This window comes from Carya illinoinensis, chromosome 11 (genome assembly GCF_018687715.1).
Source record: "Carya illinoinensis cultivar Pawnee chromosome 11, C.illinoinensisPawnee_v1, whole genome shotgun sequence".
Classification (NCBI taxonomy): domain Eukaryota; kingdom Viridiplantae; phylum Streptophyta; class Magnoliopsida; order Fagales; family Juglandaceae; genus Carya; species Carya illinoinensis.
In genome coordinates this window covers 7,944,109-8,016,197 of record NC_056762.1, presented here as the reverse complement: position 1 = coordinate 8,016,197, position 72,089 = coordinate 7,944,109, and the positions used below count along the sequence as shown (strand labels likewise).

Below are 72,089 nucleotides of genomic sequence, written 5' to 3'. Positions count from 1 at the left end.
ATAATTATATTTTTATAAATTTTTATTTTTTTTACTTTATATTAATATGTTAGAAAAATAAATTGACCCCTCATAAAAGTTTCAGGTTCTACCACTGGACGAGGACTACTATTGTTGGAATCACATTGTTGAGATGAGATACAAAATTCTCATCTCATTGTTATAAATTTTTCAAATTTTTATATAAAATATATAAACAATTCAATTCTCATCTCATTGTTATAATTTAAGGTATTGATATTTTTTTCTATATTTTTTAAAAATATTTTAAAATTATAAAAAAAATATTAATAAAAAAATTGAAAAAAAACTGATTGAATGATTTTAACCTAGCGGTAACTTGCAGCGGTTAACTGCAAGTGGCTGAGTAGTACTGCTCATATATATATATATATATATATACATATTTATATACACGACTCATGTCTACAAGCAAACCTCAACAGTAACGCCATATGACCTCTTATATTACTTGTTGAGGAATAAATCATATATTGTTTGTAGACAAGGTCTTGGGCATGTTTATGAGGTTAGAGCAAACCTCTCTATTTGAACTAATTTTATAAGATGAGTTAGGCCCATAAATTTTTTCATGATAACAGAGCCTACCACAGGACAAATGGAGACCTACACTACTTATCCCATGATAATGACCCAAAAAATACTGGTATGCACGTGAGGAAATGTCTTGAAAAATAAATCTTACATCACCTGTGGATAAGGTTTTAGACATATTTATAAGATTAGGACAAATCTTTCTTTTTAAACTGATTTTATAAGATGGGTTATACTATGAATTTCTTCAGTACCATTTTGGGTGGTCAAGAAATCAAAATCTCCATTCGTCTATAACCTGCTAGCTTATTTCCAATAATGCATGCATAGTCTTGCAGGATAATATATATCTAAAATTAATGGAGAATGCTAGAGGACTGAGATTGGTACCCCACATTGAACCGATAAGCGCAAATGTAATATTTTTTTTAGTTTCAATTCTTTTTAAACATTCTTAAATGTTTTTAAAAAATAATAAAAATTAATTACCAATAGTCTATTCTTTAACTATTAAATAAAAAATTAAAAAAATACAATTTATCGATTTTATTGATAAGCTTTCATTCGGTATAAAATGGATACTAAAAAGTGTAATATATATATATATATATCACTACAAAGAATATGGCTTTTTGCATCGATTTTTTATACGTGGCAAAACAATTGGATGCAAATAAAGAGTAATTGCTTCCAAATTATGGATAGATGCACATTAATAGCGTGAGATTCCTAAAACTATGCAGATGTTTTCACTCGATCACCGCTCGACAGGGCGCTTGAGCAAACTTGTAATACCCTAGTCTTACTATGTGAGTTTTTACGTCATTTTATTTTATTCCTTAAGTTAAATATGTTCATGTAAAGATTTTTATTATTTTATTTAGATGGTTGTGTTTTTACTTTTATGTGAGTTGTTAAAATAAATTAAGTACATGATTTTAAGGCCTTGTAGTATTTTCTCCTTAAATTCTAAAATTTTATGATTTATGAAAGAGCACAAATGATTCCCACCATTGGATTGGTAATTGGAATAGTTATCTTCCTAAATCTAATCCTAACCCTCCATTTCCTTAAGCTTTTAATGACCAAAATTTAACTAAGCCTTCTTCTCTTATGAACCATTGGTCTACACATAATAGATGAAGGAATTTATCTTCAAACCCATCAGCCTACACCTAATAGATGAAGGATTTTATCTTCAAACCCATCGGTCTACACCTAATAGATGAAGGATTTTATCTTCAAACCCATCGGTCTATACCTAATAGATGAAAGATTTTCTCTTCAAACCCATCGGTCTACACCTAACAAATGAAGAACAAGTCTTCTTCATCTCTCTTTCCATGCTAGCTAACGCCACTTCCCTCTTTTCTTCTCCTCTTCAAGAAATCAAACTCCTCTCATTTTCTTCAAACTTTGGACCTTCACTTCACCTCTTGAAAGAATCTAGGAGCTTAAGGTAAATTGTTTAATGTGATTTAATGTGATTTTGGAAGCTAACTAAATTGTTTAGTTTATGTTTTGATGTTATGTTATATATATATACATATATGCTCTGTTTTAAGGGATTAAGTATTTATATGGGGATGTTTTGATGTTATGTTTTGTATATCTACATATATGCTCTGTTTTAAGGGATTAATTATATATATATAAGGCTGTTTTAATGTTCTGTTTTGTGTATATATATAATTATGTTCTGTTTTAAGTGATTAAATGCATATATGGAGTTGTTTTGATGTTATGTTAACTAAATTAACTATTTTCTTATGTTACTCTTGTAAGGATTTGTCGAGAGGGTAGTTAATTGAGGTAACATTAAGGGTAGAAAGTGATGTTAGATTTTTAATATTTTAGCCATCGTTAAAAGGGGATCTAAAGGATGTTGGATGAGTTTTAACACACTTGTTATTTATTGGATTAGGATTTTCTGAAGTTAAAGGGATTGCAGCGGATCGAGGTAAGTAGCTATGACCATGCGCCCACGTCAAGTTCTCTTGTGAAAGAATATTTCTCTATCTCTTTCCAAACGTTCCTCTAATTAAAAAATAAATGAGTTTATATTATGTACAAGCCTTTCTTGGTAGCCCCTGTTAAGTATCCTATTGATTATATATAATTGATTGTATGTATATATGGTAATGCATGCATGTAGTCCCTAAGTCATGAAATTTTTTATATATGCTTCTTGAAATAACTAATATTTTATTTATATGTAAGCATGACATAAAATGCTATTTTTCTAAAATAAAAGCATATTCATCGGACTAAGGAAGATATTGAAAATGTTGATTTCAAATAAAGAAAATGAATGAATTAATGTATGAAAATAGATAATGGCCACATGAAAGGAAATGATATCAAAGAAATTGGCAGATTGCAATGCCAGGTAAGTAGCATTGGTAGTGCACCCAGTGCTGCTCCCTGATAGAAAGGGGTTCCTAACCTGTGACCACGGGTGGAATCCAAGTCCAATAAGACCGGTAACCCCAACACACAGGGCGTAATAGTGTGTTGGCCACAAGAAAGTGAAAGATTAAATGAAGTGTATGCATGAAGATATGATATATAAGTATGTATAAAAATAAGAAATAAAAATTTTGCATGAAAGTATGAAGTGAGTATATGCATGATAGTAAGAAGTAAGTGTATGCATGATGTTATAAAGAAAGTATATGTATGGAAGTATTGTCAGAATTAGTATTGGTTTATGGATGCATGTTTTCAAAAAAAAGTACTATATGCTTATTAAGTTAACAGCATGGTGTACTGCTTACTGAGTATTAGACTCACTTTGTGTTTATGTTTTAAACGTCCAGGTACAGATGAATCTACTAAGGAGCTGAGTATTTCTGAGGAGGGAGAGGCCGATGTTTAGTAGTCCATTGGTAGTTTAGTTTCTTTTTATGAAAATATATGTTTCTTATGTTTTAATACTGGACCCACATGAGGATGTTTTATTGAGTTAACTTCTAGACAAGATACATTCGGGTATAAAGTATATAGTGGGGTAATGGAAACCCCTCCTGCTTTAAGTTAGTTTCCTTTTGTAAAGACTGAAGGGACTGAGTCCCTTTTTGTTTAAAGTAGTTATGTTAAATAAATGGATGACGGACTTTGACAGTCCTTTGTAAATGAATGTAAAGGTATGTCTATTAGATATTTCTTTCAGTTAGAAATTAGAATTTATGCGTGATGCGTTCGAATCATCTGGCATTATCTTTTAAAAAAATAATAATAAAATAATAATAATAATACTAATAACAATATGGAAATTCATATAGAAATAAATTTACTGTTATAATAGGAAAAAGAATAGGTACGGGATCACGGTCTCCCTCTTGATAGGGTGGGGTTGTGACAAAACTAAACCAAAGTTGAACGCTTGATCACCTCTCGACAGGGCGCTCGAGCTAATTCAGGCAGAGTTGAACGCTCGACCCTCGCTCGACATGGCGCTCGAGCGAACACAGACAGAGTTGAACGCTCGACACGCGCTCGATAGAATGCTCGAGCTAACTCAGACAGAGTTGAACGCTCGACCATCGCTCGACATGGCGCTCGAGCTAACTCAGCACTAGATTGGAACGCTCGACTTACGCTCGACACTGAGCTTGAGCAATTCCTTATTGAAATTCCCACTCGACCATCGCTCGACACGTCGCTCGAGCTAAACTTCCAGATCACTTAAAATTTAGGATTTTTGAAGCGCCTCCTTTAATTGGAACTATAAATAGAACAGCTTAACTTCTGTTTTAGGGGTGGAGAATAGATGCAAAAAACCCTAAGGGCCTCCAAGAGCTTTTTAGAGCAACCTCTCCCCCACTTGGTTGATTCTCTCTTAGATAAACACTTCTCCACCACACCACACTCAAAATCAACTCTTACATGCAGGGTCCATTGAAGTGGACATATTTATTGACCAGAAGAGTCTGGAGCTACTGTTGATGTAGAGATCGAGGGGTTCTTGTGGGAAGCCATATAAAGGTCGGAGTTCCGATACTACATGCATGTAGAGATCGAGTGGGTCACTCGTGGTGTTGCAAGTCAAGTTTAGCTACTACAAAGATTTTGTGAGTGTCTCTAAATTGGTTGTAACGATGTGAAAATTTGTAAAATGGATTTGAGGTGGTGTTTTACACCCGAAATAGTTTTAGATTTTGAAGATGTTCTTCAAATAAGTTTCCACTCTGTGATCAAAATCATATGTTGATTATTTGTGTTATTTGATTCATTTACTAACTGTTTATTTGACCATTTTTCAAAATGCCATAAAATTGGTTTACGCCTCAAACATTTAAAGAAAATTACTAACATATTAAAAATGGTAGTGCTATTATGCCACCCAAGTTTGTCCACTTGGTGTGTCCTTAGTATGTACAAATTGTACTTTTTTTTTGTTTTTTTAAAAAAAAAATTTTAAACATCTTTAAACATTTTTAAAAAAGAAAAAAAATATCAATATATTAATAGCACTTTCTTAACCATTAAATAAAAAAATAAAATAAAATGGATGAACAGTCAAATTAATTAAGCAAATTAGGTCACATAATATCATTTTCCTTTCTGCTTAATGTATGTCATCACATATATACCTGGATCTTAGCTGAATTAGACAGGTAAGCTGTCATGCATAATCAATGACATATAACCTACATACATACACACACATACATATGCATGCCTGTATACATACATACATATATATATATATATATATATATAAATTGAGTGGTCCACAATTAATTTCTCACAAACACGTCCACCGTACTCTATATATATATATATATGTTTGTGTGTGTTTGCCTGTGTCGTGTGTGAATACGTTTGATGGAGGGTAATTGCCTGCATGCAGTACTGCGGTACGACAAAGAACTAATAGTTGCTGTTGCAATAGTAGTACTGCCATGAGATCATATAAATGTATATATATATATATATATATATATTGGTAGTCAGCAGCTATATAGATACCTAAAGAAAAATATTAGTATGCTGCTTAGTTTTGTTTTATTTTGATAGCTCATATATTTAAATTTTTTTAATTTTTTTATTTAATAATTAAGGAAGTAATTTTTAGTGTATTGCTATATTTTTTATTTTTAAAAATATTTAAAAAATATAAAAAAGAAAAAAATAAGAAGAGAAATTTATGTTAGCTGACAAACCCAACGGTCAAAGTTAGGCGGCACTCTAATACTACTCTATAGCTATATAAGTTAATTTTAACCCGATTGTTTCTACGCACGTCAAGTCTTAATTTAGAGCACATGGAATCCCCAATCTTTTAGAACCCGATTGTTTCTACGCACGTCAAGTCTTAATTTAGAGCACATGGAATCTCCAATCTTTTAGAAAAAAAGTTATATGCAGTCACCTGGTGCATACACGGGGCAAACACCGCCTGATGGGGAAAAATAAAAGCAGACCGTTTCATCTAAAAATGCAATCTCCATCCACATTCTCCCATTCTCTTCGATTTCGCCATCCTTTCTCCCCAGTAGATTATAGAAACTTCAACTCCCCCATCTCCTTCTTCATTTCCCTTCAATTTCCTTCGATTCCCCCTGACCTCTTTCTCTATTTCCCTTCTATTTCTGAGGAATCTTTCTCCCATTCAATTCCCTCACATGTTTCTCACATTCAATTTTGCCATCTCCTTCTCCCTCTCTCTTCCGGTTAGCTTGAGTCACACTAGAATTAAATCCAGATGGTTTACTTGGAATTTCAGCACCACTACAGCCCATATTGCCAAGATTGTCTTTATTATGTTGGTGAGGAGACACATTTATGTCACTTTTAAAACCATCAATAGACTCCTCTTAGATCCTCAAAGCACGACCTCCTCTGTTCAACTAATGCACTTCGGATTTGCAAATCCTGTTTTCAAGAAATTGGTTTTGCTTTAAATCATGATTTGCTCAAAGATTTGGCTTCAAATTTGATCTAACCAAATAGCAAATCTAAGACATGAAATTTATCTCGAGCCTGAAGTGATTTTTGGCTCCTTTGAAAGAGAATCAACAGATCATCAAATCCATAGAAATGTGAGATCTTGAGGAAGAAAAATAGTTAAAATCTGTTTCTAGTTCTTCCTTAGCAGAAGATTTGAGGATTGTCTAGATTTGCACTATCTCTTCCTCTATAAACTTATCAATGTCGCTTGCCCAGATTTGTACAGTTTTCTTCTAAAATATCCTTTGTATTCTAGTTTCAGCTTGGATCTTCTTCTTGGGGATATCAACCACCCAGAGTTGATCCTTGCTGCTGCCAACGAGGAAATTAACTCGTTGCATACTACCTCAAAAGCGCTCGTTGTACTTCTTAAGCACTCGTTCCTCAAATTTACTGGTTTTTAACCTAGTCTTAAACAATATCAAATTATCATTGTCAAGAACTAACTATCACAAGCAATTAAGGTACGAAAATATAGATATTCAAAAGGCTATCCAGAAATTTTCAAATAACATGTTAGTTTCGTCATTTGGACTAGATGATGGCGAAGAGAAGCTCCAAAAGCATTCGACCCCTTAGTTAACAAAGACACCCACCAATGAAGACAACGAAGAAGACAACCTCTACTCTTTATTTCTCTTTTATTTCTATTTTGGTTGACATTTTTTTTTAATAAATTGGATGACATGGCATAATATATTAGACGACTCCCCCACGATTGCATCTCCTAACTGTCCCTAGAAGAATTTAATCTTTTATCATATATATTGGCTAGATATCGCATGTGCTTCACGGGTCTAATTTTAGAGATCAGGTTACAAGAGCCCCTAACAATCCATCCCTTGTGATGACACTCATGACTCGCACACATTAACTTTGACTCTGCAGGGCCATCGAACTAATCATGCATGTTTATGGCCGCATTCAATATCACACCCTGCATATATGTTTTTAGAGCGGTCATAATGAGCAGTTTTGTGAAAATCAAGATCTCATTCGAGTTCGAATAAGTCAAAACCAGGGGCATAAAAACAAAATCAGAAATTTGGTTGAATCGGATTGAGTTTAATTTGACTTGTAAGCTGTTCAATACGGTACCTGTTCTTAAGAATCGAAACTGTTCTTAAACATGTGGATATCGGTTTTCATATTTTGAAAACTAGTTTAAATCGAACTAAACCAATATATATTTATAAGTTTTTATATAATTATGTTATATATTATATGCTAAATTGTTAATTAATATAACATGAAATTCTAATTTTATTACTCAAGTATATTAATCTTATAACATAAAATTAATATAACATGTGATATACCAAAAAATTAATCTTATAAGTTTTAAGATAACATTTGATATAATATATAAATTTTAATCTTATAATATAAAATTAATATAACATATAATTTTAATCCTTAAACAAAAATATCAATATTAGGTTATTACTTTTGATATATACCAATGATAAATACATTTTTAGGCATAATATATATATATATATATATATATTCTTTTTAAATAAAGTTTTAGACATTTTATCATATATACTCATATAAAAAGTCTAAAACTTATATAAGCTATAATTAAATTCAATATTATACTAGTATGTATTAATTATATTATAAAATAATATACTTGTACTATAATATAAATAGATTAATAGTTTAGTATATGTAAACAATTTATTATTACTAACATAGATAATCTCTATAAAACCGGAAAAATTGGACCAGACCAAAGCTAAAAAATTTTAAAGTTCTATTTTCGGTAGTGAATCAAGTCAATATCGATTTTTAAATTTTCAAAACTAGTATATATATATATATACTGGTTCAGCTCTAAAAGATATACAAAATCGGATTAAACCAAACTGATTACACCCCTAATCAGAACTTAGCCCAAACTTGAAGATCTAAAACGAGAAAGAGAATGACTTATGAAGCGAGATTTATAACATTTAATAGTACGGCTTGTATAAATATGTGAAGTTAGTGGGTCCTAAAATTAATTTGTATTCAAGATTGAACGCATATAGCTAGAACGAGAGATAGATATATATAAAGTGAGATCTAGAATATGTATTCATGCATCATTAAAGTAAATTTCTAAAATATCACTATGTGCTCATAATTATAAATGAAAAGGTATTGGCAGCAGCCTCTGTTTGGAAACAGCCCCTGCACACCTTAGGTGTCATAGAGTAAAATGACTAATTTGTCCCTATAATAAAATGCACTTCCTCTCTCTGATTTTACTCCCCCCGTGTTCCACCCCCACCCCCCCCCCCCCACACATCATCTCCCCCACCTTTACCCCACGTCGACATCCACTCCCCCACCTCCACCTCACGTCGGCATGCTCACCCAACCGGCACCCCGACCCTTTTCCTCACCCGGCACCCCCACTCGGCATCAATGATATCTTCCAAATTGATGGGGAAACCCATGGGAGAGTGAGGTTGCAAGTAGGAGAAATCGAGGCTATGGGTGGCTGGGGTAGGCCGATGGTGGCTCTAGGTGGCGGCTGGAAGTTGTGGGTGGCGATATACGACGGGCTAAGGTGGAGAACCCGTATATGGGTGATGATAATAAACGAATTAAGAATGGAATAGCTAGCTAGCTAGCCAAGTGATGATAATAAACGAATTAAGCTCTTAATCAGAAAATACCCAAGGAAAATAAAAAATGAAAAGCTCTCTCTCTCTCTCTCTCTCTCTCTCTCTCTCTCTCTCTCTCTCTCTATATATATATATATATATATATGTTCTACTGGTTAATTTTTAGGGTATGCTTCGACACTAGTGCGACAAACATATCACTAATAAAGCAAAAGAAACCATTCAAAATGTTGTCATAAGTTACCTATTTTCAATGAAACTATAAGAATGAGAATTCATGATGGTGTTAATACTTTGATTTATAATATTATTAAATATTTTGTTGGAACTCCCTCCAATATTACTGATCGTATTAGCTAGTGATTATTTGAAGAATTTGAGATGCCATCAAATGTTTGATTATAGATTATATAATATATATACACACAACAATATTAATAATTCTTTTGCTGAATTAACAATAATCACCAGTACGTGTAAATAGATAAATGAAGAGTAATTTAATAATCATGTCACAGTTACGCAAAGTAAACCTTAAATGAGACATACGTACCCATGCACCTAATGAACCAACATGATTGATATATAACCAATCCGTCCTTCTTTTATATATATAATATAATTACTACCGTAAGAGCTCATGATTAATATTGTATCTTTTATGATCCACTTTCAAGTCTTAATTTTCTCATATTTAAGTACTTGGTGGTCCTGATGATCAAGGGGCAACCTACCTATAGCTATATATATATATATATAATTAATTAATTTATAAGTAGTGCTGTGCCAAATATATATAAATATAGGGCTCAAAAGCATGCAATGAAGTACCTTTGCTAGCTAGCTAATTTCTAATTTTGTTCTTAAATTATTATTATTATTATTATTTATATATTTGGAGGACTAAAATGATCACATGCATTAATATTTGGACCCGATCTCTTAATTATTAATGTCGATTAATATACAATATTAATGCATGCGTCCCAAGTTTCATCTTCAGGTCGTTAATCACATAGAATTCATTTTAATTAATTAAAACTATAATTCGATAAGAAAAGAAGAAGAAAAAAAAGGGCATGCAAGCACATGATAAGGTTCATTTGAAAGCTAATTAATTAATTAACGATATATTTAAGCTTAATTTTCATGAGCGTGCATGCATGTTTATTGATCATTTTCTTGTACGCGTGCGTTATTTAATTTGGTTGAACATTAGTTTAGAAAATTAATATAGTGTACGGCACGTGAATTAGGATCGCTTGCTGCTGCATGCTGCTAGCTAGGCGCCATCCATGCATCCTCGATGATCTCTTTTCAGTAGTACTTGATCTTATATATTGATCATCGACTAATTTTCTTAAGTAATTCGTATGAGATTTTGATCGATCTGATCATTCAAGGTAATTTAATAACTCTAGATGATCATTTCGATCGTTATCTTTCGATGAAACGTACGTTTAACAAACTGATCGATCCAGAAATGAATTAGGATAATTGGCGTGCAGAGAAAACTATATATTATAGTGAATAAACACATGCAGCTTGATGGTCGAAAGGCAGGCTAGCAGTCATATATGCATGAGCATAACACAAAACCAAAATTCATGTCAATATTACCAACAGACAATAAAAAACACCATAATCAATCGATCCTAAACAGTAAACATGATTAATATTGGTAGAGCCAGAGACCAAATTAAGGTAAAAGTTAGCCCAAGTACTACTAGATCAGGAATCCCAAAGTTCCACCCCCAACAAAGGTGCAAGCATAAAAGGCAAAGGGCAAAGGCAAAACGAAATCATTACTTGAATGGGATGGGACCCACCTGATAGTCTTTCCTTTCCAAGTCTCTCAATTTTTTGACTTGGGATCGGTCCCACCTCGGCCACCATTGTCTTTATGGATTGAATGATAAAAAGAGCACCTCACGTGGAGTCTGAACCAAAGGGGCTGTCCAACCACAGAATAAAAAGGAACCCTTCCCCTTGATTCACACAAAAATAATGGAATTGGAAAATATCTTTCTTTCTTTCTTTCTTTTCCTCCCAACAATAAATATCAATTACAATAAAGAAATAGAAATTAATGAAAAGCTCCACACACAAACAACAAAGCATGCAATTTTCATTTTAAAAAAAAAAACGATTTTATTTTTCAAAAAGCTCTCCCATATAATTCCCACTCATTATCTTTTGTTGCTTAAAGCTAGTATCCTCCTTCCTTATCCCCCTCTCTCTACCTCTAGAGAGCTATACCCCCAACAACACATCAATCTCTCAAAGAAATTCCAGCCAACAAAAAGAGAAAAAAACAGTCTTAAATTTTTATAGAGAGCGGGGAGAGAGACCCACCAAAAGATTAAACTAAGGGGTCACTCACAGTCTCTCATAAAAAAGCTAGCATTAGACTGTACCTATTTCCATGCGATCATGGAAGGAGGTGATGATCATCAGCTCCACCGCCCAAACTTCCCGTTTCAATTGCTTGAAAAGAAGGAAGACGAACCCTGTTCTACCTCTGCCGCCGGCTACCCTTCCCTCGCCATCTCCCCCGTCGCCGAACCCAACGCCGTCCAACCCAGTACTGCTTCTGCAGAACCCTCCAAGAAGCCTCCTCCCAAGAGAGCTTCGACCAAAGACCGACATACCAAGGTCGATGGCCGCGGCCGCCGTATTCGAATGCCTGCACTGTGCGCAGCTAGGGTTTTTCAGCTTACACGCGAGCTGGGACACAAGTCTGACGGTGAGACCATCGAGTGGTTGCTCCAACAAGCTGAGCCCGCCGTGATCGCCGCCACTGGCACCGGCACCATCCCCGCTAACTTCACGTCCCTTAATATATCGCTCAGGAGCTCCGGCTCTAGCATGTCCGTCCCCTCCCAACTAAGATCCTCCTACTTCAATCCAAACTTCTCGATGCAGCAACAAAGGAGAAGTTTGTTTCCCGGAATTGGGTTAACATCCGAAAGCGGCACGTCCACGCTTCTCAATTTTCAGTCTTCGAGCAGCATGAACTCCATGCTGCAAGCGAAGCAAGAACTGCGGGACGCGACATCATCGCTGGACTTGTCGGAGACGACGGAGGAGAGTATAGGGAGAAAGAGAAGGCCGGAGCAACAGGACCTAATGTCTCAGCACCAAATGGGGAGCTACTTGTTGCAGTCGAGCACGGGGACCATTCCGGCTAGCCACGGCCAGATTCCGGCTAACTTTTGGATGGTTGCTAACTCTAATAACCAAGTCATGAGTGGTGACCCGATATGGACCTTTCCTTCAGTTAATAATAGTGCTGCTGCTTTGTATAGGGGCACCATGTCTAGTGGTTTACATTTCATGAATTTTCCTCCCCCTGTGGCCCTAATGCCTGGCCAGCAATTGGGGTCATCAGGAATTAGTACTGGTGGTGGTAGTGGTGGGAACAGCAGTATGAGTGAAGGGCACTTGAATATGCTTGCAGGGTTTAATCCATACCGACCGATATCTGGTACAAGTGTTTCAGAGTCTCAGGCGAGCGGTTCTCACTCGCATCACGGTGGCGCCGGCGATGATCGGCACGACACAACCAGTCACCATTCATAGATCGAGATGCATGATCATCTTCGATCTCCCCCCCCCCCCCCCCCCCCAAAAAAAAAAAACATGTTTTAGCAGTTTGATGATTTGTAACACACGAGGATTGATTGCACTAAAGAATTTGAGTTTCATTTTCATAATTCCCAATTTTTTTTTTTTGTGTGATTAATATGAGGTTTTTTAGGGTTTGGGAAAGACCCTATATATTTAACATCAGTATTGGCTGGTTTTTTGCTGAAAGTCGCATTTGGATTTTTCACTACACAATATCTTATCATCATTGTTTGTGCAATCTATTTTTTGCTTTTATCCCAAAGCTGTTACTTTGTAATTTATGCTTTTTATGTTTGAGAAAATGACTTCTTTGCATGCTATAGTAAGTCTCCTACCTAACTAGCAATTGGGCTCTCTCTCTCTCTCTCCCCCCACCATCTACGTTATTTACGTCTCTCTCAATAGGCAAAGGGTTCGTGTAGTGAAAGGGAGGGAAAGGATGTTACTGCGATGTGGTATTCAAATTTACACTGCAATTTGAGCAATCTGATTCAATCTCTGCCATGAATATCAAGGTTTACTGCATCAATCATTAAGTTTTTTTCAGAGAGATGGGGGTAATAGGACGGTGGGGTCCAGACCTTATCAGTTCCAGGTGTTGGCTCAGGTGGTAGGACCTAGTTGCTGGTCATTGCCCAAACCAATGTACAATGTCACTGACAAACAGGTGGATCATTCTCCCCTCCCCACCCCTCTTTTTATTTTTTTATTTTTTATTTTTTATTGCAGTTGCTGGCACCATAGATATCGGTGGTGGGTGTTAATGACCCCACTCTGACATGGCCCACCAGCTCATTAATCTAGACGGTTCATTTGGGTGGGGCCAATCTTTGATGGGCACATTGAATGATTGGGTCTCAGTAAGCAAGAGGAAAGGAAGAAGAAAGATGGTGGAATCTGGAGCAGTTCCCATGGTCCAAGTTTAATATTACTACTGTCTCCAGCTTTCATCAAGTCTTTCTACTTGCTTGGACATGAAAATGGAGCTTCCTTTTAACAAAGGAATCCATGCATTTCGTACGTAGTAATTACTCTTTCTTCGGTTAGTAAAGATGACTTAACCCTCCTTAAATTGTATTCTCAGATGATCACACCCCTTTTTGCTTAATTTTCCTTAATTATTTCACGACTCATAGCTACTAATTATATATCTGCAAAAAAACAAAAAAACATGATTATATATTAATATATAATTTAGCTTTATTGCAATATTGGTATTCATAGGGTTGGGAACTAGTAATTGTCAATTACTAATTTATAGCCATCATGATATATATATATAGCTCCTAACATTATTAGGGCCATCAATGAATGAATGAAGTGAAGGGTAAGTTTGTGACAGATCAAAAAAAGATGTTTAGGGTTTAATTGTTCTAACGAGTACTTGCCTTAAAATGTAAAATTTTAATTCTTGATATACAAGCAATGCAAAATAATGAATCCCAATATTGTAGATCATCAGGCTCACCAGTAGGAATGCTGCATGTGTGGGGCAAAAGCAGTAAAGATTACCGTTATTTTTGTATATTTTTTTATGTATTTTATTAATGTGATTGGTTAAAATAGTTATTTTATATTAAAAAATATGATGTAACTAATAACATTAATAGAATGTATAAAGAACATGCAAAAATAAATGCCTATAGAGTTTTTGAAGATTTAATATATATGATGAACCAGTAGTAATAATTTTCTTGTCAATTTTGCTCTTTTTTCCCCTCCTTTTAACATGTTATAACCTCCGATCCAATACTAGAGCCATCGAGGAAGAGTCAAATTCTAGTTGTTGTTGATCATCATGTACGTTCAATATATATATATATATATATTGAAAAAAAGGCACAGAAAATGCACCATTAAATTAAGAAGAAAAAAGTGGTTGTGTTGATCCGAGCTAGGGCTTGATCGATCTTAATGTTGGATACGGCATGTAAATTAAAGAGGATCAGAAAATGGTGGTGTGTACTTACACAGTACTATTATAGTGCTTTTTTCTTTTTCTTTTTTTTCTAAGCAAGCAAACTCCATTAAAATAAAAGATGATATAAGTTAGAGAGCATGGAGTTTTCTAACAAAATACCTTCAAAATAACAACCACAATGCAAACGAGGTCGGAAAAAAATAAAAAATAAAAAAATAAAAACTGGTTTTGAGACCAATTTATAGTTTATTGGTCTCTACCTAGATGCTCCAAAGAGGGTACCGTTTTAAAAGACATTTTGAAGGTAAGCCACTATTAGAGGCAGTGCAAGCAGAATCACTATAGTTGAAAGTCTTGAAGTATTTGTTGATGAGCTTCTTAATCTCTTTCATAATATCACCGATTAGGAAAAGTAATAATCCGAATAAACTGGCATCGAAATAGCAGATATGCAGTGGTGGAATAACTAACCTGTGCCTCTAGAGTGGTGCGTGAGGACCACGCGCCAGTGAAATGGAGGTGGGGTCAAGCCAATCTGAAGAATCGGAGGGTATGGAGTCTGCTGGTACTATTATAGTGCTTATGTATATTATGAGTAATATTAAGTACAATTATAAAATATGTACTAAACTTCGTATAATTATTTTTTTTAAGTAAGATTTTTATTAAAAAGTTAATTTTTATTTTTATAAAAATAATTACGATGCTTACCTACTCAATTTCTCAATTATATATATATATATATATATCTGGTGGTTAATAATAAGGTGAGCTGATTTCCAGAAGTTAGAGGAAGGAATTAAAAAGCTAGGGATGCCGAATCACATCATCGTCGACCATGTTCGTCCAGCTGCTATATATTAAAAAATGAATTCCTTTTAGACCAAAAGTAGTACTCGTAATATTTATAGCCATGCATATCACGAATAATATTGTTGTGATATGACAAATATATAGAAAAGTAGAGCTAGCTAGCATTATTATATATAATAATATTGATCTTATCCTGATCATGATCTAATTAATCGATCGTCAAACTTTTAATTTTGTCTGGATTTTGTCTGCATTATTTTTAGTATCTTCCTCATCATCCCTCAACACAATGCAACACTCCAAATAGTATTCATTGATGTGATTCCTCGATCTCGTGCTTATCTGATTTACTTTTATACTCTTCCATCCAATTAACTCGAAAGCTTCTGTAGCCGTCAAATCATGCATTTTACTGCTGATCTTTTAACGACATTAACATGCATGCATGCATGATATATTATATTAAAAAATAAAGGAGTTAGCTAGCTAGGAGATTGAGTACAGATGCACCATATATATATATATATATATATGAATTGGAGCTGTAAAAATATGGTTAGGATGATCAGTACGTACGTGTTACAATTTGAATTAATCAAATAATTTATAAGTATCTGACAATTAGGTATATGTAATGATATTCGGATCTAGCTAGAGAAATATATATATATATATGTGTGTGTAGATGTCATTTATAATCGCAGTAATTGACCTGTCTTCATATCTATTAATTGGTCCACTGACTTTTGGGACGTGTCCTAATAATTATATATAGTACTACACCAATAGTACGTAAATTGATGATCTTGATGACCATCTCAATTCTATATATGAAATTTCTTCATGGCACCATGCATGCATGCAGCTCGCAAATTTATATAAATTTCCCTTGCAATGATCTACAAGCAGCTAGGGGTGAAAACCAGCTCCTTTGGCACAATTTTTGTGTTTTAATACCAAACCGCGTCTTTTTGAATATGGTATATTAAAAAAAAAAAAAATTATTTGATTAGCCAAATCAACGGTCCGATTCAATTTTAAACCGAGACCAAACTAGTGAACATCGGTTTCTTTAAATTATCACCGTCCGCTAACCGGTTCTCCACCTTTTCCAGCCGGTTCTTGACTCGGCTGGTCAATTCTCATCGGTGACAACCAGTTTCATTAGTTTCTGTTCACCTCTATTATTTTTAGCCATTTATTTATTTATTGATTTATTTGTCATAAATGTTGGGGTGAAAATGATGTAATACTATCATCACGAAATAGAAACAATCTTGGCAGAACACATGTTGCACATGGTGGATATGAAATTATGAATTACCCCATATCATAGCACCAAACAACGGTCCCCTAGCTGCAGGAAAATTAACGATCTTGTACCCCAAAAAAAGCATGCATGATTAGACCATCTATACATTCTTGTGGCAGCAGGTGATAACAAAACAAGTCCCTTATAACAATAATATTGGATAAGAGAAAAACAAAAGTTTATTTATTAGGATTAGGATCAACAATATCAGATTCGATCTATTTATAATTTGGCCCTTTAAAATCTCTTAATTAATTTCCTCTTTGATTCGTGGTTTTGGGCCCATGAAATCTACTAATCTCAGTTTTTTTGGATGATATATAGGTTACAAGAGCACGTGCCAGCTGCCTATTGGCATTCAGCATTCTTACAAGTTGGTTGTTAGGATGAAATATTTAATCAGGCCAAGAGACAGACGTACCCACCGGCTAGCCAGCACGTACATTCACACAAAATATCTTGTGTGCATGTGTGGGTGGGTCGGTGCAACCATGTTTCAACGTGCTTTATTGGGTAGCTAGATATTGCAATTTGCATGGGCATGTTGGGGGAGATATATATATATATATATATATCATGTGTCAATTGTCATGGGCATGCATGCATGCAATTTACTAGTAATATTAAGTACATTAATATAAAGTAGTGCATGCTATTGATATGAACAGTATACAAAGTTACAAACAAGAAAGAAATACATTCATTTTACTTGTCGTTACCCATTCAGTACTGATCATTGGACCATGTCAAAGAGCTATGTCATTTGGCAACAGTTGCAGGATATATATGTACCAAGGAAAATGCTAGATGGTTTCATGAGTTTGCCCCCTCAATCTTATTGTTCATGCATTTTAATTTTTAATTTTTACTTAATAATTAAAAAAGTAATTATTAATAAAATTATATATTTTTTATTTTTTTAATAATTAAGTATGTTAAAAAATATATCTAAAAGAACAAATAATTTATAACTGGCGGTATGCCCAATGGTAAACACTGGACAGGCCACTAGCATGATCCTATGTACCTATTTAGAACTTATTTTAGTCCAATGAAAATCTTGGCATCCTTTCATGATCCTCTATAAATAGATCCCTTAGCCTGCAAATTTATTATGGAATAGGAGCTAATTTCGAAATTCTCTCTCTCAAAAATATTTCATTTCTTCAAAATTTGTAATTAAGATCTTTTCATCCTACATAGAATATATTTCTAATCTCTTGATAGAATAGCAAAATTTAAGGATATTTGGATCTAATTTTGTTTGTGCATAACGTAATTAGATAAATAGACTTGATCCAGGTTTTATTGTATGATCTTAAAGGTAAATTTACTAGTAACTCATGTGCATACCGTTACTAATGAGGGTGAATATTATAACAGCCCGCTAGAAATTCAATTGTGAAATTTCTATTAACTTTAAGAACCTCGTGAAAACTCCATAAGTTTTCACGAATCCATTAATCGTATAGGTTTTTGTCTAATTACATAGTTAGTGTTATTATTTACTATAGTATCAGAAGTGTGTTTTTGATTATTGGAGATAGTTAGAAGTGTCAAAATGTATTATGGTTTGTGCCATTAGACTCGGAGGGTTATTTAAAGTCTTAGGCGCAATAACATTTTTTCATATTTTTGGACAAGACGTCTGTTCAAAACTGTAGATATTATTGGATAAAAAGAAATATCTTGAGGTAATTTTCATGAATATTATTGGGTAAAAATATTTTGAGTTGATTTTTATAGATATTATTAGATAAAAATATCTTAAGTTGATTTTTTGTAGATACTATTGGATAGAATATTATGAGATAATCTTTTATAGATATTTTGGGTAGGAGAAAACTACACTCAACTCTCAACTCCAGCCTCATCTCTTCCATATCTCATCCATAAGTATCTTCAGCCACCTCTCCCCACGAAATTATCTTCATTTACACTTTCCATTGAAAGAATATCAAACACTCTCTCTCGGACAGCTTTTAGGAGATCTTTTGCACAACCATTTCGAAGCTTTTGTAAGTATTTTATCATAAAGTCTCCTTCATATAAGTTGTTCCTTTTTTAGTCTAATTTACGTGGATATCTTATTTGTCCCATTTGAAAATTATTTGGTCAGTCAAATATTGTATAAACTATAAAAGGTCATTCTGAGAGATAAACTGGAGAATATGTTATAGTTTGGAGTTTTTGACCAAGCTAATGGATAGATATTGGTCCGAAATTTTTATAGAGTATTGTTAACATGTGTATATGATTATTGGTTGAGGATTTTTGCATGATTAAAGGTTTTGATGAAAGATTTTCTTAGATTTAGAAACTTAGAAACTGGAAGAGGAAAAACAGTTTCTGTTTTGAGAAAGTTTAACTCTTTGGTGGTCTAAACCTATTCCAATGACTTTGATAATTTTATTGGAGGATCCTAAGTATCTTATATACATGTTATATTATTATTTTGAAGATATTTGATGTTAGTTTCAAAGATATGAAATTTTATACAAAGAGATATTCAGATAAGCCAAAGTGTGGATATTCTTGGCTAAATTTATGTTTTGATTAATTTCTAACCATGTGATCTTGAATTAGAAGCTTATATATATTTTAGGACATTTTTTAAACCATGTGATGGTTTAGTTTGAAGATCATATATTTATAAGTCATAGATCAATAGATTTATCAAAACTAATTGAGAAAAAAGTTTCTGTTTTTGGACTAAGTGTAAAATCAAAAACTCCAAATGTTATTTTGTGATTTTGGTGACTTTAGTTTGATGATTTAAAGCATGGTTGATGTTAGGATGATATTATGAATATGTTAGAAGTAAGATTTGATTTTTGAAATTCTTGGAGATGTTTTGATTTAAGGTCAAAACTTGTGATTCAAGTGCTTGGATCTCTTTACAAAAAAGTTTGGTGTTAATTATTAGCTTTTTCTAAATGGATGTTTTAAGTATGGTTTTGAACTTAGGATTGGAAGATGTTTGTTGCAAAATTTTGGTTTAAGCATGAGTTTTGAAGTTAAAAGGAATTGCAACAAAAATCAAGGGAAATGGCCTATGGATGTTTCGGCCATAGTGTGTTCTTCATAGTTGTGTTTTATTTTAAATTTTTCTGAGTTGATATTTAAGTTTAGGACAAAATTTACATGAGGAATGTAAATTTTGGAAACTTTTGGAGTTAGTATGCAAAATCCTTAAGTTATGGGTAAAACGGTCATTTTCCCACATGTAGAGAGTAAAATGAAAATTTTACTCTTTAAGTTAGTATTTTCCATATTTCAAATTATTAGTGATTTAGTTCTAACTTTTAGAATCATTAATTACAGTTCCTCGTGGTCGCACTTGAAGTTTTATAAGAAACGCGGAGATCAAGGTAAGTTAATTTTTAACTTACTAGCAGTCTACTGTGTATGTGTGCTAAGTAAAGGAACTACAGTGTATGTATGTGTGTTATCATATATGTCATGTCATGCCAAGTTATCACGTAATTGTCTATTATACAGAATTTATTCTGTCGTCAATTTTTATCTATTACATAATATATTCTGTCATGTATTACTGTACCTTACAAGTACGTCATGCTAAGTATGCCATCTATTACATGTATGTCAAGTCATGTAATATTCACTGTTGCAAGTATGTCATGTTAAATATGTTGTCTATTATATGTTATGCAATGTTACGAAATATTTCTATCTCAAGTTGGTCATGTATTTCAAGTTATATTCAAGTCACGTTATGTTACGTCAGGGCTTCAGTCATTTCGTATTCCAGTCACGTTTCATCTTGATTACTTATGTATGGGGTCACAGCAATTGTGACGCATACACTACGTGAGACACAACAATTGTGACACGTAGAATACATGGGGCCACAACAACTGTGGAGTATGTATTTAAGCAGTTAAAGAATAAGTTTTCGTAGAATACATGAGGCCACAATAACTGTGGAGTATGTATTTACACGTAGAATATATGGGGCCACAACAACTGTGGAGTATGTATTTTTCATGTTAAGTCAAGTTTGTGTAGAATACATAGGGCCACAACAACTGTGGAGTATGTATTTACACATAGAATACATGGGGCCACAACAACTGTGGAGTATGTATTTTTCATGTTAAGTCAAGTTTGTGTAGAATATATGGGGTCACAACAACTGTGGAGTATGTATTTACACGTAGAATACATGGGGCCACAACAATTGTGGAGTATGTATTTTTCATGTTAAGTCAAGTTTCAGATCAAATTCATGTCAAGTCAAGTTCAGTTCATGTTTCAATTTAAGTTATGTCAATTATGCTATGTTGTACGCCAAGTTATGCTTTAATTACTTATGAATTTGATTATGCATTTATGTTTTTACTGTCATGCATGCATCATTAGCTTGTGTGGAAGTTTTTTGTTAACTTACTGAGATTTGTAATCAAATCTCACTTTGGTAGTCCCAATTACCATTCCACCCGAATAGTAGATCTTGTTACAGGACCTGAAGGAGAATCAGGAGCTGATCAACTAGACACAGTTGACTAAGCGACGGTGCGACGTCAATGTTAATATAGTAGTTAACGTAAATTACTACTTGTACAATGGAGTTGCATCTTTAGTACTTTTTGGATCATAACCATTTTGGACTAGTGTTGTGATCTATTCAATGGGTCTTTATGTATGAAGTATGTTTTAAGCATTTGGGATATTTTCAATTTGGTGCATAGTATTGCTAAAGAAAAAAATTATCCGCTGCGAATATTGCATAATGTTAGATGCATATTAGGAACATTACATTTTATATGTCATGAACAGGGGCAGGTAACCTTGTGTTGCATGTCTCGACGCTTCAAATGTCCGTCGGATCCTAAACGGAATTTGGGGGCGTCACAAATATTGTAGAATATAATTTATGAATAGATGAAAGATATGATAGATAAATTGAGAATATGTATACAAAAAAAATAAAAAATAAAATAAAAAATGTGACTTCTATATATAATTTCTCTTATATTCCTATATTTATATAATGTGATAAAAAAAAAAAAAAAAAAAAAAAAAAGCAAGTTAATTGAATAGTTGTATAATACCTTTTATTTTGAAAAATATCATGAATTATGATATTGAATACAATGGGTTTCCTTCAACTATAGAAGAAGGTTTCATTTAGTTGTAAAAGGATATGCTAATACCAATGGGGAATTGAACATTATGATTACCAATTTACTAGTGGGTGGATATTCATCTTTGGTGGAGTAATGTAACGTACGTCTATCCTTGTGATGTGTCCTTTAAAAAATGATTTTAAGAAAATAGATGAAAAATTACCGTTCATTTTAAAATTTGTTTTCCTTCCATGCTAAGATACAAAAAACTCCATGGTTATAAATAAAATGCATTTTTTAATTTAAAAGCTTATAGCAGAAAACATCAAGTTTTATAATTTAAGTCTCTCGTACAAAAATTTGTGTTTAGACTTTTGTGCTGTTCCCCTTGGACCGTGTCCGTCCTAACGGATCATACTCATCTTGTTCTTAGGAGGGCACATATAAAAAACTAAAATGAGTCGATGACTCGCAAGTATTATTTCATACAGTTGAAATATGACAACATGGGTTTTCAGTCATGCATTCATCACTCCATTCATATCATACATAGACATTCATTTCGTTTTAAAATGTTGCAAAGTGGGGTTTTTCTTTAAAAATGGTTTTCTTTCGTAAAATAATTCCCCACACCTCGCTGCCTTCATTTCTTTAAGAGTTTTAACATACATACATTCTATCTTAACATGCATATATTTTTTCTTATCATTTTCATTGGCCGTTGCACACTATTATGCCCCATGTGTGAGGATTAGCGGTCTTTTGGACCTTCATTCCGCCTGTAGCCATAGGTTAGGAATTTATTCCATTAGGGTACAGCCCTGGTCAACTACCAATACTACTTATCCAGCATTGCAATCTATTCAGTTCAGTCCTTTGGTAAAACAATTTCTACACATCGCTGGCTTCATTTCTTAAAATGTCTTAACATACATACATTATTTCTTAAAATGCATATATTTTTTCTTATCACCTTCACTGGCTGTTGCACACTGTTACGTCCCGTGTGTGATGGTTAGCGATCTTTTGGATCTTGATTCCGCCCGTGGCCATAGGTTAGAAATTCATTTTGTTATGGTGTAGCACTGGTGAACTACTAGTACTACTTACCCGGCATTGCAATTTGTCCAGTCTAGTCCTTTGGTACCTTTATCCTTTCATTCATGTGACTATTACGTATTTTTATACATTAAAGCACTCAGTCTTTTCATTCATTTCGGTCCTTTTTGTAACAGCCCGTTAGAAATTTAATTGTGAAATTTCTATTGGTTTTAGGAATCTCGTAAAGATCCCATAAGTTTTCACGAATCTATTAATCGTATAGGTTTTAGTCTAATCATATAGTTAGTGTTATTACTCACTATGATATCAAAAGTATGGAATGTCCAAATTAAGTTAGAAAAGTTTTAATTGGATACCTTAGCATTGATTTTGGCCAAGTAATTTCATCCCATACATCGCTAATCAGATGTCTTTAAGAGGATCTAGAAGGTTCTAGAAGAAAAAAATCAAAGAGCTAGCTCACTCTTCCAAGTCTATACTCTACCATTAGAAAATATCTTGAGCTAATATTAGTGGATATTTTTTGGTAAAAATATCTTGAGCTGATTTTTGTGGATATTATTAGGTAAAAATATATTGAGCTGATATTTGTGGATATTTTTGTGTAAAAATATCTTGAACTGATTTTCGTGGATATTATTGAGTAAAAATATCTTGAACTGATTTTTGTGGATATTATTGGATAAAAATATTTTGAGCTGATTTTTGTGGATATTATTGGGTAAAAATATCTTGAACTGATTTTTATAGATATTATTGTGTAAAAAAGACCTACATTCAACCCTCATTTCAGCCTCATCCTTTTCCATATCTTGTGCGTAAATATCTTTAGCTCACTCCCCACGAAATCATCTTCCTTTACACCTTTCATTGAAAGAACACCAAACACTCTCTCAGACAGCTTTTAGATGTTCTTTTGTACGCCCATTTCGAAACTTTTGTAAGTGTTTTATCATAAAATCTCCTTCATACAAGTTGTTCATTTTTTAGTCTAATTTACGTTGATAACTTATTTATTCCATTTGAAAATCATTTGGTTAATCAAATATTGTTTAAACTTTGAAAAGGTCATTATGGGAGATAAACTAGAGAATATGTTGTATTTTGGAGTTTTTGACCAAGCTAATGGATAGATCTTGGTCCGAAATTTTTATGGAGTATTGTTAACATGCGTATATGATTATTGGTTTTGGATTTGTTGCATGATTAAAGGTTTTGATGAAAGATTTTCTTAAATCTAGAAACTTAGAAACTGGAAGAGGAAAAACAGTTTCTATTTTGAGAAAGTTTAAATCTTTGGTGGTTTAAACCTATTCCAATGGATTTGATAATTTTATTGGAGGCTCCTAAGCCTTTTATATACATATTGAATATTATTTTGAAAATATTTGATATTAGTTTCAAAGATATGAAATATTATGCAAAGAGATGTTCGGATAGGCCAAAGTGCGGATGTTCTTGGCTTAATTTATGTTTTGGTTAATGTTTAACCATGTGATCTTGAATTAGAAGCGTATATATGTTTTAGGACATCTTTTTAAATCATGTGACGGTTTGGTTTGAAGATCACATCTTTATAAATCATAGATCAAGAGGCTAATCAAAATAAGTTAGAAACAAAAAAATCAATGGAAATAGTATAGGAGAATTTCGGTCCTATGGAATTTTAATAGTTGTGATTAGTTTTAAATTTTTCTAAATTGATATTTGAGTTTAGGATAAAATTTACATGAGGCATGTAAATTTTGGTGACTTTTGAAGTTAGCATGCAAAACCCTTAAGTTAGGGGTAAAATGGTCAATTTCTCACATGTAGAAGGTAAAATGAAAATTTTATTCTTAAGTTAGTATTTTTTCATATTTTAAATTATTAGTGATTTAGTTCTAACTTTTAAAATCATTAATTACAGTTCCTCGTGATCGTACTTGAACTTTTATAAGAAACGCGAAGATCAAGGTAAGTTAGCTTTTAACTTACTAGCAGTCTACTGTATATGTGTGCTAAGTAAAGGAACTACAGTGTATGTATGTATGTTATCATATATGTCATGTCATGTTCACTGTTGCAAGTATGTCATGTTAAGTATGTTTCCGTTACATGTGATATCATGTTATGAAATATTGTGTGTTACGTGTTTAAGTCATGTCACGATATAACCCTATCTCAAGTTGGTCATGTCTTTCAAGTTATATTCAAGTCACGTTATGTTACGTCAGGGCTTCTGTCCTTTCGTATGCCAGTCACGTTTCATTTTGAGTTACATTCAGTTTCGTGGGTCCACAACAACTGTGGCACACGGTGTATGGGGTCACAGCAATTGTGACGTATACATTACGTGAGGTACAACAATTGTAACACGTAAAATATATGGGGCCACAACAACTATGGAGTATGTATTTAACTGGATTGTGACGCGTAGGGCCACAAAAACTGTAGAGTTTGTATTTAAGCAGTTAAAGAATAAGTTTCAAATCACGTTCATGTTAAGTCAAGTGTCAAATCAAGTTTACGATAAGTTAAGTTTCAGTTCAAGTTTAAGTTCATGTCAAGAATTTGAGTTACATTCAATTACATGGAGTCACAACAACTATGGAGTATGTATTTAACTGCATCATGACACGTAAAATACATGGGGCCATAATAATTGTGGAGTATGTATTTAACTGCATTGTGACACGTAGAATATATGGGGCCACAATAACTGTGGAGTATGTATTTAAACAATTAAAGAATAAGTTTCAGATCACGTTCATGTTAAGTCAAGTTTCAGAACAAGTTCATGTTAAGTCAAGTTTCAGATCAAGTTCATGTCAAGTCAAGTTCAGTTCACATTTCAATTTAAGTTATGCTAGTTATGTTATGTTGTACGTCAAGTTATGCTTTAATTACTTATGAACTTGATTATGCATTCATGCTTTTACTGTCATCCATGCATCATTAGCTTGTGTGGAAGTTTTTTATTAACTTACTGAGATTTGTAATCTCACTATGGTAGTCCCAACTACCATTTCTCCCGAATGGTAGATCTTGTTACAGGATCTGAACGAGAATCAGGAGCTGACCAACTAGATACAGTTAACTGAGCAATGGTGCAACGTCAATGTTAATATAGTAGTTAACGTAAATTACTACTTGTACGATGGAGTTGCATCTCCAGTACTTTTTGGATCATTACCATTTTGAACTAATGTTGTGATCTTAGTTGTTCAATGGGTCTTTATCTATGAAGTATGTTTTAAGCATTTGGAATATTTTCAATTTGGTGCATAGTATTGCTAGAGAAAAAAATTTATCCGCTGGGAATATTGTATAATGTTAGATTCATGTTAGAAATATTGCATCTTATATGTCATGAACGGGGGCTAGTAACCTTATGTTGCATGTCTCGACGCTTCAAATGTCCGTCTGATCCTTAACCAAATTTGGGGGCGTCACACTTTTAGTTCTTTCAATCATTTAGTTCGTTCATTTGTAAAAGTCATTTGAAAGCATGAGTTTAAACATCATCTTTCATGTCATCATTTAAAACATTAGTTCATGGCCTCCTTTCAGTTCTTCAGTTCTTTCATTCGTAAAAGTCATTTAAAAGCATGAGTTTAACCATCATCTTTCATGACATCATTTAAAATATCAATTCATGGCATCGTTTAAAGCATCATCTTTCATATGGGCCTTTTAAAACTCTTTCTTTGCGTCCTTTAAAGCATCGCTTAACACATGAGGCGTCAACCTCGCATTTCATTTTGTGAAAATACATACAATACTTGCCACGTATAACATCCATTTATATGCATACACTTAATACTTTGGGTGCATAAAAATGGGCTGCCAAGGAGGGTTGTTACATACTTATGCTTGAAAACTTATACTTAGTATTCCTTCGCAAAACTCGTATCATGTCATTTCCTAAAGCATTGTAAAGGAAAAACATTTCATTTTCATTTTCATTTATTTAGAAAATACTAGAAGAGTATGAACGTAATACTTACCTGGACTTCATGCCATACTCATTTCATGCAGTCCATTCGTGGGTGTGTCAAATGGCAACTTACATACATACACAACCTCAACGCCATCCTCTATCTAGTACAAAAGCAACTATACTAGAAATAGAAGTACACTTCACTTATAACACTCTCCATCCATCCCTGTGTTCTTACATGCCATTTACTATACTAAAACTTTCGGGGTCCATTTACCGTCACTACCTTCATCTTCTATATCTTCCTCATCACGTTTCCTCTTTCTAGAATCCACTTGGGTCACCTTTTCCAAATCCAACGTTCTACTTCGAGGTCTTATCCTTTAAAGTGAACGTTCATGATTCACTTTAGGGTTAAAACACTAAGACCTTCATCTTACTCTCCTATTAACCCCATTCTGATACATGACTCAGACCAACTAAGTCACGCATACAGATCCTAAACAACATACCCATTACTACCTTCATGCATTCTAGCCCATACTCAATCCCCATTCTCATCCATATATGCCACATGACTTTAAGCCAACTCTGAGGCTAAATATCATATAACCATGCTTAGGACAGATTACTCATTATATATGGTAAATCTGTTCAGTACACATATCTCATCAAATGCGCATGTACCTTACCCTTTATCACTTAAGATCAACTTATAGTCCATTGAATGTCAGCTTATATAAACAAGCTCTATATTCCGATACCAACTCCTACATACTTCTCGACCCTTTATAAGTTAATCCCAACAATTGACACAACAGGACTCCATTCACAACATCTCCGTCGTGCCACATAACTCGAGACTACTCTTGAGCTACATTGTGAATCACAACTATTTCGGGACACCGTTCCACAATTTCCGACATTACACCATATGCATTACGCTACTCAACTACGCCAGCCAAAGTTTTGTGACACACTGTCTGGTGTATCACAACACCATAGAGAGTATACTCCACATGAACTCTCTTCCATACACACTACGCCACACGCCACTACAGTGCACACCACATGGTGCATCACTGAACTACTTGGAGTACACTCCACGTGTACTCCCTTCACACATTATGCCACATCACAACTACGGCACACACCTCACACCCATACTTCACAATACAATCCACAACACTACGCAGCACTACACAATTAAGCCCAACATTTAACTACACGACGAACTCTACAATATTAACAGCACAGTCCACAAACTATAAACTAACATTTAATATAAATAACGAGAGATAGAGGATTATATCATCGACGGGATAACTCGTGCGTGGCTCACTGCTAGACATAGTTAAAGGCGTCAAAGAGTTGTACGTGGCAGCTAACACTACATACGGTGGCGGTTTGGGCTATTAGAGGTGGCTACAGGTGTGGATCTGAGTGGAAAAATGTTTGATCGTGATCCTAGATTGGTGGCCTTATGGTGGTGCTGAGGTGGCACATGGTGGCTCATGAAGGAGTTTGGATCGTGGGTCTCAACCAAGGGAAATGGAAAGGGAGAGCTAAGGAAGCTTGGTTGGGCATGAAGGAGCTTGAGGGAGGTGCGGTGGAGCTGTAGTGGCGAGATGGAGGTGGAACGGTGGTCCTACGGGTGATCTAGGTCGTGCAAGGTGAGGAAACCCATGAGTGAGGGGTAGATTGGGGCTATGGGTGGTTGAGGGAGGAAGAGGGTGGCCAGGGAAAGCTACCGATGGCAACTGGAGGCCTTGGGTGGCTGTATATGGCGGCGCACTGTGGAGAACCCATGCAAGCTATGTGTACGTGAATGAGGTGGTCCAACGGAAAGGGAGAGTTGGGGGAAAGGGAGGCCATAGAGGTGTGGAGCTGGTGAGGTGGTGAAGCTATTGGCGGTGGTCGGAGGTCGTGATGGCTGTGTACAGCGGTGCTAGGAGGAGAAATGGGCTTTGAAACCCATTTCGTAAAAGGTGAAGGGGGAGGGAGAGAGGGCTGCCATGGGACTTATCGGTGGTGGAGTTGGACTCGCCGGTGTGAGGGGGACACGCCAGTTGGAGCTGTGAGGGTGGACGGTGCACGGCAGCGCCGGGCTAGAGAGAAGAGAAGCACAACCATGGAGAGGAAGGTGTACCGTAGGGCTGGAGAGAGAGAGAGAGAGAGAGAGAGAGAGAGAGAGAGAGAGAGAGAGAGAGAGAGAGAGAGAGAGAGAGAGAGAGAGAGGCTTGGGTATTTAATCTAGGCCATTCGTCTTGGGATATTCAAAACAATCTAACGGTGAGTTTAAATACTGATTTAAAAATATGTAAGCATTTATTTAATTTAAAACACTAAGAGGAATTAAGATAGAATAGTATTTTATCAACTAAAGTTCATAAAATAATATTCATTCATCATTAATTAAAATAATGATTTTTTTTAATTAATTGAGGAGAATAAAACCATTTAAATTAATTTAGAGTTTTCAATATAATTTAAATCTAGTAATATTTTTAAATGACTGAAATCATTTAAATTAAATAATTTTTCACAATTATAATATTTTTGGAGCTCTTCAAAAATATTATAATTGTGTTATTTAAAATTAAACTTAATCTAACAACGCTGGAAATATCTTATATAAATATTTCCAGGACAATAAAATATCAATAAGTTTTAAAAGACTGGGCTTGCTTTAAAAATCACTTGATATCTTTTGAAACACGCCATCTAAGAAACAAACATTCATAACTAACTCAATTATGGTAACTAAGTTTATAGCATTGGCTTCTTATAGCGAAAAGGCAAAGTGATTAAGAGATTTTGATAGAGATTTTGATTTGGCCAAAAGCAATGCCATAATTATCTTTGCATTGTGATAGTTAGGCTACACCATCACAGGCCTCTAGCCAAATATATATAATGGGGCATATTTAGGCTTATTGGATGAAGACATAGCTATATAAGAAAATTACTCATAGATGGAGTAATTACAATTGATTTTATGAGATCTTGCCAAAATTGGCATATTCATTAACTAAAGAACTTGTAAGGAAATTGATGTGAAAGACATCATAGGGGGTGAGTCTAAATTCTATATAATTAAATCACCAATAATTGAAATTCAACTCAACTCTTGAACATATCAAGACTCGAGTTCAATGAGCAAAATACATTATATGTTCATGGTTTGCAAACACTAAGATATTAAAATTAGTTTTCAAACTAATTTACCATCCCAAAGTTTCAAGTTCTTCGTACTGTAATGGAAAGGATAGACTAAGTAATAAGTTTTTAACAGACTTATAACATAATTCTGTTAAAGTGTTTAGCTATGGTCACTTTCGATAAGTCTAGCTATATGAGTGTTGGGGATGTTGCCGCCTCCTATGTGAATTAGACTTTGTTTCTAGAGTGCTCATTAAACTAAGATATAGATACAAGGTCAATCCACGTGTCGGCTTTTATGAACTATCCAAAGAGAAGAAGGTTTATAAGTGAGATATATCAAGCTAATCATATAGAATCGCTAGTTCAAATCATGTCTATTATGTTATTCCAATTAGCTTTGATATGTTTTCAATATGTGAATGTTCAAGTCCAAAAGCAACATTCATTTATGCATAAGTTTTCCTATTCTAACTAGGATGTATTTTGAAAATGGCAAGGGTCTCTTGTAGAAATATTTTCAAAATAATTATATATTATATATTTATTATTAATAATATTTTGAGAATTATTTTGAAAAGAGAGAAATTATGGATAGTTTATAAGCTATTGCTTTTGGTTATAATAAATTGAATTTACATAATAAGTCAAAATAGATAATTGGTTCAATAGTGTAGAATACTCGATTTGATCAAGTGGAAAGAGGGTTGAAACACAATAAGGTACATTTTTAAGATTTATTGTATGAAATGGGCTAGTGGGTGGGCGTGCGGCCTAGTAGCCCACATGGTCGAGCTGGTGCCAATCATTTGGTTGAGGCTCTAGTGACCATTGGACTATGTCCATGTCCAAGGGTTGTGTCATTTAGAACGAGTGCAAGATATGTGTACCTATTCATAACAAAGTTTTGAATATCATTACGGTGACTATTCGGTTAAAGTACCAGAACGAAATATTACAATATCGGTACCGTTTCATGATTAATTATATATTATATATAAATATTTATATGTATATATGAACTAACAACTAATAGAATAAATATATATATATATATATATATGTAAGTGTGTATCATGTATATGTGTATATATATGGAAGAATTGAACATTTATAAAATGAATATACGTTGAAAAAATCACAAACTTTAGTTGAGACAAAAAAAAAAGAATAAAAATGAATAGATAAATTATTAAAAATAATGATATTTAAGAGAGAGAGAGAGAGAGAGAGAATGAGGGGACACTTAAAGTTACAAAAAAAATTAAAATTGTATAAATATACTTTATATTCTAAAATTAATTTAATATCATCTGGATTTAAAATTTACAAAAATTCCATCTAAGTATAAAAAAATTACAAAAATAGTCTGAAACAAGATGGGGACCGAAATGCCAGTTTCAGCCAAAATAGCTAAAATTTGACTAGAATGGCCGAAACAAAACCGGAATGAGCGGAATTTGGAACGAAACAAAATGAAGTGGTATAGCGTACTAGATACTACATCAGAACGGAAAATACTAGCTGATACAAAACAAACCTTAATTCATAACTTATTTTATTCAAACAAAAAGTCATTCAAACAAAAACTCTTTTTCCTCACTACTCTCTTCTTTTGCAACCTCGTTTGCACCAACATCTAATAAACATGTTCATATCTCATCAATTTTTTCAAATTCATATATTTGAATGATAAAACTACATGTTTTTCACAAATGAAGCACAATTTCTATCATTAACTTGCTAACTCCGCCTTTGCTCTTTGCTTATGGAAACATTTTCTCCTCTTTTGTAGGAAACACAATCCACCCTCTTCTATCCCTTAAAGAAATTTATGAATTAAACTTGATGTAAGACATATGTATCTTACAACATATAAAGGTCATGCGTCTTACATTCATCAACATGTAACACTAATTGCAATATGAAGAGCTAAACCCAAATTCCCTAAAACTTTAATAGGCCTCATGGTCTTATTTTTCGGTCATGCATCGACACATGATCTTTCATGGCATCTATAGATTGTCGATCTACCAATACATGCAATCATTAAGGGTTGAGATCCAATTGGCAAGTGAGTCTCAGCTATCCACCCACTCGATGGACTACAGTACTATCCCTCTCAATTTATTCTTCCAATTCTCCTCCTTCTCCTCTTCTTATTCTCCTTCCCTTCATCTATGATTCTTCATTCTTATGTTCTTCATGAAAAATGCTTGCCGAGACCTATGACAATGTCTTTGGTTGTCAAACTCACGGTGTTGTCTTGGGTTGAGGAAGGCCTGCGATGTCGCCACGGGCCGCAGGCCTTCATCGGCTTACAATAGCACTATTGTGCAACTAGTTGGTTTGATTTAAATTGTCTAGTTACTTTCAAATGATCTGGTTTGATTTAGATGAAGGATATTTTAGTCTAATTGTTATAAAGTTAGAAACATTTTAGTCCATTTTGATTTGTAGGGGGCATTTTAGTTTAATCTGAAATCTTTAGACGAGTTATTTTGGTCTAATGTGATATGTAGCAATATTATTTTAGTCCAAAGGATTTATAGTAAGGCCATTTTGGTAAAATGATTACAACAAAACCTATTAGAGGTGTAATCAGTCTGATTCAATTAGGTTTTAGACAAATTTTAAAACCGAATTGATAAATATCAGTTTTGAGAAATTAAGAATCAATATAGACCAATTTATCACCGTAACCAGAACTTTCAAATTTTCTTGTTTCAGTCTAATCCAGTTCGATTTCTCTGATTTACCATTTACACGAGTGGCACTCCATATGTTGAGACTTGAGAGCTGATTCCTCTAAAGCAATTTGTTCTTCTCAAAAGTAAGTTTATATTAGCAACTTAATATTAATGTTCATGTTTAAAATTAAAATTTTATGTTATAAAATTAAAATTTATATGTTATATCAATTGTTATACTAAAAATTATAAAATTAGTCTTATGTCATTAAAATTTATAAGATTAATTCTATGTTATATTACTTAGCAATTTAGCATATAATATAGATAATAAATATTAAATATTTTTTATATATAATATAAGAAACTAAAAAATATATGTTTAAGGGTCGAGTTCAAACTAGTTCAAAATATAAAAAATTGATATCGAACCAATTTTAATCCAATTAGAACCAGTACCAGACTGATTACAAACCAGATAGTCGATTGAACCTGCCGATTTTCTAAAATTGTTTTACACCCCTAAAACCTATATCACAAGGTTGCTCTTTTATGGTGGGCTAGCTCTAAAGTAGTCTCCTCTAACCATTTTGTATCTCTAGGCGTCTTCTTGAAGGTAATTAGAGGGATAACGGTCTAAGTGTAGGGGGTCAGTTTTCTCACACGTGTGAGAGGACTGAGCGTTTATTTGGTTTACTCAGGTAAACTAAAGGAGACCCGTGGAGGGATTGGAGGATATCTGGGAGAAATTGAATGTGAATGATGAATAAACTGAGCCAATCAATTTCTGCGATAGTGAAGATCTGAAGAAGTTGGGGAAGAAAAGCCTGATTGAGAAGGTTTTTGCTATGCACAAAATTGGCAAGGAAGTCGTTAGAGTAGCCATGGAGAAGATCTGGAAGGTAAGTAAATCTTTGACCTTCTGAGATCTTGGTTCAAATTGCTTTGTTATTTCTTTTACAAATATAAGGGATAAGAGGATGGTGTTGAGGGGGTGTCCATGGTTATTTGATAACCATTTGTTTGCGTTAATGCCATATGTTGGGAATGTCCAAATTCATTCTGTGGGCTTCTTCCACCAAGGTTTTTGGCTTCAAATATTCAATTTACCTATGGATTGTATGAATCGCAAGATGGGAGTGAAGTTGGGGGAGTCAATGGGGAGAGTATCCGAGGTAAATATCAAGGATGGGGATGTAGCATGTGGGAAATTCTTGCGGGTGTATGTGGTGCTGGATATAAGGAAGACTTTAGCAAGAGGAAGGACAATAAATATGCAGGGGGAGAAGATGTGGATTTCCTTTCAATATGAGAAGTTATCGAGGATATGCCTTGATTGTGGATGCATCGTGCATGGAGAGCAGGGGTGTAGGCTAGGCAAAGGGGGAAAAGGTCAATATGGTCCATGGATGAGAGCAAAAATGACGGGCAGGGGTAGAGTATGAGGGATGAGGAAAGAGATGGAGAGAGAAGAGAAAGGGTGCTTCATACCTAAAAGTAATAGGGAGAGTGAGAGGTCTCAAGCTGTTGGACTAGAGAATTTTTAGAGTGAGGTGGAGAGGGAGACTAGAGCAAGTAGAGAAAGGGCTCACACCTTAATGAACGAAGGTCTGGAAGAAGGGGCTTAGGAAGTGAACTTGGGGATTGTGGAGATATAGGGGTCTTACTCTACACTAGTAGCAAAAACTATGATGGTTAGATTTGTGGGGTTGGAGGGACATGTACTTTTGGTGTAAGAAACTAGAGGGAATGAGGAAGAGTAGGTAATGAGGGGGTAAAGGAAGGTGGGGAGTTGGAAGAGAAAAGTTAAAGGGAAGGGGGCTGGGGGTGTTCATAGTTCAGTCCTCTAAAAAAGAATGATCATTGGAGGGGAGGGGGATGATGATGAAAATGAAAGGAAGAAAAAAATAAGAATGAGAGATAGCATGGAGTTGGTTGATATTGAGGTTAGGGTGGAGGCTATGAATCAGCCCGCCTTTTATTATGAGTTGCCTAAGTTAGAATTGCCGGCGGTTGGGTAACTCTCGGACAGTTCAGGACCTTTGCCATTTGGTAAAGGTAAATAAGCCCAACTTGATATTTCTAATGGAAGTTATGATAAGGCAGGAAAGGTGGAAGCTCTAAAAAGAAGATTAGATATGGAGGGATGTTTAGTGGTGGAACCAGTTGAGAAAAGAGGTGGATTGGCATTGTTTTGGGATAGAGGTTTGAAATTGGAAATATTAAACTACTTTTAGTGGCACATTAGTAGTTTAATCATGGGGGAGGGAGGTTGCAAGAAGTGATACTTCACTAGATTCTATGGGCATCCTGAACCTTTGAGGAGAAAACTGTCATGGGAGCTTTTAGCTTCTTTAAAGTCTAAGGAAAGGGAGGCTTGGTACGTGGCTAGCAATTTTAATGAGATCTTGGTACAAGCAGAAAAAAGGGAGGGCAATCTATGAGATGGAAAAGGGATGGGGCAGTCTAGAGATGTTCTAGAAAAAACTAGACTCATTGATTTGGGGTATGAGGGATGCCTTTTTACATGGAGTAACAAGCATATGGACTACAATTTCACTAAAGAGAGGTTGGATAGATTTGTAGGCAACCAAGAATGGAGAGAAATGTTTCCAAAGGTGAAGGTGATGGGTCTTGTAGTTACTACCTCTTACCACAGGCCTATTGTGGTTACTGTGATAGAAGAATATACTGGGTCTGGTAGATAGGGAAGAAGACTCAATTTTGAAGCTACTTGGTGAAAGATGTAGAGTGTGAGGAGGTTGTGATGGGGACTGGAAGATTCATGGATGTAATAATGAACTTTGGAATAAGGTTAAGAGGCTTCTAACATCTTGTAATGGCAGATTGAGGGAGTGGGCTAGAAGAAAAGAAAAGGACAAAGGTAACGAGATAGACAGATTAACTGGGGCAATAAAGCAGCTGCAAGACATTGAGGGGCCAAGAAATGTCAAGGTGATTAAAGGGCTTTAGAAACAGGTGGGAGTTTTGTTAGCTCAAGAAGATATGAAATGAAGACAGATGGCAAAAAAGAATTGGTATAAACTTGGGGATAAAAACACCAAGTTTTTTCATGCATGTGCCTCTCAAAGAAGGAAAAGAAATCAAATTAAAAAGGTATTGGACTTGGATGGGAGGCTATGAAAGGAACAAGAGGGAATAGAATGTGGCCTTTTATAATCACTATAAACAAGTGTACCAGACTACCTTTCCATCTAGTGAGGCTATTGAGACCTGCCTGTCTGCAATGGAAGCATAGCATTACAGATGAGATGAATGAAGACCTACAGAGAGAGTTTACTAAAGAAAAAGTGGAAGTAGTAGTACATCAGATTGGTCCTCTGAAATCTCTAGGCCCAGATGGATTTGGGGCTTCCTTTTATCTAACTTATTGGAAGATAGTGGAGATAGAAGTGAGGGAAGCAGTGCTCAGTTTTCTTAGAGGGGATGGCGGGGTAATGCCTTCTAATCACACACATGTGATCCTGATTCCCAAGTTTAAGGAACCAAAAGTAGTGGGGCATTTCAGGCCCATTAGTCTTTACAATATTTTGTATAAAACTATTGCAAAGACTCTAGAAAATAGATTAAAAGGAGTGCTAAACCAAGTGATATCCTTGAATCATAGTGCTTTCATATCTAGGAGACTCATCACAGACAATATAGTGGCAGCTTATGAGATTCTCCACTCCATGAAGTTGAGATAAAAGGGCCAGAAGGATAGTATGGCCTTAAAACTAGATATGTCAAAGACATACGATAGAGTTGAGTGGACTTTTTTAAAGGCTGTGATGGTTAGAATAGGATTTGGTGAAAGATGGGTGGGCCTAATAATGCAGTGTGTGCAGTCTGTCTCCTATGCCATATTGGTAAATAGAAAACCTGGTAATGCTTTTACTCCATCCAGGGGGTTATAGCAGTAAGATCCTTTATCTCCCTACCTTATTCTTCTTTGTGCAAAAGGGTTGAACACCCTTATAAACCAGGCTGAAAGGAAGGACAAGTTGAGAGGGGTTGCAGTAGCTCGATGAGGGATAAAAGTCACACATCTACTTTTTGTAGATGATTGCTTGGTGTTTGGCCAGGCCACATGGCAAGAATGGATGAAAATTAAAGAGTTGTGAGATTTATGAGAAAGCTTCAAGGCAAAGTCTAAATAGGCAAAAAAACATCTTTGTTCTTTAGCTCTAATATAAATGAAGCTATAAGGAGGAGAATCAGGAATGATGTGGGAGTGGGGATCCAAAAAAGTTGTGAGAAATATTTGGGTTGCTTGTAATGGTAGGGAAATCACAATATAACACTTTTAAAGGCATAAAGGACAGGGTCTGGAATAAAATTAGTAATTGGAAGAACTTTTTTCTTTCACCTTCTGGGAAAGAATTCTTGCCGAAGGCAGTTATACAAGCAGTGTCCACCTATCACATGAACATCTTTAAGCTTCCAATGAAACTGTGCAAGGAGATTGCTGCCTTAATGGCTAAGTTTTGGTGAGATTTCCAGAAAAATGATAGAATGATTCAATGGAAGAGTTGGGCAAAGATGGGGGTAGCAAAATCAGAGGGGGTTTAGGTTTTAGGGAGCTCCAAAGTTTTAATAATGCTCTTCTTGCATAGCAATGATGGAGGGTATTGACCATGCCAAATGCAGTTGCTATGAGAGTACTCAAAGACAAGCATTTCAGGCACACTGAGTTATTAAAGGCAAAGCTAGGATGTGGACCTTCGAAAATATGGAGGAGTTTATGGGAGTCTTTTGATTTACTTAAGGAGGGATTAGTATGGAGAGTAGGGAATGGAGAGGAAGTGTGCATTTTAGGGGATAAGTGGGTTCCAAAACCTTCTTAGCTCTGTATTCAATCTCCTAGAAGAGAGTTAAGGGCTGAGGCAAAAGTGAAAGAGTTGCTAATTGATAGAAGATGGAACCAAAGTTTGGTCAGAAGATTACTAATGGAAGAGAAGGTTGAGTTAGTATCTGGACTAACTGTAAGTCCAGCTAATGCATCTGATAAGAGGATTTGGGCTTTCACAAAGGATGACTTATACAGTGTGAAAAGTGGGTATCATCTAGAGAGGACTAGAAGAAGAAGGGCATATGAGACTTCATCATAGACGAAAATGGGAAAGAAGGTCTATGTGGAAAGAAGGTCTATGGAAACTTAATACACCTGAGGTGGTTAAGAGGTTTATGTGGAAAGTTGTTGTAAATAGTTTACCCACCAGATAAACCTATATAGAAGGAAAGTGGTGGAGAATCCCTTATGCCCTATATGTGGAAGGGAAGATGAATTAATATGTCATGTATTATGGAGTTGCAATGTAGCAGATGTTGTTTGGATTGAAAGGCTAGTCCATTCTAGAAATGGCCTCGAGTGGATGGGGACTTCATGGAACTTTGGATGCTATTGTGTGATAAGTTGACAAGTAAAGAACTGGACATGGTGGCAACTATGATGAGGTATATGTGGTTGAGGAGGAATGAGTTAGTATTCGAGAAAAAATTTAAAGGGCCAGCTGAAATGTTCTTACAAGCTCGAGCAAGTCTTGTTGTTTTTGAAGAAGTTAAAAGTGACAAGGGTGGGGATAGTAGGGGTTTAAATGTCCATGGGAAAGATACTTTGTGGAGGAAACCTTGTAGTGGGTTTGAGAAGGTTAATTGAGATGCTAGCCTAGATGTTGGAAATAAAAGAATGTGGGTGGGGGTTGTGGTGAGGGATGACGAAGGTGAAGTTTTGTTGGCTCTATATAAATCTGCTGCAGGTATTAGCACTCCAGTGGTTGCAAAGTTAAAATCTTTATGGAGTGCGCTGCAACTATGTGTAGAATTGAACTAGCCTAGGGTCATATTTGAAGGTGATGCGTTGATGATCATCCAATCTGTAAAGAGGCAGGACTGCTGTTAGGAGTGGCATGGGCAAATAGTCAAGGATATAAAGCTAATTTTATAGAATAGAGTGAGTTGGTCAGTAAGGTATACCAATAGAGAAAGTAATAGAGTAGCTCATACTTTGGCTAAATTGAGTTAGGTGTAGAAGATGAGATTATTTGAATGGAAACAACATCATGGTCGTCGTCTGTTTAAAAAAAAAAAAAAAGATTGCTCTTTTATCATGGTATAGAAATGGAAAGTACATGTTTTATATTTTCAAGTCAAACGGAGAAGATACTATTACTGTCTAGAAGTTGTATTTTATTGAGCAGTCCCTCTTTGGGCAGGATAGTTAGATACATAGAGATAAATGGACACAATAGAAAATGGACATATAAGCATCTCACACAAATGTTTTCTACACCTGCACACACCATAACATTAGACTGATGAGCCTCATTTCAGAAAACTTCCATACAAACTCTTCGACTTCCCCTCCCTCCATTCGACGGAAAAGTCCCCACCGCCTTACATCTTACGCCGGTGGAGAATATCCAGCCTAAACCAGTGCGAAATCCTTTCGAGAATAGATCACGAAATCCCATCATTGGAAAACGGAATTCATTGAAATCCCAAAGAAGGAATAGACCTAGCAACAAGGGAGGTAACCATATTTTTTTTTTTTTTTTAGTATAACTTCTTGTTTTAGTCTAAAGGCAAAAAAAAAAAGGGTCGAACTTTGCTATTCAAGACCAATCCCCTTGTTTGCGCCTGTAACTACTGCAATCCTGTCAAGAAAACATATATATATATATTAATGTCATGTATTCAGTGTTAAAAAACATGATTAAGAAGCAACAAAGTATCTCTTTAATCTTGGCAAAAAATAAAAAGGTTGGGAGAAAATATAGGAAAAACAAAGTGGCTGTGTTGCTCCTACCATTGAAGATGGAATGCAAAGTTTCTGAGAAGAAAGAGAATTCTATAATGTATTCCTTTCTGGCCTGATAATAAGCCAATGTTATGGTTTATATGTGCCCTGATAATTGACAAGCAAGCAAATCGTGAGCATCTGGGCCACAGAGTAGCAAATTGAGAGTAAGGATTCAGTGGCCTGAATCTCAAAGGCTTTCTTCGAAAGAGAAGAGACGGAGAGAAAGAGAGAGAGGGGGAAACAGAGAGGGATTCAGGCTATGCTCTGAAATGCAACACATGGTTGGCCCTATGTGATCTCTACGTGGCATCCTATTATTAGTGTCTGTTATTTGAAGAAAAGTGGATAGTCCAGTTTGAAAATATTCTCTTAGAGCATTCACATCCGGTGCCCCAAAGGATTGGATTCTCTATAATTTGAGATTTATTATACAGTTTTGATCAAAATACCCCTATATCCAGATCTCTATTTTAGGGAAAAAGTTTAGATAATGAACAGTGATTCTCCATATTTGGGAAACTACTATTTATTTCCTAAACTATTTTTTATCAATATTTTATTTTAATACATAAAATAAATTATTTTTTTCAATCGTCTATACTTTATATCATATTCATATTTGTTATAGTTTTAAATATTAATTTTAAAAATAATTTAAATAATTACAAAAATATAAAAAATAAGTTTAAAAATATTATCATACCCATAAAAAAATAATTTAATTTTTTTTTTAAATATTTACTAGAGTAATAATTCAAAACATAACAAAAAAATATTAAGTAATTAAGTTTGTAAATAAAAGTGAGAAAAAAATAATAAAAAAATAGAGAAATATTATTTTAATAGAATAAAGAAAGTATAGAAAATAAGATTAAAATGTAGGATTTTTTAAAATATGAATAGAATTTAAGAAAATTTTTTAAAAAATATTATTTTTAATTAAATTATAGAAAATTTTACGAGTGATCCGATGTAAATGATCTTGATTGAGACTTTTGATGGAAGTCGGTAAATTAGTATTGATACCAATCCGATTTAATTCTCACAGAAACGACATCATGGTCGTCGTCTGGACTCTGATCCAACTCCGCAACTTGCGGAGTGCTGCCAGAGTCACCGAAGAATACCCACCGAATGCAGTGATTCTTTTTTTATGGATGTCAAAATAACAGTATAAAATATAAATAATCTGAGAGAATGGTGATGCCGAGGGGGCCGAATTGGAATCGGTGGAGCCAGTCAAAAACCGTAGCTTTGATCTGGATCACCTCCTTCTTCCTTTTCTACTCTCTCTTCCGAATGGCCCTCCACAACTCCGCTCCTTATCAACCCCCAACCGCTCCTCCTCCTCCTCCTCCTTCAGGTAACAATTCAATGTCTGTGGCATTTTTCCTAATTAGAAAATTAAATTCTTTTAACCATGATTACTCAAACCCTAGTGCGCAATTGGTTTTTATTCAGTAATATATCGCTTTCGATCACAATTACGGAGTGTCAGATGGGGTGCACAATAGACGTAGGAGCTCCCTGCTTACTTGGGAGAAACTTACACCTGGTTCTGTTTCTTTGAGTGTAGAGCAAAGGTCGAAATTGTACGATAAGATGGAGAGGGATTTGGATGAGAAGGGGGCGGCTTTTCTTCAACATGGTGAAACATCTCAGTCCTTGTCACTTTCGGATATTTTCACTTTGAAGGATGGATCTGTAACACCTGTACTTAAAGTATGTGCCGTTTATTAAGTATGTGCTCAGATTATTTACCAAGTCCGCACAATTAATTTCTTGTTTTATTTGAGTGGCAACTGATGGCATGCCTGTTGTATCTCTCTATGTGTATATAGGAAGCAAACCCTCCCGTTCGGGCTAATGTTTTGTATCTGAGCACAAAATATTCGTTGCCCATCTCGTAAGCATTTTTTACTTCATAATCTCCGCTGTTACAATTTGTTGTATTTCCTTCCATCTTTAATTTATATATTATTACCTATCAAAAAAAAAAAAATTATATATTACTGGCTTGTCAGCCAAGAAAATCAATGAAGAATTAGAAATGTTAGAAACTAAACCTAAACGCAATATCCAACAATAACCTCTCCTCTACATGTGGCAAGATAGTGAAAACAGTGTGAAAGCAAGCAACATAATAAATCAGCATGATGAGAACCTAACATTCTCACTTGAATGATTTTGGAACATTCTTAAGGCTCCCCCAACATGCATAGAAGTTGAGATGGCTAAACTTATCCAATCATGTCGATTTCTTTTTCAGTTATATTAAGGTGGCCTCTAATATATGACCTGTTATAGGGATAGAGTGCTTCTCGGCCCAGGAGTTCTTAAACCAGAAGCCAAGAGCTAATAAGTGAGCCTGCTGTTGATCAACATCTTTGGCTGTCATCCTTTGTTGGCTAGTTATAGAAAGGGTTTGACCACCTTCCAATCTACTATAATTAGGAGTTATCCTTCAGGGAAAAATCATCATAACTGAATGGATTTATTATCTAATTATGAAATTTTTTGTTTGGATAAGTAGTCTAATTGCTAACATTGTGGCCTAATAGTTGATTCATCCCATTCATGGGATTAACATGCAGAAAATGTGAATGATCTTATGAATTGTGGCCATCTGATTTGTGTAGTTCTTTTCCCTGCAAATTTTTTGATTGGTTTTCATTCATCTATGAGATTATAGGAAAGGAATGAGAATTATATGGTTAGAATTCATCCAATCCTGATGAATTTTTCGATACCAATCTCGAAACTCATCAGATAATGAATCCCACTCCGGGGCATGCAAATTGGATTGTTGAAATGTGGGTTTTACTTTTATGAGACTAATTTTTTGTAGCTCTGATGGTTCTGAATGCAAAGGTTCAGTTTAACCTTCATAATAACACAAAGTGCATATGATTATGATACTGTAACTGTTGGGAAAAAATTATTAGATATCATTCCTGAATATTTTCCAAATATTACAGTTGTAATTAGTTTTTACGTTAGCATCTTAATCTCCTTGGAGTTCTTGCCAAATAATTTTCTTCTCATTTCTTTTTAAATCAATACATGTTTTCTTGGCACAGGGAGGCTGTAAAGCATATATTTAGTTCATACTTTGACAAAGGTAAACTGCTAACTTACAAAATTTTCACATTTGTGTCTTTTGACACTTGAGTTGTGGTCTCTTTGTTAATCATTGCTTTTAAACCATAATAACATGGAGTAGTTTGCTATTTCATGATTTTTTTTGCAAACTATGGTTTGTTTATTTGTTTCCTTGTTTTGGTGGCCTTCTTATTTATTGTTTGATCAGCAATCTGGTTTCAGAATTCCAGTTTGTACCACTTTAGCATGTTCCATGCCTCACATCATGTTGCACCTGTTCCTGCTACTGAAGATGAGGTAAACTGCCTTCTAGAGTGATTTAATGCATCTAGTTTATTCTTCTTGTAGGAGTATTGAATTAATTCTTCTGCCTCTTTTGTTTTTCTCAGATAGAAGTGGAAGCAAGGGCTGTTCACGCTGTTGCAGATGCTCTCTGCCCTTTAAAAATTGTTTTAGATAGGGTGGTTTTAACTTCAACTGGTGTGCTTTTGGGGTGCTGGCAGGTTGCTTTCTCTGACTTTTATACGATCTGTTTTATGATAATTCATGTCTATCTAAATAGAGTTGCAATGAAGCTGTATCAATTTTTCATGTCTTCACCATAACTTTATCTATCATTCATGCTCTTAAACATGAACCTCAAATTTTCTGATCTTACAAGCCTTCTGTTCCTGTAAGTGGGTGATTGTTACCTCATTGCACAGAATTATTTTTCTAAGAATACAGTAGCAATGTTTATTTTGTTGTAACGGTTTATTTTTATGAGTATATTTCGTTGTAATGGTTTAATCCTTAATTTGACTTAGGTAATCTCAGGGACCGATCCCTTAACCATTCGTGCCAATTTGAGGACTGCACTTCCACATGCGCCACAAAAGCAACTTGTAAGCACCATATGAATCTCTAAATGTCCTGCCCAATTCTTAGAAGGAAATCAATGGTTTGAGGTATGAATGGCTGATTGAGGTTTCAACACCTAATATTGGATAGTTTTACAAGGACATTGGCTGTAATATATTGACAGACAATTGTAACTGTGTTGTGAGTGATGCAGCGTTATAGGACCTCTTATTTCATGGTCTTAATGGCTAGCAAATGCTTTGGATGCTGGTCAGGCCTCCTAGAAGTTTGATATGGCCTGTCTAAAAATTTTTACATTTCAAGAAGTTTGAACTGTCTTTTTGTGGACTCTTTTGTATACTCCCCATTGGCTTGAGTTTTTCTTTTCTTTTTTTAAATATTCATTTGGAAACACACTCTCAAACACACACACACACACATATTTGAGAGAGAGAGAGAGAGAGAGAGAGAGAGAGAGAGAGAGAGAGAGAGGATCCTGGAAATTAACAGGGATTCAAATCCTGAAAACTTGAAAAATGTCATTTGAGGCTTCTTTCCGGAAAGCGTAATTTTCTCTATCATCTCCCTGAAGGAAAACCTTTTTCAGGTCAACCACCACCTAGTGTTTTTGCATAATACAATGATAATGTGTCCAATAATGTTGGTTTAATTTAAATTTTTTTTTAATAAATAGTTTAGTTTTAAAATAGTGGTGATATATTCAATTTTTGGACTCGTTGCTGTATGGTGGGTCATATCTATCATTTCCTGGCATTATTTTGTTCCTTATTCCATAGCATTGATAGATTCCAACTTGAAGGCTTATCCTCAAGTTGAATGGCAATATAAAAAATGAAGAGTTTGTGGTTACTATCATTCATCTGCTCATCTCCAATCTTCTCTTGGCACAGTATGATGCTGCTATTCTTCACACATCATTTGCAAGGCTTCTAGGACACCCTAAAGCATCACCAATGGTAATACACATTTTTCTATCTGGACTTTTTCCGTCATGTTGAGATCAATATACTACTTGGCCAATGGCATCACTTGCAATTTTTGAAAATTGGCAACTCCAGCCAACTGAAAATACATACCTTTGTTGTCTCAGAAAATAAGTGACTTTTGGCACTAAATTTAGGAGACTCATATTGAAACAAATGCTCCTTTTATGATATATATATATATATATATATATTATGATATATATATAAAAGTCACTAAATTTAGGAGACTCATATTGAAACAAATGCTCCTTTTATGATATATATATATATATATTATGATATATATATATAACACACACACACACATATATATTTCATGTCATTGCCATACCATACAAATCACAATAGACATCAATGAAAAAGTGCATGTGCAAGCTAACTTGCAAAAGATAAGCCCATTTCTGTTCATATATGAATAAAAAGAGTTAGTTTAAGGGTAACGGTGATTCTTTTAACATGTTATGTGAGAAAAAGACAGAAGTAATGGCTGAAATTCAAATTATATATGTACCATTACAGATCATGACTTAGCTGTTGATAAGAAGTTTATGTGAGTGTCTTGGAAAATCTGGCATTTTGGTCTCCTCTCCCAAATTAGAATTCAAGGAATTTTTCATTTGACATGTGAAGATGAGTTGAATATTCTTTATTTTGTTTTATATGCTTGGTTCTAAGATTTTCTCGTGACTTTGTCATATTTAGGAGCTGCATAAAACTTCAGATGAAGTCCAATTCTTCCATGAGCTAGTTGCTCGACTAAACGATCAAATCCGAGGATTTAAGGTATGTTTTTATATTCAATTGTGGTAGTATGTTGTTATTTAAATTTTTGGTTACATAGTTGGAGCTGAACAGGTGTTGCTTTTTTAGTAGCATGTAGTGCAATAGTTTGTGTTAGAAGATAAGACTGGATGGAATTTTGTCATGTAATTGGAAAAATACTAACATTTGACCAAGGACTCTGCACTGTATGACCAAGCAACCTTCTCTTGTTAGTCATGGTGGGTCCTTTTGAATTTGGCATACCATGGATGATGCACTGATGCAGTTAGCAAATATCTCACAACTTTTTTGTGAAACCCAAAGAACACTTTCCAAGATCACAGAAATATAAAGTAAACACTCTCAAAAGGATCCTGTTGACTGAAAATCACAAAAATAATGAGTGTGGCCGAATTTTTTTTGAGTGTGGCTGAATCTAGCCTTGGAGGACTTCAATAATGTAAAGAGTTCAAACCAAAATGGAAATTTAGGAGAAATCGGAATTTTAAAATTATCTTGGCTCAATCAGAAACCTGGGCCTCAAATGATAATGCTTTTTGGAAAATGATTCAAGATACTTTATTAATTGCACATTTTAACTTTATAAAGTTACCATAGCAGACAAGATAAAGACAATTAGAACTGAATGATTATTCATAGTTATCTTTAGGAGACAACTCTATGCCAACATGAATTCAATTAAAGGAGGAGCTGAAACTTTATTCAGATAAGCCACGTCCAACAACAAACTGCACAAGCCTCATTTAAAGTCCCATGCACACAAGTTTCTCCCCTTGATTTCCCATGCAACCCTTTCCATAACATTCCTCCCTCATGCCTGACCTTGTCCCCCAGGGTCTCCCAAGTTGTGGCAACATGATAAGCCACTCCAATGTACAAGCACTTTCTCTCTTCCACATAGTACATTGGTCTCAAAGACAACCAAAGGAATTGGGAACAGCTGGTCACTTGAATGGCTGGCCAGCGGAAATTCTTGAATGGTGAAGTTCTCGCCAAACTTTTGCTCGAGTAATGAAACATGAAACACAGGATGAATAATCAATATCCAGAAGAGCCTGGCTAGTGACTTCACCCACTCTTTCAACTATCTGATAAGCAAGGACCAAGTTTAAGACTATGGTGCAATTTCAGAGAAGCCTATCTATATGGTTGCAACTGTAGATAGACCCAATAGTCAACTTTCAAAACGCACTCCTGTTATGCTTATCAGAAATGAATTTCATGCATGCCTGAGCATCTTTATGGCGATATCTGACTTCTTTTAAGGTCGCGACTCACTCCACACATGCAGCCCAGAGTATAAGTGATTAATTAGGTGGGGATCCGCTGTAGAATAATTCATAGCATCTTCCCAGTAGTTGAGTGACAACTTGTATTATAGGAAAATGCTGATTATGGTACTCAACCAATCCATACATGAGGTTCGGAACTATAAAGCACTGTAGATCTGTTTCAAGAGTCTGATTGGTAACCTCCATCTGACCATCCCCATTCAACCGAAATTTCACTTAGCTAAGAATCTGAGAGTCTCACAAACCCTTTTTTTTTATAAGTAAAATAACATTTTATTGATATTAGTAAATAGGCATAGCCCAAGTACATAGGAGATACACGAACAACATACACCTAGTTACACAACTAAGGAGCTAGAAAGTGATACAAGAAAGCCATTAAAACAAGCTCCATTAAAAACACAAGATGAGGCCCAAAGAAATAAAGTATGGAAGAATAAACTTCTTAGCTCATCCGGAGAACACTTCTTATCTTCAAAACTTCCATTATTCCTTTCAATCCATAAACACCACAAAATACATAGAGGAATCATCCTCCATACATCTGCAATTTGTCAATTAACCTTATATCTTCGTCAACATTCGACTTGACCACCCTCTTGGGTATTACCCAAGCAATACCTGTTCTGTTAAAGATCTCCACCCATAATACCCTTGCCACCTCGCAATGAAGTAAAAGATGATTCACCGACACCCCACTCTTCCTACTCCCTGTCTTCATCCAAAGCATCCTGTCCACTACATTATTACCAAAATTCAAGGAATACAATAAACTTTAAAAATCATAAATATTTTTTTTTTAATTATTATTAGTAAAAATTTATTAATATCAATAGGCGTAACCATATTCATAAAAAAAAAAATTATCAATAGGCGTAACCAAGTAGACTAGGTGTATACAAGAGAGAACACCTAGCCCATAATAGAGTACTCCTAATGACCAGTAAGTCCATCCAATATACACCAAGCCCAATTGGGACAAAACTCTCCTACCCGCAGCAAAGCAACTGTAACTACCCCAACCTTTTGTTTCCACAAAACTAAGACACCACCCTAAACTCCCTTAGAAGCTACATTCTACATACTACACCTGAAACTAATACTGCACCCGTTCCTACAAGGATGGAGGAAGGCTTCATGCCCTCTCTCTAGTCCTCCCTAAACTTGAACTACCTCCATTAGTGTCATAGTTGATAGCCCAAGTAAGATGCTCTTTACTCCCTTCTCTTCTTAAATTTTGATTTGTTTCAAGTAGGCAACCTGCCTCAATAACAGTGAGTAGTGTTGTGAATTGGTCGTCAAATCCTCATATAATCCCCACACACTACCATGTTTCGGTAACTTTTTGCAGAACCCAATCCGATGATGAACTAGCTAACGGAGGAAGAGATATCATGGGGACAACATCTTCCCCAGAATTAGCTCCAAGCTGTACACTAGGCCCTAAACATTCCTGCTTGCAAGGCACCAACGACAAGCCCACAATTTCCTCCACACCATCCCTTGCATTCAAATGCTGTACCTCCTCAACAGAACCCTTGTTATTGTCACAAGATGCCTGAAGAGATACCGACAAATTGGTTCTCTGTCATGAGTGGTGAGGCCATGGTCACCATTGGAGGTTCTGGGTTGGCGGCAAACCCACAAATTTCTACCTCCGACATGGGTGTTGTTGTTTCTTTGGCGAGAACTGGATATGTGTCACCCCCTAACGATCCATTTTGTGCCACTTCGGCAAACCCTACATGTCCCTCAAGCCTCAGTGTTACACTTAGCTCCGGTGAGGGAGCCATCATTTCTTCAGGGATAATGCTGACACGTGGCAGAGGGCATTCCATTTCAGCTCTCTCTAAGCCAATACCCGATGTAAAACCCACTTCGGTTGGCTCAAATCCAACAACTCAGGCACCAAGGTCTCCTAATTAATAGCCAACCGAAAGAGAGAGGGTAACATGGTCTTAAGAGCTGAATCACCACACCAAAAGTGATGCCAAAAACTGACCCTAGATCCATCACCAACCCCAAAACTAATAAAATGAGCAAAAGCCTTCCATCCATTTCTAATATTCTTCCACAAACCATGTGCATATCTCACTTCATTAGAACACCAACTCCTTTGCAAACTCCCATGCTTCATCCTAATAATAGTCTTCCATAAAGACTCCCCTTCCTTATGGTACCTCCATAACCTTTTCCCAAGGAATGCCTTATTGAAAGTCCTCATATTAAAAGTCTTACAAACCTTCGAGAAGAGCCACTCAACAGACATTCAACTCAAGGTGTGAAGCAAAGCTTTGTGGTGGCTTGCTTGATGCTCATTATAGAAGAGTTTAATGTGCACGACTTGTGCAATTTCTGTATTTTTACACCATTCAGAAGTCCTCTTCTTGCCTTCAAAATTCTCAAAGAACCCATTAGCAATCCGTTTTTCACCATCAATCTGGGCCATTCTGTATATCATGGTCTGGTTGCAACACATATGGATTACAGATGTATGGTTTCCCATTTTTCTTTGAAATATATTAAGATACTCGTTAACACAGTTACACAAAGGTTCTTGGTGGTTTTGAGTGTATGCTCTAGCAGTCACTATAATGATTATATTTAGGAGGGAAGGCAAATACTCTGAAATAAGTGTGCACAATATCATTGGTAGTTTATGGACCTGTTTCTGAAATTAGGCTTGTAGGCTGGTCCTAAATGTTTTGACACTTGCTGAAAAAAGTAATGGTCATTGCAAAAGAAGTTTAGGGTCTGCTTTGTATAATTGCTCTATATCAAGTACCTTTTATTCTAGGTAAAAGTTTGGTGATAGTGGATATAAGGTTCAAATGCGCTTTGCATCTGTAGAGGCAAATCACACCAACTTCTCAGAGTCTGATACATTCACTTTTTCATGGTACTTGTTGACAATAACGTGGATGCAAATTTGTCAATGTACTTATGTATGATCACCAAGCTGCTTTCCCTTTTGGTTCAAGAATGACCTCAATGATTAGTCGTATGAAATCTTCCCCAGCTTTAGCTAAACTTCTCATATTTTCTTTATGGGTGGGTGGGCGCCCTTTCTAACTTATCTGAAAAGGCAGTTGATTTGGAAGTCTGGACATTGAACACCATTCAGACACATAAATCTATATTTCATAGTTCTGCAAGTGATTATGTACACTGTTTTATTTAATTCTTTTACTGACTTTTTGAATGCAAACTCGTCTGGTGCGTTTGGCCTTCAAATATATTTCAGGCAGAAGTATCCGAGCTCTGGTATGTAGAGGAATATGATTTGCTGGCTCTTGCACTGGATGGAAGAATAAAAGTTCGCAGTTATCAACTTGGCTGCACAAGAACCCAAGATTCTGAAGATCAGAAACATAATTAACAGAATATTTTATAGGTTAATTGGATCCTTCATTTTGGACGTGTCTCTGCTATGTAGATATACAGACTTTAATCATGGATGGTTGTGATTTTGGTAAATCTCATCACTTTTCAGATTCATTGTCCTTTTTCACAAATGTATTTTCACCCACAATGGTTATCCATCCCCCCTCCAAGATAATAACAAAAAAACCTACCCATAATTGGACTTCATTATTTTTACATAAACCTCAAAAAATGAAAACCATTTTTATAAAAAGCCAAAAAAATATTTGGTGAGACTTTTTATAATTTTTACTTTATATCTTAAAGAGTAGAAAAATATAATGAATATTTAATGTGGCATTAGATGATAGATGATAGGTTTATAAGTAAAATAGAATAAATAGTCTCTAATTATTTAATGTCACTTTATGGGATAATGGGAGGATGATGAGAATTTAGATGATAGATATGATTACTTATCTTCAAATCATAAACAAATGTTCGAATCTTTTTTCATTCCATTACGTTTTCAACAAATTTACAGCTCTAAAAACACATAAGAAAGCTACTTTCATGTAATCGTTGAAAGTGAAAATAAAAAGAGATGATGGCTATTTAAGATATAAAATTATTATAGACATAAAGAGATTATATAAAATAAAGTTATAAATTAATATGATTTTATAGAATCTGTTAGATTTATTTTATAATAAAAATTATTTTATAATATGACATATTATAGTAAGTCATATTATTTTATGAATTTATTTATATATAATTTTGGTGTATTAAAATATTTTCCATGGAAAAGTATAGTTGCAAGTATAATTGTGCACTAATCTGTGCACTAATGTGATGTGATTGGTCAAAAAGTAAATTTTATTGAAAACAGTGTTAATTTAAATTTTAAATATGAATAAATCATTATTGGTACACAGATTAATGCGCAACTATGCTTATAAATAGCAAAACTCATTTTCCATACCCTATAGTTGTTGAGTTGAGGTATAAAACAGAGGTCAAGACAAACATGTGCTGGTGGGGGCGAATGATTGGTGTGGGTGCTTGTGAATGTTCCCCCGTGGATGACACACGCTTCGTGGATGACATCGAATCTGGCCTAGAAATCGCACTACAAAATACCATATTCTCTCCCATTCAGCCTTGTAATAGAAGCCAAGATGGTTGTGTTCCTTCGTGGATGCCACACGCTCTACCTCCTCTCATGCATCATCCTCATCTTAAACTAAACAATATTGAAAGGTGAAATACCAACTTTTTTAACATAATAAAAGAACAAAAAAACAACAAACAATCATATATAAAAATAGATGTATGCTAATTGTGACTGAAATTCTAAAGTTTCAACACAAAATAAGTTAAAAATATCTAAAACATTTCTTTTGATAGGTAAAAAAGAAAATAATTTTAAATTTTTCAAAGAATATTTATATTAATAATTTGCATGATGTTTAAAAAAAATTAATTTCTTGATAAGTTCTTAATTTTTGGAGATATTAGTATTATTATTAAACAAATTTTTCTATTTATATGATTATGAAAATATTTTAACTGCAAAGAAATTATGCTAAAATAAACTTACAAACTGATATGATTTGATATGGTAATTTAGATTATAAAGTTATTTTTTTTATAAAATAAATATAATGAATTTCATGAAACCACATTAGTTTATAGATTTATTTTATATAATTTTTTTGTGTATGTAGCAGTTCTATGTATGTTAACGATAAACACACATAAATTATTTATGGATAAATTGCTTTTATTTTAAGAGTAATTAATTCAATTTTAAATTATACAAATCTTACATAATTTTTAAAAAAAAAAAATTACATTAAAAAAATATTTTTTATACAAGTCTTTATCCAGTTTTTTTATAAAAAAAAATCTACAAAATTAAGACATCTTAAAATTATAAATATTATTTTTTTTAAACTCTTTTTCTTTTAATTTTAAGTTTTATTGTGTCACGTGGGGCTGTCAAGAGGGCACGACCGGGGTGTCAAATCAACCAAGTGGCAGCTTCTCGACACGCGCACTCTCGTGCCTTGTTCTTCCCTGCACACTGTTTCAGAAGTTTTCTCCCTCTCTCTCTCTCTCTCTCTCTCTCTCTCCCCCTCTGTCTGTGTCCAAAAGCCCTAAATTTCCTTCTAAATTCAACGATTTCTCTCTCCTAATCTCTCTGAAGTTCTTCTATTTTTCTTCTCTCTTTCTTCCGAGTCTAAAAGCTTCGTTAGGGACTGTTTGCTTGTAGAATACGAGAATTGTTTGCGGTAGGCTTGTTGCTGGGGTTTTTGATTTGGAGCTATAGGTGTAAACGGTGAGGATTATCTCTTTTGGCCTTTTGTTTGATCGACGCTTATTTTACGTACTTCCTTTTTTCTCTTAACTTGTTGGCTTGGTTTGTGATTTCATTTATTGGTTTCTATCAATGCCCAGTTTTGTTGCCATGAAATTGTGCGGGAACATGATAATCTTTTTAGATCTTTTCGTTCATCAAGAATATCTAGGATTCGAATAAATCCAGTCTTGTACATCCATTTGTTTAACTAAACCAAGCAATAAAAAGAAGTTCGTTTGTTTTTATTCTTTCCTTCTCTTTTTTTGTCCAAAAAAAACACAGGAAATCAGATAGAATCTGATCGAATAAAGGAACACCAAACCAACGTTTTGAAAATAAACAAGTATTCATTCCCGGACTATTGTTTGATGCAGCTACTGTAGAATAGCGAATTCGTGTTGGGTGTGGCAAAAGAAAAAAAGCGAATTCGTGTTGGGTGTGGCAAAAGAAAAAAAAAAAACTAATTGATTGCCTCCTTTTCTATTTTTTTTCCCAGTTTTTATCCACGTTAATAAGAAGATAGAGTTTGAATTTTTACTATCTGTTATTGTAGTGGATCTCTATTGGAGTTTAATCAATTGAGATGAGCATGGATTCAGAGGTTTACAGTCCAATGGTTGACGAAGTTAATGTCGTGGAGGAGGAGTCTATGAACAGGTCATTGCTTATAGACCCACTTTGTTGAATGGCTGAGTATCATTCTAACTATGTAGTTCATGTATTGCTCGATTTCTGTAGTATTAATTATTGCATCTGAAACACGAAGTTACCATTTAAAAGAATGCATTACAAGAGGCAAAGTACAGTCGATACTGTTGATTGCAATGCGATTTAAGTACAAAATGCATAGCTTCCAAATTGGATAAAGAGTTTAGGAGAGTGATGCTATGGGACAGGTATGCCTTACAAATGACCACACATGAATTTACTAAAGTAAAAACAATAGAACTTGACTTTGTGGTGCTCCCATAAAGCTCCTGCTCCCCAGAACAAAAGCTATGAAATAAAGATTTTAGCACTTACACTGGTTCTTGAATCTATGATTTCTCCCTCCATCCCATTCTAATGGGTCAAGGAGGTGCCATTTGAGCTAGAGTCCTGGAACAATTAAGTAGGTGACATTAATAATTTTGATAAATGAGTGGGTTATCTTTTTATCTCCAAATACTGCAGGGAAATCTTCAAGGCATGTTTCAGATGAGAGGTTTGTAGCTTATGTTAATCAAAATGGAACTCTCGAGATGCTTTAATAGAAAAATTCGATAATATGAAGTAGTAGTTTACCTTGAATACATCTATATGATTGGTGTCAAGGAAGTAAGAAGAAGATTACAGGGTAAATCATGTTTAGATATGTGGAATTCTTTGCTTATAAAAAAAGGGGTGTGGAATTCATTTTAGAATGGGGTTTATTTGATGTTATGTTGGCCTAGATTCCTCTTTGGATTACTTCAAACTTTTTGCATTCAGCTTTTCATGTCAAGCCATGATTCATATTGTAGCTCAGTTTTGTTTCTTTACGAAATGTAGGGAAGCCCTTTTTTCTTTTCTTTTTTTGTCCATATCATTGTTACCACCTTTCAGTCCTTGTCTCTTTCCTTTTATGTATTTGCTAGTTTCTATTTTGCATTTTATTTCTTCCACGACCCTTTAATTTATGGGTTCCTTGATAGTTTTGTTGATGAAGCCCACCTGAGCTGCACTTGGCTGCATTGTTATACATAATTGGGAATATAATTTTTGCCGCATTCCTACATGCATCAATCATAATGGTTTGCAGTTTTTGCCAACCCTGATGTGACTTACAGATGCTAAATGCTTAGCAATTTGCCTTAGAAACACTGGTTCTGGCAATAAATAGTGTGCATGTTAAGTTCTTGAGACTAGTAGGTTATGGTACATTTAAGCAGTTGCACGTGGATTTTTTTATATGGGTGAAAATTAGGTAGGGAAACCTTGTTTGGATTCCTTAAAGTTGTTTGTGGTGCAGGGCTTGTCCTGGCAAAAAGAACAAGGGTAAAGTTCCAAAAAGAGTACAAAAGTCAGAGAGGGAGAAATTGAAGCGGGAGCATTTGAATGATCTTTTTTTTAACCTGGCCAATGTTCTTGGTAATCTCTGTTCCTTTTAATGGCAATATTGCTCTGCCACCTACTAATGTTTTAGATTCATAGAAGCCCGCTGTCAAAATCTTATATTGATCAACCTTATAATCTTGTTACTTTTTTGGTTTTGACTTTATAAACATTGGTCATCTTTTAAATGCTGATGGATCATGGTGACAGATCATATCTAATGTTAAAAAATTATCATGCAGAACTGAGCCAGCAGAACAATGGAAAGGCGTCTATATTGAATGAAGCTACACGACTATTAAAGGACTTGGTAGGCCAGATTGAGTGCCTAAAGAAGGAGAATGCATCTCTCTTTTCCGAATCTCACTATGTAAGGCTCTTGATATTCTTTAATTAATCTATGGTAAATAGTCTTATCTTGTGTCTGTGGTTTTCCAGTTTAAACAATGGTAGCAGCATAATTTCTTCCATTCAAGTAGGCTTTAGAATTTTTATTTGTTTTTTCTTGTTACTTAAATTAGAAAATGAAATAACAAGAAGCATATATTTGTTGAATTGCTTTCATTGCCTATATTAAAGTCAAGTTGTCTTGAGCAGATGACCAGTGAGAAGAATGAGCTGAGGGAGGAAAAATCTGCCCTAGAAAATCAGATTGAGAAACTGCAGAGCGAGCTAGAAGCCAGGGTTGCCCAGTCGAAACCTGACCTAAATGCACCACCTCCTGATGAATATTCGCAACTGGAACTCACATCACATCTTCCAGCAAACTGTCTCAAACTGCGTGCTGCAGAAGCCTCAATGCAGGGGTCACCTGCGGTCTTTGTCCTCCCCATCCATCCGGATCCCCAAGCTTATTTATTGTCTGATGTTTCCCAACTGACATCTAAGCCTAACTCAAATGTGAGTAAACCACATGCCAGATATCCCACTCCAGCAGATTTGTGGCCATCCGAACTTATTGCGGAGCAGCCAACAGTAAGGAAAGGGTTTCATCTAAGTAGTAGCAACCCCAAGGTTGGCACTATAGGGGAAGGTGATGCCGAGAACATTTAAACCTTCTCCTGCTCACTAATATGAAGCTGTGAATTTCATGACCGAATTTTCGCGGATGAAGATTTTCTACAATAGTCTGTTCCAAACGCTTTCTACAATTCGGAGAGATAAGATACAATATGTGGATTACATGGTATTAAATGATGTTTATGGACGGTGTAGACCTCAACATCAAATATTGTGGAATCTACATATTGTATCTCACTCTTCAAATTGTAGAGAATGTTTGGTACAGAAAATTGTACCTAAGTCAATTGGTGATACCCATTTGGAGGGTTATGTATCAATATAGACAAGGGTGATTAATGTAGGGTTCCTCGAGTGAATTGGCCGATGTTTGATCATTAATGTGTAGTGTAGGCAAGACGGGTGGTGGTTGCCTGGTTGGTAACCAATGCATAGCAATCAGAAACAACTTTATAGTTGGGTAGACTAACTTGATTCATGAAAAGTCTTAGTCTATTGATCCATTTCCAACCCTCAAGGCAAATGGAGAATTCTTGCATTTTTCTCTTCTCACACATTTGCCACTTGTACAAGAAAAGAAAGGATTTGGCTTAAGCGTAGGACCATTAATTTTTTAGAAATGCTATAAGGAAGTCTTATACCATACATTTTCACCTAATTAATATGTGATTAATTATATTGTCAGAACGGGTTATTTTCGGATATTTTCAATGATTTACGTGATTTGTATGATTGCGGATGCATTTACACTGGAATTGAAACTTAATTGTATAAAAGATTTTTATCGATTGTGAAATCTTCAAGGTTCCTTATCAATGCAACGGTTTTTAAGATGTTTTTAAAAAAAAATAAAAAATGAAAACCCCTTAAATATGAACCAAATCATATAATAAAATCTTGGAAAAAGAGCAAATGTATGAGTAAAGATGAATGTGATTGTTTTATGCAATTTTAATGAAGAAATTTGAGTGTAAAGGCATGGTTGAAAGAGAAATATGGAAATGAGATTTTGATTGTTTTGACATAAATTATAACACATGAATAATGGCTCTAAGGACTTGTTTGGGAAGTGAAATAATCTCATCTCATCTAAAAAAAGTTTTTAATTTTTTATCTAAACATCATTCAAAAAATATTTTTTAATTTCAAATATTCAATTTTTTCATCTAATCAGTACAATTTATCTAAAATTTTAAACAAAAGACAAGAATATTTTTTAAAATTTTAAAATAAAAATAATATTAAAAAATATATTCTGACAACATTTTAATTTTATAATATTTTTATTTAATTTTTTCTATCTTTTTTTTTTTACCAAAATCCAATCAAACATCATAATTTGAATTATTTCACTATTATCTACAAATTATTTAGTATTTACAAAATGCTCTTATCATTTCACTTCCTAAATGACGTAAAACTTGTAAAAGCAGAATATGGTGGAGAGAGGGAGAGTGGCAATTCTGTGATATTGAAATAGGCAGAGCACTCTCATTGGATTAATACTTCTTATTATTTGCTTACTATTCTTTTTTTTTTTTAATTTTATTTAATGGTTAGTGAAATTATATATTTTTAAAAATTTTTCTTAATTATTAAGGATGTTAAAAAAATATTTAAAATAAAAAAATAAAAGTTTTAAATACACTAAAGTAAAAAACAGGTAGTAAAAGTGTAGTTTACTCATCTTCTTTTTCTCAAAATCCTTTCAAAAAGCTACCTCCCTCGTGCATCTTTTACTTATTAATTAGGATTTTTACCTGTTGTATCTACCAATTATTTGTTAATTATAATTAAGATTTTTACAATTTATCTCTATATTATTTTGTTAGGATTTTTACCGTTTGTCTCTATTAATTATATTTTTATTATAATTTAATTATTAATTAATGATAATTAATATATAATTGGTAAAATTTTAAAATATTAAAAAAATATTATTAAATTATTAAAATTTTATTATTATTTTAACTAATAGATAGATAATTGTAAAAATAAATTTTGAATAGAATGGTGAAATATAAAATCATGAGATAGTATGTAAACTATGATTTTATATATTTTGAGTTACAGTATATGTAAAAGTAAAATCAAATTTACTTGTTATTATTTAAGGAGTAAATATTTATTTTATTACTTCATATTATTCATAATTATTAATTTAATTAAAATATGATTAGTTATAAATAAAATAGTAAAATATGATAAAATAAAATAAATTAATAATTAAAAAAATTAAATATTTTTTTGATTATTAATTATTTATTATTATATAATGAATAAATCGATAATACAATATAAAAATTTGATGTGAATAATTAAAATTAAATTTATTATATATTATTTTATTATTATATAATAAAAAAATAACTATTTCAATATAAAAGTTTATAATAATTAAAAATTAAATTCTTTTATATTCACCAAAAATATCTTTTTATCTTTAGATAATCCATAGAGTTGCTTAGTGGTTACCGATTCAGACAATTATTAACCCCCGACTTTGTTGCAACAGTCGGAGGATTCCTTCCAACTTCTACTTTTCATGCATGTGTCTGCTCTTATTTCTGACACCTCAGACGCTCTACACGCACTCTCTCTCTCTTCAGAGCCTTTTAAAGTAGACAGAAGCAGTCCTCACTGGGCTGCAGTGGAGAGTGATTTGAGACCAGAACTAAGGAAGAAGACAGAGATAACGCGTTGAGGGATCTGAGACCGAAATGGGATCTGGGGCTGCTGGTTTCTTCAAGGTTCTTCTCAAGAATTTTGATATTCTTGCTTGGTATGCCTTCCTTCTTCGCTATTTTACCTACTTTACCAATTTACTTTGTTAACTCAAAATAGAAAGAAGGGGAAATAAATTATTAGCTTAATGTGGTAACTGTTGATTTTTTTATTCTTCACTAATTTATTCATTGGTTTCATTCGCAGGCCTGTGGTTAGCCTTGTTTATCCTCTGTAAGTGGGATTCTGGCTCTTTTTCTTTTCTCTTCGTTTGTCCTCTCTCTCTCTCTCTCTCTCTCTCTCTCTCTCTCTCTCTTCATTTTTTTTTTGGTTAGCTTAGATTTTCTGCGATGAGTAGTGTTAAATATTATAATAAATTTGTGTTTTTCGTGTTATTCGACAGATATGCCTCAATTAGGGCAATTGAAACTAAATCTCCTGTCGATGATCAGCAATGGCTTACTTATTGGGTTCTCTACTCCCTGATCACCCTATTCGAACTCACCTTTGCCATAGTCATTGAATGGTGAGACAGCAATATAATTAGCTTGCTTGTTTTCCTTTTGCCTTGTCCTTTATTGGTTGAGAGGCGGGAATTTCATCGACTATGGCTTATGTTTAATTTGAGATTCAAGTGCTAGAATGGTTAGTTTTTCGTATCACTCTATATATATATATATATATATATATTTTTGGATGTCGGGGACCTCTCCAAGGCAGGGCCCTTTGGACCCACCCCTGCAGAATAAACCCCGGTCCCGTGCACCGCACCCTCGGAAGTTTCTCTACACGGAACTGGTTAAATCGCTGGCTTTTCACCGGGGGTGGCCCCAAAGGATTGTTTGCACCCATGAGGTGTTGAACCTTGGACCTTGAAGGGAATGAGACCCCAAGACCAAGGCCTTCACCACTTGGGCCAACCCCTTGGGGTTATATCACTCTATATACTTGGACTTTGCTTGGAATGTTCTCGGTCTTTCAATTACAATGAGTTTATATTATGCTTGAATTGCCATTCAACTCGGTGAAATACTCACACACATATTCATGCGTTGCGATTGCCCCACAGTTGTTTTGTTATTTTGTAAAGCAATTGAAACTTGGAAAATCTATGCACCATATTTTCATTACTTGTGATAAGAAAAAAGAAAGAGGAAAATCTATCTACTATTTTCCAACATGTGGAAAATATGGGTGTTGAACTTGGTGCATCTGACCCTTTTGGTATCTCAGTTGTAATTTGGGATCAACTCTTTAAGCTGTCTGATTAATTACTGGCAAGATGTTCCCAAACCCGGCATATTTGACCTTATGTTCAACTGCTTATCATGTGATCACAAATTAAGTATTTGATGATGTGATAATGTGATAAGCATGTGATTTAAGGTTAAATATAACAAAAATTGGAAGACTTTAATGATAGAGGACGTTGCAATTAAGCTCATAGCTTGAGGGCTTAAATTTAGAACCTCGGGTGAACGTTGCTACTGACCTGCAGAATGTTGTCTTTGGGCTTTGGCTTAAGGGCTAAAGAATGGGTCAAGGCTGCTATGTGTATGTCCTAACTTCAAGTCATACCAACGAGGACAAAAATAGAAAAACAGTGATGCTGTGTGTGATTTTTGTGCATAGAGCTCTGTTAGGGATTACTTAGCTTGTGCTGGAATTTTCTAAATTTCTGTGGCAGGATTCCCATCTGGCCATATGCAAAGCTAATCTTGACCTGCTGGTTGGTCATCCCTTACTTCAGCGGTGCTGCATATGTTTATGATCATTATGTGAGACCTTTCTTTATCAGTTCGCAGCAGTCTATAAACATATGGTATGTCCCTGGGAAGAAGGATATCTTCAGTAAGCCAGATGACATTCTAACTGCTGCAGAGCAGTATATTGCTGATAATGGGACAGAAGCATTTCAGAATATGATTAACAAGGTATTTAGCCTATTATATTAGGAGAATGTTGTGTTTACAAATGCCTTTTAAGAGTTTATTGGTAAATCAAGTCCCCCTCTGGGCGATATAGGAAGAGCATGGGAACTGCCCACTGATTGGATAGTTTACAAACATTACATTATCAGCAAGTAATAACTAATGTTTTTAGGGAGCTGGCTATTTAATCTTTTATCTTGTTCTGCAGGCTGACAAGTCCAGGGCCAGGAGGAGTGAAGTTTACTAAACCAATGAAGAGGACTATAGATATTGAGCCTTGTAGCTGTCAGCACGTTTTCCACCATCTAGTTTCTTATGAAGAAAAGGATGCACTGTTACTAGAGTTTTTCTTTTTGTGGTTAGCCCTCGGTTTTTGTATTCTTATTTGAAACGATCTGTGGTATTTGTAAAAAATAGCAAATGTTCCTACTTTACTATATGTAATTAGCAAAAGTTTGCATCACTTTTATTCCTTCGCATGCATCAAAATCTTTGACTTCCATGTTGATTCGGTTGTTCTTGGTTTTATACCAGAGCATGAATTTGATGCACCATTTCAGTATTTTGAGAGATATTTCCCAGCTTATAATAGGCTGAGTTTGATTACAATTACATTTGGTTGACAGCAGTAAACCTGCCTGCAATACCATCTTAACTCAGATACCAAATCTTACATTTTTGTTAAATGGGTATTTGACCCAATATTTTGTCAATGTAAATATGGTCCTCTGTTTCCCTTATAGAACCATCATATTTTGTTCATGAACTGTCAGATGAACTTTGTCTTGATATACATAAAGGATCGTTCGAGGAAAGACGGGGATTGAAATTATTAAAGAAACTTAATGTCTTCATATAATCGTCTAGGTTACACTTTCCCTGTTTTCTCCTAAAATCTTTCAATCGATTAGGATTGCTTTTGGCTTTGCTTTCTACCCAGCATAATGATTCTCATTTCTTTATGTTAGTCGTCAAATTCCAACTTTCTTTTATTGAGTGCTTATTCTCAGTTGTAACTTTGTTGTTGGGGATTACCTTTTTTTTTATGATGATAAAGTGGATTATTGCCTTCAATAATGTATATACTCACATAGATGATGATAAGGTGGTATTCCTCACTTTAGTAAATGCAAACAATGGGATGCCCAAAGTTTTGAAGGAGACAGCTCACTTGGCTGGAATTATTAGAGTACTTTTCGTACTTTCCATATTAATCATTAATCAGGAAAAAAAAAAAAAACTTATTTGTAAGTCCTTTTATTAACACACCAAAGACAATTGGAATGGAAGCATGCCATATCAATCGGTATAAAATAGTATTTGCATCTTGACTTTGACAAAACTAGTGACTTTGGTCAATCACTCGTTCATTTAACTCAAAATCTCAGGATGTTTTTCTAGGTGTTTCGGCCTTTTCAGCTCGATAATCATTTGATCCTATGAAAAACTTGTAATAGATAGTTCATGGTATGTATATATTTGAGATATTTATACGGCAATGCACGATACATATGATGTGAGCGTAATGATATGTAGGATTCCTTCCAATAGGTAACAAATCATTGTAATTTTGGTCCACAACAATCCAAGAACTTTGTTTTTATTTACTCAGGACCTAGTTTTCTCAGCATATGATACGCTAAGCTTATTTTTCATCTGGCATAAAGCATCCTTGCTTTCAGGAAATTATGCAAGGCTTGCACCTGATTGCAACAATTAAGACATAAGTGCCTAATGGTCTCAAATATGAGTTGAATCCTGGATGGCACAATGCCAATGATTCTTGCAAAGAGGTCACATCCATTTCCAGCATGAGTTACAGAAAATTTATAACATAAATTTGACAACTTTGAATAATAAAAGAAAAGTATAAATATAGAACTAGACAAATCAGTGTCTCAAAAGAAAACCCAAAAACAACTGTAAAAAACCAAGGCCAACACCACTAGAATTCCAGTCAACGCAAGACGATGTAATCTCCATACTTCATAAGAAAGTACCAAAATGATGACCACGGAGAGATGATGTCACGTTGATTATGTCACACGATCTAGAAAACAAGAAAATGCCTCTGTACTGTTACTAGATGGTAGCCATTGTTTATATCATTAATCAAATGGATAGACTTTACAATAGGTAGCTAAATCAGAATTTAAAAGAATTTACTCTGGACAATCACAAGTATAGTCAGTGCAAAGGTAAATGCTGCTTGTGGCAAAAAAACAAGTCTCAACAATACTGGATATGAAATCTTCGCTATAGATACAACTCCAAAAAAGAAAGAACATTTATGCAATACAATGAGAAGAAGAACATTTATGCAATACAATGAGAAGTCAGAGGGCATGAACATAGTATTGGTGATTCTTATGAACTGTCTAGAATACCAGTATAGTGTGTTTGGATAGATGGATTTGAGAAGGTAAAGATTTAGGTCTTTTGAAATCCAAATAATAGATTTGGATTATTTACTAAAATTTGGATTAGGATTTGCACAAAAATCAAACAACCTTTTAAGCTTTTTAAAATCTTGGATTTGAAATTATGGTTGATTTGAAATCCAAATCCAAGTTTTTATATCCAAAGGGAACCTATGGAAATTTTATGTAGCTATTGGTAAAATTTAGGTATTTTGGCTAATGATACTAGATTAGTCATTTTCCCAATTTCTGCCATCTTTCTAACCGAGACAAGTGGACATAAAGAAGGATCAATGTTTTATTATTTAGTAGATGACGCAAAGTTAAAGATCACTAGCATCTCATGATAAAGTGAAGCAATGGGCTTGTCCTGCCAGAAGACTCAGAAAAGAGTCTTACTTTTTACAAGCAAGGCCTCCTTTGTCAGTCGACAAACCTAGGCATCATTTTCTGCTTTAGCTTCAGCATTTGTAAACTGTGTGAGGTAATCCTCAGCTTGGGCAAGTGCAGATTCCTTTGCATCGGCAGCATACAATATCATTTTAATTGCGACAGACATCTGCCAAAATTGAAGTAAATGCATTAATTATCCACTAAACCATGTAATCACGTCTAATTATATTTGATCCAGGTCATACCAATAAAACACATAAACCTGTAAGTATATTATGTGACTGATCTTCACCTCTTTGGATAAAACCTAAGAGGTAAAGGAAGAATGAGGGCAGCTTAAATGCATTCATATGCAAATACTCACAAAGACATTCACATGGCAGAACTCTTGTTGATACAAGAAGGTACTGCCAAGAAAATGAGAGAAACTCAGGGATTATTGACAGAGAAGGGTAAACTCCTGCCATAGTTATTATGCTCCCAAACTTGACAGTTTTTTTTTATTGTCCCCCTAGCTCATGTGAAAAATAAACCAACGTGGCTCCATCTCGAGCCCATAAAAGGCATGATCACAATCAGCTCAAATCGATAGTCGGTTACAAAAGAAACTCCTAGCAAAGGATTCAAATCTCCAGGCCAAAAACAAACCTACATTAGGATAATTTTTCTTTGGAACATTTTCATGGTGGCCATAGATTCCTTCATAATCCTTAAATATGCTGGGAGTCAAATGAGGAAGAAGGCATTGTAGGTAAATCATATGAATAGAACAAGATGTACCTAGCACTAGCAAAATAAATATGCTAAAAGGCAAACTTCCAACAAGTATTGAATCCATGAGTACAATAATCTAAAAAAACTTACTGGGAGATTCTCTAGTTCAGGACTCTGACAGAGAACCTCTATATCCCTTAATTTTGCAAAGTAAAAGTCTCTTTCTTTTTCCAAAAGATCGACTGAGAGCTTAAGACCAGCAATCTGTATGACAAAAGCATTATAACAACAAACCACATAAGGAATCAACTTTTAGAAGCGCTGCCAGCCAGACCACAATATATGTTTTTATTTTTTTTTTCCTATTTGTGGGCAGTGGTAAAAAAAGCAATAAGAGAAATGGAAAGCAGTTGATACTATCCAACTCCAGAAGGCAAACTATTTCATTATGTCAATCATAAAACCTGTGTGCGTGTGTGTGTGTGTGCCCGTGTGTGTGTGTGTGTGAGAGAGAGAGAGAGAGAGAGAGAGAGAGAGCATGCATCATGGATAGAACCATGGCTAAAACAAACGGGGCACTTGGTCCAGAGAAATTTCAAAAAGTCAAAACAAAAGAACTAGTGCATCATCCTCTTACTACCTTTGTGCTATCTAAAGTGATGGACTGCCATCCTTTTGACATAATGCCATTCATTACCTCCTCAGACAAAGCCTGAACCTCCCTGGAAGAATTTGCTCGACCTCCTGCTGCATATTTCTTTCCTTGCCTGAAGCCTACACCAACAAGCAAAAACAACAATGGGAAGGATGAAAAGCTTAAAATGTCAAATATCAGGCACAAGTTCAGAGTGCATATTGTTTGTTTGCAGAGAGGATGAAAAGCTTAAATCTCACCCAAGGCCTTATCGAGACCACTTGTGTCATCAGAACCAGGATTGTCCATATTGTTTGTTTGCAGTGATTTTGGATGCTTCTGAGAACCCTTAGGATTCCTCTCCTTCACACCCTTACCCCTTCGCTCAACAGGGTTATAATTCCTACAAGAACACAATGCGTGTTGAAGTTCAGGGAAAAATAAAATAGGAATTATGATAACATTGATGCAACATTTAAAGTTGTTAAAAACAGAGAAGGGATTATGACACTGAAAAGAAAGTAGCATACTCGTTCATAATGCCACCATTTACAGAATCACAGTATCGTTTCAGCCATTGTAAGAACTCCAAGTTGTCCAGAGGTCTTCCTTTAACTAGCCTGTTGACTTCAATATGCTGTCATACAGAAAAAACTAGCATTAAAAGAAAATAGAACTTCTGGCTTGAGCAACGACATTTGCTAATCCTACTTCCCACCTAATTATAAGTTATTAGTGAGAACATAATTGAGCCTTGCACTCCACCTTTTTATCTGGTTATCTTATACAGCTAATGGTTAGTGGAGTAATCTATTTTATTTTTTGATCAATACTCGCACCAAAAAGAAGATTTCTTTCTGCCTTCTCTTTCATTAGCTTGAATATACGCACGAGTCCCTACCTCAGTACAATCTCATTCATATAAACATAGAAGGTTTCATCTTAGAAATCCTACTCTTTACATTTCTAGAAATTGGGACTTAAAAACGATTCAATTGTACTGAAGTTGTAGACCAGTTGATAATGAGAATTTACTCTAAAAGTACATATTTATTTGTCGTTTTGTGTCAACTTCAGAAAGGAAAATCCTAGAAACAAACTCATATGATTGTGGAAGGAAATTCTAAAACTGGAGGAACAATAAGCCCAACATTCAGGCCAAGAGGCTACCACCAATGTGAAAGATTGTCTTGTGGATTACCGTTGATATTGGTTATTCTATGACACTTAATTCCAGAATAAATATCAAGTTCCTTTCTCATTTATCCAGTAGAACTAGGCTTCTATTAACCCCAAACCAACCTGATCCCGAACTTCAGACAGGAATTGCATTCCAACTTTATTCAAATAAAAAGGTCAGGTAGAAATGGGGACATTCTAATGGTTGATCCGACTTTAGGATAAACAACTCAAAAGGAATGTAGTAATACAAACTTAACACCTTAAGATAATGGAATTGGTAAAACAATAGAACTGGCAAAATGCATGCATGAAAAACATTGCAAAGTAGTTATACCAGTTGGATGAAATCACCTTATCAATTTTCAACTTGTTGAATACTTCCTGCAGAACCTTATAATTTTGGATCATATCATATTCTGTCTTCGCGTCAAAATTCACCTATAAATAGCAATGTCATCTAGTTACGCCTAATCGAAAAGTAAAATTACTAACTCAAAGATGATTTGCAGAGAAAAATAATTTTTAAAAAAAATAACAAATAAAAAGTAGAAGAGGCAGTTTGTCACCTTGTGCATTGGAACAGCTCCAGGATAGGTTGCATCAAGCATCTGACATTGCACAGCACCAGATGCGGCCTAGCCACAAGGATTCACAGTTGAAAAGAAAATTCGTTGACTATTTCATCAGAGAAGTTTGACTCGTTTGGTTACACAGTTCAGATGAAATGAGAAGAGATATTTTGTTAAAAATTGAATAAAATATTTTTACAATATAATTTTTTAATATTAGTTTTGTTTTGGGATTTGAAAAAGTTGAGTCGTTTATTTTATTTTGTATGGAAAGTTGTAATGATTATATGAAATAAGATGAGATGAGATAGTTTGGGTTTAGGTATCCAAACTAGCCATGAAAAGGCAGTCTTACCTTTCTAAATCTGGGTCACAAATGTTCTAACTCCGCATTTGGCATGACAATAACATGCAGATTAACTTTTGGGTCAAGGTTGCAGAATTGTAGCCAAGTAGCATGAACCCTATGAAGAAACTAGCAAGTAGGCAACCATGCTTTTCTTAGTCTATGGTTTGATTAAAAACTTAGCCTTCTTTGCCTCTATGACTTTATCTATTACTCTATTCCTCTTTTCCGCTATGGTTTGCAATAAAGTCTCCTCATTTTTCCTCAGCAACTAATAACCCTATTGTTGGTAGAAAAGTTTCCTTCATTTTTCGCCTTAAGTTATTTAAGACTAATGCGGAGGTTTAACCATTGATTGTATATATATGTACATACATATGTACAGTCAGTCAATAAGCATAAGCACCACTTTTTATACTGATTCAATCCAGCTTGTCACACTATAAAAAGAAACCATTACAGCTGATTAACAAGAAAATAATGAAATTCATCTTTGAAACTCATTAAGAAGATAAAACAGCTCAACATGTTTAGGGGTGCCATAGATAGCTTTTCATCTACATTTAAAGCGTTTTTGTATCCTTTCCACGGCCCTAGTGCACATTTCATGAAGACTAAAGCATAAAAAGGAGAAATGCATTAAGGAAAACTCTAAACAGTCGAATTATGCAAAAATGCATGTCATAGAAAAGCAACATGTTTCAATCCGATATTTATAATAACAAAAGATTGGTAATATGCATTGCTTTACAAAGTTACAATGGTAGTACATGCAAATTTTAATAGTAGCGATTCTTTACGCAATGCTCAGAACTATCAACAAGCCTAGCAACTTGATCTTGAATTCAGGATTTTTTTATTTATAGATTTTTTTTTTGTGAATTATATGGCCCTTCAGATCAGATTCATCTATACCATTGGCAGCTCAATGAAAGGGGAACAACACATCCAGGGAACGTAAATTGAATTTTAATGTAAATTATCACTCATTGCATACCAAAACTTTTTCCAAAGAATCACTTTTTCCCCTGTTTTAACACATGCACACACCAATGTTGCTCTCACTGTATAATTAGCAAAACCTAATTACGCAATGGCCAACTTATAATCCATTTAACGATATATGAAAAAACAAATAGACAGGTTGTCGTATGCACACAATTCAAAGGTACAGAGTATGGCATCCTAATCATTACTTAACATAGGTATAGAAGTATACCAATAATTTGCTAAACACATTTTCTACTTCATTTGGGCCAAAAAATAAAAAGAAATAAAGAAAAAACCACATTAGAAAAACGAAATTCAAGGCAATATTATGTATGTAGAGAACAAGAAACTCATAACTGAACCACATATATTTCCAGAACTCGAGCTGGGTTATCAAATTGCATTCAAACAACAACAAAAGATTGCACCAAATTCAATGCGTACAGCTTACACGAGTTCTAACGCCAATTTTTTTTTCCCTCCTTGCATTTCATCATTCAAAGAAACCCAAATTCAAGAATGTTGATATCCAGAAAATTGCTTATTCAAAGAAATATATGTCAAAATTCCTACTCAGTGCCTAATAAATGGGAATAACGAACGAACAAATGGGAATAGCGTACCTCTTCAATGCGAGAGAGATCGAGCTGAAGCCTGTTATTAATCCAATTCAGTATCTCATTCCTCCCAACAAAGTACCCGCTGTCCATCATTCCAATATTCGTGGCCATTGAAAATGCTCACGACAAAATTTATACACACAATAATGGAGGCGGAGACAGAGACACGAAGATGGAGATGGAGATGGGAAAATGAAAAATGGAGTGTATGTTATGAAGGAGGGAGGATTAAGGGGAGCAATAAAAGCGTAATCTTTGGAGGAGGAATTGATTGGTGAGGGATTGAAGAGAAAGAAACCGAAAGGACATAAAAGGACTGCCGGGCTTGCTGGCACTAACCAGTAGTTTCCTTCCTCTCGTTCTTTAGTGTTGAAGAAACAAATTATGGTGCGAGGAATTGTTCGTTTGTTAATTTTGGTTTTATTTATTATTAATCTGTAACATCAGATAGATAGATACCTTTCTTTCGATCCTCCATCCAAAATGCAAAGCGATGTGAGCAGTGGGACATCATGCAACTCGGTAATGGGTAGTGTGTCCTTTCTGTGGATCACCACTTTTGTTTGGTTCCTACCAATTATATGACATGTTGATGACGTTCAATCTCATTAGCTTTTGACTTTTTGAGTTTTGACAATGACTTTCCATATGAAATTAATTAAATAATATATATATATATATATATATATATATATATATGTCTCGATAGTTTAGATTTATGTGTTAGATTGGATTAGGGCGTCCCACCTCCTCTAGCCTTAAGGGTTTTATAGGAAAATGTTAAACGTAACTAAGAAAAATTTATCTTTTTATATGTCAATTATTAATATATTAAAAATAATAAAATTTAAAATTAAAATAAAAAATTAAAAAAATGAATCTTATAAGTAAAGGTATAAATAAAATTTTAAGTATATATAGCATTTCATTCATTATCAAGAAATCCTGTTTGTTTAATTGTATGCTCAAGATCTGCCACGGATCCATATTTATACACAAAGTTTCTGTAAGAAATAAATAAATAAAAGGAAACAATGAAAATAAATAAAAGTAAAAAGGTGGGGTTATTGTCATGATTAGTGTAACCTTGCAACCCTAATTCACTGCCTCAACAATCTAATAATTTTGCTATAAGCCTAACTATACATTATTAATTCATTTTAAAGGGAAACTCTAAAACAAATAAATATAAATCCTAAACTTCTAAATATCATAATACTAATTATTTAAAGATAATTATTAGATACCATTTTAATGGTAGAAATGGTAGAAATAATAATAAGCATAATGCTACTATGATGCCCGGGTGATACCGCTCAAGTATATCGCTCCGCAAATATATTTTTTTTTTTTTACTTTTGATTAAGAAATTAATTTTAAGTATATTGACGTATTTTTTTATTTTTTTAAAAATATTTAAATACATTAAAAAAATGTGAAAAAAATGAACTAGGCGGCATGCCCAACAGTAAGAGATGGGCGATACAGTAGCCCGACCCTAATAATAATGATAAAAAGTTTAATTTAATCGTTGCTCAGGGTAGCAACCACCTACCAACAATTTTTACCATCATGAATGGCAGCATGAGCTTCCCAGAAAAAATCCCAAAGATGGATTCAGTGTTGGTGAGGCCGGATTGGGCCTTGGAATGGCTGGCCAAATTTGATGCCACCACGATGTCAAGCTTGGAGGATTCAACTGGATCTGCTACAGAGAATGCCATGTTCAATAGACTCAAGTCAAATTTGGCTAGTTCGGCAACACCTTGGCTCCAAAACATGATGATCAGGCACTACCCTAGTGTTGGAGGCAGCGTCAAATGACCGAGGCAATTTTCTTGTCCAATTTCAATTTAATCATTTAAAATTCATAAGAATTTAATCCTATGTGAATAGGCTTATTATAAGCTCTAATGGAAAGATGAGGTCTCATCTCTCTATTGGATGGTGTAAAGGATCTAGTAAAAAATGTGGTAGGTATTCTCTCCTCCCTCCATCATTCCACTATATGGGTGTGGAGGAAGGCATCTCTCAGAGTGTGCCCCCTTCATGCAACAAGGGAGAGAGATCCCATTCTTCCATCCCAAGTTTCCTTGAGAGTTTATTTCACCTTTTGAAGGGAAGAGAGGATTTGGCCCTAAAGCTGGAAGGGAAAAGGGGCCCTCCTTCGAAGGTAAAGGATGTTAATACCTAACTTGTCACGGCTCATATTTTTTTCTCAAGAAAATAAATACACTAATAATATTCTGACAATAACTCTTTCTAAAAATTTATAATATCATTTATCATTTTCGTCTCATTAGAATCCATTTCTCATTTCTCCCCTGAGGTACGAGTACTTTATTTCAATTATGTTTGCACTCGTCAAGAGGTGAGCAATTGTGTCCATGATGCTTGTCTGATGGCAAGCACTTTGCTTGCGGCATTGCTTGCCTACCATACATTGCTCGTTGAGATGGTGATCACTATTACTCTTTATGTTGCTCTCCGATATGACGAGCACTATTATTCCTTATGTTGATCATTGATTGGCGAGTAACTGAACCTAAAATGCTCACCTACCTCACGAGCACCATCCCAACTTTTGTTTCCTTGCCAAATTGGCGAACACTATTTTTCCTACATTGCTCACCAAGTAACAAGCACTCATATTCAATAATGCACATATCACGTATGGTGGCAAGCATTTTGCATGAGTGGCTAATGGAAATGAATATATTAAAAAACTCATAACATATCAGAGATGATTTATTGAACATCAAAAGCAAATTGTTTCTTACGTGACAAAATGAATGACAAAAGATACAAAACATTCTTATACAAAAGAGAATTACACAACAAAGTTTTCCATCCTCGACAGTCGTGGAAATACTTCTACCCTCCTGATGGATAAATTCTATTTGGATCCCCTTTCTCAAGTGACAGGACATCCATAGGAAAATTTAAGTATTTGTGTTTTGGTGGAGGGGCAGAATTTACTTTGGCAGAGGCTGGTATGATTCTACTATCGAGAGTTTATAAGGATCAAGGGTTTCCCCATACATCCTGCCACTAGCCATTTATTATCTTGGGACGGGTAGTTGCCTAGGAGTCGATTCACATTCCTCTATTTGGTAATTAGATGTAGTTATCTATAATGATTGTGATTGTCATACTCGTAAAGTTCTCAATAATTAACCTACTATATAGTGTCATCCAAAAACTAATAAGGGCAATAAATGAGTTCAACAATTCAGTAAGTGAATGTCAGCATCGGTAATGTGAACAAATGAACAAAAATTAATGCACAAATAATATAATGGATATCCAACAATGAACAAATGGACATTTGATATGCATAAATGAGCTTTGATCCAAATAAGATATTACTAATAATTGTAACAATTATTAACTAGAAATTGAATGTAATTGAGCCATAGTCATATGAAGAAGATACCAATAATTTAGCATTTATTGACATGCTCATTTTTTATCTTTATTTTGTCTTATTCTAAATTTTATTGATCACTATTCATAGTTTCTAGTAATCCGCATGCATGGTTTTACCCCCCAATTGAGTTGTGCGCCTTTTATTCCCCTTCTTCACATGAGATAGTTCTCTAATAGAATTTAGTGGTCTCTTGCCACGAGGTATACATACCCCAGGGACTACATCAATCATCATTGGAAGTATTGCACTATTCCACAATCAATTAGATCTGGTACTAATATCAGGATTGAAACATTTTTTTATTGAGTTTTTGAACGAGAAAAATTAGTCAACCTTGTTTCCATAATGAGCAATGATAGAGTTACAACCTATTTACATTTTATTTACAACTTATCAATAAAATAATATTTTTTTAATTCAAATACATCAAATCAAAATCAAAATTAAAATAAATATTTGAAAAAATATTATTTTATTCGAAGATGGTAAAAAAATTGTAAAGAGGTTGTAACTCTATCATTTTTCTTTCATAATTCCATCGGCTTGTTGTATGAAAATGCTTAGAATAATGTCATTTGTGTGAGCATATAACTTGATGTAGAGACATGCTTGAAGTAGTGTCATTTATTTGTGCAATTTAGTGAGTGATGGGAAACATAAACACAAGTTTGCAAATTTTAATCATTTTCAGTCATTTGAATAATTAACAAAATGATTCTGTAACGAAAATAATTAAACATCATAAAAAAATATTATTTC

General features: G+C 34.5%; 5 protein-coding genes across 7 annotated transcripts; 4 read left to right on the top strand and 1 right to left on the bottom strand.

Moving 5' to 3' along the window:
• Positions 1–11,320: 11,320 nt before the first annotated feature.
• On the top strand, positions 11,321–12,944 carry LOC122280429 (transcription factor TCP14). Its single transcript, XM_043091327.1, has one exon. It carries the CDS (start codon positions 11,562–11,564, stop codon positions 12,708–12,710), a length of 1,149 nt encoding a protein of 382 aa, XP_042947261.1. The 5' UTR covers positions 11,321–11,561; the 3' UTR covers positions 12,711–12,944.
• A 27,667-nt stretch (positions 12,945–40,611) lies between these two features.
• On the top strand, positions 40,612–50,054 carry LOC122281579. 2 transcript variants are annotated; one of them, XM_043093193.1, is made up of 10 exons: positions 40,612–40,895; positions 41,109–41,254; positions 41,374–41,438; positions 42,613–42,653; positions 42,843–42,931; positions 43,024–43,137; positions 43,441–43,518; positions 44,386–44,451; positions 45,184–45,264; positions 47,908–49,789. In XM_043093193.1, the coding sequence occupies exons 1-10, from the start codon at positions 40,730–40,732 to the stop codon at positions 47,920–47,922; spliced, it is 861 nt and encodes a 286-aa protein (XP_042949127.1). In that variant the 5' UTR covers positions 40,612–40,729; the 3' UTR covers positions 47,923–49,789. The 2 variants fall into 2 exon arrangements, with proteins under 2 accessions (XP_042949127.1, XP_042949126.1); XM_043093192.1 differs by lacking the exon at positions 47,908–49,789 and adding an exon at positions 49,801–50,054 and having other exon boundaries at positions 40,614–40,895.
• Positions 50,055–51,988: 1,934 nt separating this feature from the next.
• On the top strand, positions 51,989–56,035 carry LOC122282612 (transcription factor bHLH47). The gene is made up of 5 exons (XM_043094551.1): positions 51,989–52,263; positions 52,838–52,941; positions 54,275–54,393; positions 54,600–54,727; positions 54,955–56,035. Exons 2-5 carry the CDS (start codon positions 52,868–52,870, stop codon positions 55,408–55,410), a joined length of 777 nt encoding a protein of 258 aa, XP_042950485.1. The 5' UTR covers positions 51,989–52,263; positions 52,838–52,867; the 3' UTR covers positions 55,411–56,035.
• Positions 56,036–57,919: 1,884 nt separating this feature from the next.
• On the top strand, positions 57,920–60,495 carry LOC122282726 (HVA22-like protein a). The gene is made up of 5 exons (XM_043094723.1): positions 57,920–58,159; positions 58,309–58,335; positions 58,505–58,627; positions 59,789–60,035; positions 60,241–60,495. The coding sequence occupies exons 1-5, from the start codon at positions 58,098–58,100 to the stop codon at positions 60,277–60,279; spliced, it is 498 nt and encodes a 165-aa protein (XP_042950657.1). The 5' UTR covers positions 57,920–58,097; the 3' UTR covers positions 60,280–60,495.
• Positions 60,496–61,812: 1,317 nt separating this feature from the next.
• Positions 61,813–68,422, bottom strand: LOC122281198 (microtubule-associated protein RP/EB family member 1B). 2 transcript variants are annotated; one of them, XM_043092529.1, is made up of 9 exons: positions 67,904–68,422; positions 65,942–66,010; positions 65,727–65,813; positions 64,724–64,830; positions 64,454–64,596; positions 64,200–64,333; positions 63,710–63,823; positions 62,852–63,011; positions 61,813–62,082 (listed from the first exon to the last, which is right to left on the bottom strand). In XM_043092529.1, the coding sequence occupies exons 1-8, from the start codon at positions 68,009–68,011 to the stop codon at positions 62,889–62,891; spliced, it is 885 nt and encodes a 294-aa protein (XP_042948463.1). In that variant the 5' UTR covers positions 68,012–68,422; the 3' UTR covers positions 61,813–62,082; positions 62,852–62,888. The 2 variants fall into 2 exon arrangements, with proteins under 2 accessions (XP_042948463.1, XP_042948465.1); XM_043092531.1 differs by having other exon boundaries at positions 64,257–64,333; positions 67,904–68,418.
• Between the last annotated feature and the right edge of the window lie 3,667 nt (positions 68,423–72,089).

Excerpts from the sequence above, each read along its gene's own strand:
- LOC122281579 (XM_043093192.1), top strand. The coding sequence starts at position 40,730 with ATGGTGATGCCGAGGGGGCCGAATTGGAATCGGTGGAGCCAGTCAAAA. Across the intron at positions 41,255-41,373 it reads CTGTAACACCTGTACTTAAA|GAAGCAAACCCTCCCGTTCG; the intron begins GTATGTGCCGTT and ends ATGTGTATATAG. Across the intron at positions 45,265-49,800 it reads ATCAAATCCGAGGATTTAAG|GCAGAAGTATCCGAGCTCTG; the intron begins GTATGTTTTTAT and ends AATATATTTCAG.
- LOC122281198 (XM_043092529.1), bottom strand. The coding sequence starts at position 68,011 with ATGGCCACGAATATTGGAATGATGGACAGCGGGTACTTTGTTGGGAGG. Across the intron at positions 64,334-64,453 it reads TGGTCTCGATAAGGCCTTGG|GCTTCAGGCAAGGAAAGAAA; the intron begins GTGAGATTTAAG and ends TTGTTGGTGTAG. Across the intron at positions 63,824-64,199 it reads TCACTTTAGATAGCACAAAG|ATTGCTGGTCTTAAGCTCTC; the intron begins GTAGTAAGAGGA and ends TTTGTCATACAG.
- LOC122282612 (XM_043094551.1), top strand. The coding sequence starts at position 52,868 with ATGAGCATGGATTCAGAGGTTTACAGTCCAATGGTTGACGAAGTTAAT. Across the intron at positions 54,394-54,599 it reads TAACCTGGCCAATGTTCTTG|AACTGAGCCAGCAGAACAAT; the intron begins GTAATCTCTGTT and ends ATTATCATGCAG. Across the intron at positions 54,728-54,954 it reads TCTTTTCCGAATCTCACTAT|ATGACCAGTGAGAAGAATGA; the intron begins GTAAGGCTCTTG and ends TGTCTTGAGCAG.
- LOC122282726 (XM_043094723.1), top strand. The coding sequence starts at position 58,098 with ATGGGATCTGGGGCTGCTGGTTTCTTCAAGGTTCTTCTCAAGAATTTT. Across the intron at positions 58,160-58,308 it reads AATTTTGATATTCTTGCTTG|GCCTGTGGTTAGCCTTGTTT; the intron begins GTATGCCTTCCT and ends TTTCATTCGCAG. Across the intron at positions 58,628-59,788 it reads TTTGCCATAGTCATTGAATG|GATTCCCATCTGGCCATATG; the intron begins GTGAGACAGCAA and ends TTTCTGTGGCAG.
- LOC122280429 (XM_043091327.1), top strand. The coding sequence starts at position 11,562 with ATGGAAGGAGGTGATGATCATCAGCTCCACCGCCCAAACTTCCCGTTT.